The 72,089-nt window shown below is 40.2% G+C and overlaps 5 protein-coding genes and 1 pseudogene across 5 annotated transcripts in view; 3 read left to right on the forward strand and 3 right to left on the reverse strand.

Moving 5' to 3' along the window:
- Positions 1-9,282: 9,282 nt before the first annotated feature.
- LOC122914197 (olfactory receptor 51I2-like) lies at positions 9,283-10,221 on the forward strand. The gene has a single exon (XM_044260827.1). The coding sequence runs from the start codon at positions 9,283-9,285 to the stop codon at positions 10,219-10,221; it is 939 nt and encodes a 312-aa protein (XP_044116762.1).
- A 7,933-nt stretch (positions 10,222-18,154) lies between these two features.
- On the reverse strand, positions 18,155-19,099 carry LOC122914198 (olfactory receptor 51I2-like). Its single transcript, XM_044260829.1, has one exon. The coding sequence runs from the start codon at positions 19,097-19,099 to the stop codon at positions 18,155-18,157; it is 945 nt and encodes a 314-aa protein (XP_044116764.1).
- Positions 19,100-35,324: 16,225 nt separating this feature from the next.
- LOC122914199 (olfactory receptor 51I2-like) lies at positions 35,325-36,269 on the reverse strand. Its single transcript, XM_044260830.1, has one exon. It carries the CDS (start codon positions 36,267-36,269, stop codon positions 35,325-35,327), a length of 945 nt encoding a protein of 314 aa, XP_044116765.1.
- A 9,713-nt stretch (positions 36,270-45,982) lies between these two features.
- On the reverse strand, positions 45,983-46,930 carry LOC122914200 (annotated as a pseudogene).
- An 8,517-nt stretch (positions 46,931-55,447) lies between these two features.
- Positions 55,448-56,404, forward strand: LOC122914201 (olfactory receptor 52D1-like). The gene has a single exon (XM_044260831.1). The coding sequence runs from the start codon at positions 55,448-55,450 to the stop codon at positions 56,402-56,404; it is 957 nt and encodes a 318-aa protein (XP_044116766.1).
- Positions 56,405-71,614: 15,210 nt separating this feature from the next.
- The window catches only part of LOC122914202 (olfactory receptor 52D1-like), a 957-nt gene continuing 482 nt past the window's right edge, over positions 71,615-72,089 (forward strand). The window contains exon 1 of the mRNA XM_044260832.1: positions 71,615-72,089. This exon is cut by the window's right edge and continues 482 nt beyond it. Within this exon, the coding sequence (XP_044116767.1) occupies positions 71,615-72,089 (475 nt within the window).

Here is a 72,089-nt window from a genome sequence, read left to right on the forward strand (position 1 = left end):
CAGGAGGTATAGAGAATTAAGTCAGGTTTTCAGAGTAACAGAGATAGTACGTGACCCAGATGAGACTCCATACTTGTCTGTCTCCACTGTGTGCACCTGGCGCCAAGGACCCCTTCCACCTTGTGCATTGTTGGCCTCACTACTAATCACACTCCCAGTCTCCTTGCCTTCACCTCCCCTGCTTCAAGTCCACAAAATGAAATGTGATGGACTGTCAGAACTTGCCGTAAGTGTGTGAATAATTATGACTCAGGAGAAATGATAAAACCTGACATCTAGAAGAAACTCCAGATACTTCTCTACTTCTCTTATCTGCTCACCAATCCATCCTCCCACAGGGAAAACAGTACTCAATAGCTGAACCATAAACCCTTGCAGTTTTTGACATTGTACTAAGTACAGGATTCTCTTGATTTTCTTTTTTGGGATTTTAAATTTTTCCACACAATGACAAAGACATTAAAAAATTATGCCTTTCTAGAATTCCCAGCTACAAATCATGGAAAAAGCAGAACAGAGAATATATGATTGAACACTACAAACAAAGTATTTTGAAATTTCTATTGGGTTGGCTTTTCTGCATGCTCTTTCCTTGACAGCAATGTAATTTCCTGGCAGAATTAGAGTGCTCTCAAGATGAGGTTTGGGCTCGGGCGCCTGGGTGGCTCAGTGGGTTAAGCCGCTGCCTTCGGCTCAGGTCATGATCTCAGGGTCCTGGGATTGAGTCCCCCATGGGGCTCTCTGCTCAGCAGGGAGCCTGCTTCCCTCTCTCTCTCTGCCTGCCTCTCTGTCTACTTGTGATCTCTCCCTGTCAAATAAATAAATAAAATTTAAAAAAAAAAAAAAAAAGATGAGGTTTGGGCTCATACAGACCAAATTAAAGCAGATCCTCTGGAGGCTGAAATACCACCAGGGAGGCTGAGCCAGAGACCTCAAGCAACTGAACATAAAGTCATCTAGAGTTTTCCTTTTCATGTAGCTCTCTTGATACAACATGAAGAAATAGTATCAGGGGCCAGAGGGAGGGAACTATTTCTGAATGGAAATGATGTAAGTATTTGCAATCCAGGTTTCTAAACATGCCCATAAGCGAAACAGGAGACTCCTATAAGTGGCCTTGTCCACTAAATAAAGTAATTTACAAGCATGACTGAGTACCATCACTGACCATGATTTCAAATGGAAAATAAGGAGTCAGACCACAGCCTTTAGTCAGTTTAAATAGTGACCTTTTTGATTCTTACAAAAAGCTCTATATTGTCAAATCGAACAAACATAACATGGAGGACATTAGGAGAAGAAAAGGAAAAGCGAAAGGGGGATACGAACCATGAGAGACTGTGGACTCTGAGAAACAAATGGAGGGTTTTAGAGGGGAGGGGCATGGGGGATGGGTGAGCCTAGAGGTGGGTATTTTTTTTTTTTTTAAAGATTTTATTTGTTTATTTGACAGACAGAGATCACCAGTAGACAGAGAGGCAGGCAGAGAGAGAGAGAGAGGGAAGCAGGCTCCCTGCTGAGCAGAGAGCCCGATGCGGGACTCGATCCCAGGACGCTGAGATCATGACCTGAGCCGAAGGCAGCGGCTTAACCCACTGAGCCACCCAGGCGCCCCTAGAGGTGGGTATTAAGGAGGGTATATATTACATGGAACACTGGTTGTGGTGCATAAACAATGAATCTTGGAACATTGCATCAAAAACTAATGATGTATTTATGGTGACTAACATAACACAATAGAAAATAAAAATATATAAAAATTAAAAAAATTAAAGAAAATAGTATTAATGTGTATGTCATGAAAGTCTTGTTGAATGAATATAGAAATGCAAAACAAGAGGGGGAAACTATAGTATGTGAAAGTGTGGAAAACACTCACTGATTCCCACTCTGGGGAGAGAGAGGAAAACCGTCCTATGACTACAGGCCTCACGTTGACAGTCAGGGTGGAAAGGAAAAAAGACAAGGAGCACTGGGATAGGAGCATCCTATCAGCACTTCTAGCTTGTCTTGATATTATTTCCACCCTTCTTCCGCCATCATCTGTTAGAAATGGGGCTTGTTTGAGGGGATAGAGAAATGATGATTTTAAGGTTCTCTTCCTCTTGTGAGGCAGGTGCCGTAACTTACAGGCAGTCCTGCATCCTTCAACCTGAGAAGGCCAGTAAGAACACCACGTTTCTGGTTTACATACAGACTCTTTGCCTCTTTGTATATAAGAAGTTTTCTTTGAAGTCACCACTTTTCCCTATCAAAATGGGAAAAAACCCGGATTTGGGGCAACCAAAAAGGAGAAAAGAAAAATTGCATACTTCTTTTGTTATAGACCCTTTAGGTCTACCTCATAAATTAGGTCACGTTAGAAATTAGCTAATGACCATGGCTCAGCTAAGCTTGCAAGGGAACTACAATGAGGTTTATGGGGGAAAAAAAGCTCTGAGAAATAAAAGTCATGTTTTTGCATGGTCTTGTCAGGAGTGTCAATCTCATCCCCCAGGGTCTGTGTTAGGCGGGTCTTTGAAGGGACAGACAAGAAACTAGAACAAGAATTATGGCAGTGTTGGATTTCTGACACCCGTGCCTCATAGTAAGACTCATAGGAAAACCCATACAAGTAGAATGTAATGCAGAATTGAGAAAACACACATCCATTGTCAGAGGCCCTTCTATGGGATTAATATCTCTGTGAGCCCAGGAACCAGGAGAACTTGCAGAAACAGGAACGTGGTAGCAGAGGGTCATGGACAGGCCCCTGGGCATGGCTGACCATCAGCTCCACTTGCTCAGTACCCCTGAGATACAGCCCCACCTCCAGGAAGCCATCCTCAGAACTGGTCAGTTCTGCTAGGAGTCAGCTTCATGCCTCAGCTGTGATTCAGCAGGATAAGAAGAGCTCCTTCCTAGATACTGTTGTGCAAAAGGAGACCTAAGAGCAGGGGCACAGACTGTTTCTTCTGATTTAGGATTCTCCACAGCAAGGGCATTGCCTCACTGGGAGGATAGCCTCCTCTCTCGCTGTGCCACTCTCTCGCTCAGGACTCAGAGCTGAGGGCTCAGGACGCCCTCAGCTCTGTGCTATTTCATTTCAGAGAGGAGGGGATCCATGTGCTGGGGACTCTGCATTGAGCACAGGCAACCAGAGGCCCTCCACACAGCTGAGTGGGGTGTGTGCCCTGAAGAGGGCTCAGGTTTCATAGACACAACAAAGGGCTCATGAAGTCAGCCATCCCTTTGTGAACTGCTATCCTCCTGTCTCAAACAAGTAATTGAGTCCTGCTGAGGCATCACACCATGCAGGGCAAGAGAAAGACCATTATCAGGCAATGCCTGGATGTGAATATTTACTGGGAAGGTCAGGGAGAGGATATGACTGCTAGTTGACCCACGAGCTCGGCCTCAGCACTCAAGGCTCCTCACCCCTGACCCTGTCTTTGGAATGTGCCTAGCATTTGTCTTGCCCCTCCTAAAAGGTGCCGCAAGGGCATGACCTTGAGATAGTCCTGTGTTGCTGAGACCCTGTGGATAGCATAGAGGCTGAGCCCAGGTAAGGCCTCTGCATAAACTCTTCTGGTACCCAGTGCAGGGGTCTACCCTTCAAACAAACCTCCCATTTGAGTTCCCTTGCTCAGGAGCTCTGCCACCTAATGATCAGAGGCCTGCCTTACTTTGGTCTTTCCCTCCCCTCCAGTTATAGGGGTGGGTTTCTGATGACACCTGGGAAGTCTTGAAAGACCTTGAGATCCAACAGTTCAAGTATCCGGAGCATTGGGAGACAGGGGTATTGTCACTCACTCACTCCACTCTGCCACCTGAAGCTGAGTAGCCGGTAGGGGTCTGCGTCTCTGCCAGGGCTCCAGCAACACCACCTGTGACTCCCCCCTCTACAGGTAGCAGTCAGTGGCTTCCTTTGCTGCAAATCTCTAGGTGTTATTCCCTTCTGTTGGTCAGTTTCTCTCCTCTTTTGAAACCTGTGTAAACAATTCCTAGGATGAGGCTCATTATTTTATCTTACCCGTTATTACGTTACTTTTTCTCTGACTCAATCCCACTCTTTATGTTATTATTTGTGATTCTGGGGCTGGAACTCTGCAATTGACACTTCTCCTTTGCCAGCTAGTTCTCAAAATCTGCTAATAGGAGTAAGGTAGCCCCAGTGAGAAGGAATTTCAGAGCATTATTGGTTCCATTTTGCACCTTCCCACATTTCCAGAACATGTCTTACCATGACCTGTTCATGGTAACATGATTGAAACCCCAGCACCGCCTAAATAGCACCCACCTTTCAAAGTCTCAGTTCCAGCTTCACAATAAGAATCACAGATCGGATAAAGCTTAGAATGAACTTAGAGCTGTGGGATTCAGCAGGAAGGGCTTAGGCGGCTGAATTCCATGCAGAGGAAATGATGGGAGCACAATGACGGAAGCACAAAACCTGAAACAGAGCACTGTTTGGGAACCTGCACAAGGTACGGTAATAACTCTTCCTGAACTGTGTTGTTACATTAGGGAGTACACCAAGATGATGGGAAAGAGGAGCAAGGAAGGCATTGTCTGCACTCAATCTGCAATTCTGGCAGAGGGAGGGGTTTGTTAAAGAAATTAGGCAGAAAAAAAAAAAAAAGAAAGAAAAGAAAAGAAATTAGGCAAATCACAAATTGCACAACTGCAGCTCCGAAAATGGCCATTGGAGAGAACATGCTCCAATCTGCCAATAGTTTGAGATGAACACTTACATGGACCAGAATGTTTAAATGATTTCTTCATACCTCAAAATGGCTAATACGTGAAGACAGTGGGTACTATATTCTCAATGAACAACTAAGGGGAAGTTTGGAATTAGTTTTCAGAGAACTAGTTATATAAACTTTAAACTTCTTCTCAGAATTCAGTAGTTCTCCACTGGGGTGCTTTGTCCCTCAGGGTACATTTGGCAATGTCTGAGGGCATTTCTGGATGTCATGACTGGGGTGGAACCCCTGCTGCGTGAAGTGTTCCACCACACAAAGGACATCATATCACAACAAAGAATTATCCAGACCTGAAGAATATTTGTGCTGTGATTGAAACATCCTACCCTAATTAAAGTTGTAAGAGTTGTGAATTAGAGGATTTGGATAGGGATGGGGGCTACATCCCCGTTAACTTTGGGTCAACAGAGAGGCACCTCAGTGATTCTACTAAGGTACGATATGTTCCCTCAGAAGTTGGGGAAAGAGAGACATGGTGGTCTCGGTCTTACTCATGCCTGTAAATTTAAATGGAGAGATGACAGTTCCCACGCTGTTGGAATGAGAGACTAGTGCTGGTTTCAGGTGGTATTTGTTGCAATAGTGGAAGGGTGAGCATCTCCAGGATGAACTCTATGCTAGAGATGAATGTCATGGTGTGGTCTTAGATCTAGTCCAATAGAGCAAAGGTTTCCACAAGGGTGATCTCTGTTTGGACAAAGTTCTAAGCTGCCATACAGAATAAAGAGACACTCATTTAAATCAAATAAAGAAGAAGTCAATTAGGAAAAGAAGTTTCCTGGATAATCTATGAGATGCAATATGACAGAGTCAGGTCTATACATTCAATACACATAGTAAACCTGATAGCAGCCAACTGAAGCACTCAAGGATTGTGAATCATCCACTGTTCATTCTCTCTCTTCCCAAAGGAGACTTCAAAGACATGGTTAGCAAGTGAAGGATGGGAGAAGAGAAATGCTGCGCATCGGAATGCTGGACAGCCTGATCATTACATTAGTAATTGTGAACACCTGCCAGTCTCACCAGAGGATGTGCTGTCATCTGAATGTGACCAGAAATCTTAGGAAACTCAGTTTTCATCCAGGGTAGAAGAAAAAACCAGCCTGAGTCAATCCATTTGAACAGTGAGTAAAGCCAAATTTTCTACTTCTCTCTTATTTGTTGGGCTTGGTCAACAGACAGCATAATCCTGAACTCTTAACACCTGTGCCCAGCCATCACTAATGGTGTCTTGCAGTGGGTAGAGAATTGGACGGGCTGATTAATTGCTGGGTTCTTTTTCAGAAACAGGAGCACATGCTTAATTCTCAAGGGTCCTTAAGGACCTCTAGAGGCTAAAACCCTCCTGATGCATTTTCAGACACAAAGCAGCATCACCCTGCTCTCTCCAGAGGCTTAGAATTAGATACAAAAGGGGCAGGTATGAATTCACTGCAGCAGATAGAGAGATGGGCATGTTGCTCCTCCAGAGTCTCTCCTCTATCTGGCTTCTGGTAAGTTCTGAGATCCATTAGGGAGCAGCTAGCTGACTCCTTGAATACTGCTCTAAGAAAGAGTGCAACTGGGAAGGCAGTGGAGGGAGGAGAAGAGGGAGAGAGCTCCTGGAGGTTAGGAGGAAGGAGCTTACAGTAGAACCAGCAGCGTGGGTGCAAAGGCCCTGGACTGGGGGTTCTTTCCTGGGCACTGCCACTAACTGTGGAACTCTGGCTAATACACTCTGTTTCTGCACATAGCTCAGCTTGCAGGTACAATGTCCTTTGAATCCATGTTGCTAGGACTCATTAACATTGTAGCAGTTCAGGGAGGAAAGTCAGCTCAGGACAAGGGCAAATTTCTGAAATCCTGGAGCAAAGTGTTCACAGTCTACAAAATGGATTGACTAACATTAACAAACTTTGCATTTAATTATGAATTCTTTTTTTTTTTCTGCTTTTTAAAAAATTTTAATATGTTATGTTAGTCACCTACAGGACATCATTAGTTTTTGATGTAGTGTTCCACGATTCATTGTTTGCCGATAACACCCAGTGCTTTATTCAGTACGTGCCCTCCTTAATACCCATGTCCCAGTTACCCCATCCCCCCACACCTCCCCTCTGAAACTCTCGGTTTGTTTCCCTCAGTCTTATGGTCTTATGGCTTGTCTTCCCCTTTGATTTCTAGACCTTCACTTTTCCCTTCCTTCTCCTAAGGTCCCCAGCGCTCTTCCTTCTGTTCCACATATAAGTGAAACCATATGGTAATTGTCTTCCTCTGTTTGACTTATTTCACTTAGCATAATCCCCTCCATTTCACTCTATATCTATGCAAATAGTGACCATGAATTCTGAGATAAAGTGTAAAGTCACCCAGGAGATAAAAGAATAAAGAAATCAGTTAGTCCTAAATTCCACAGGAGCTGGGCTTAAGCAACCAGTATCTCTAATCTTCTATTCCTGCCTTTGATTTCAAGGCTGTTTCATTAGAAGACCACTGTGTTCATCCTCCAGCTGTTCATCCTCTGTCTATCTGAGCCTTCTTGCACAGCAAAGTTTCATACTCATTCTCTCTTTGACTAGAAATAAATTTAAGAGAACATCAGAGCCCTAAAGGATCATAGAACACATCCCAAAATAGACTGATAAGGGGAAAGAGGCTCCATGTAGAAAGAGAAATAGGGTCTCCTAAGTTTACACAGCCAGGGCAAGCTCACACAACCAGGGCAAGCCAGAGCAGGTTAGTGAGTCCAGGGCTCCTCACCCCCTACAGCACCCTGTCCCCTAAACCACCTGGTCCCCATGTGGTGGCAGAGAAAGGAAGGGTTCTGAGTTCTGGGGGCCCAGGAAGTCGAGTCCAGCATTGGAGACAGGGGCTTCCACATCTTCTTTGCCCCATGAATCTCCCTGTGACCATCTCCTTGGTCCAACAGCACCTTTGAAGTCTCCACCCAGAAATGTGGACTCTTTTCTCTTTCGACTTCTTCTCTCCCCCTCAATGGTGCCTCCAAGACTGAAGAAGATACTAGAGTCTTATACTTCTTTACTCAAACTGAGGCCTTGCCACCTACTGACCATGCTCTAAGAGGCCTGCTTACAGCCAGGAGCCTCCACCTCATGGTCAAGGATGAACTGAGGAAACAGAAAGTTCCTACAGATTACCTGACACACAATGTGCTCAGTACATGTAACTTTCCTGTCACTGATTTTCTTTCTTCCCATGCTTCCAGAGAACCCAGGAAGTGAGTCACTGCTGGGAATGATCAGGAATGTGATCCTGGGACTGTCAAGCAGCCCTTTTTTCCACAAATACTAAAACGTAGATGTCTACACACAGATTGGCTTTGGCCTGCCCTGCAGAATCCTGCTCATTGAAGACTGGTTTCTTCTCCCTTTTCTTTCAGTTCACTTCACTTTTACTCACTAATCTTCCTATATTTCTCCCCTAAATTCCTTCACTGAGGGTTGTATGAAGAATAGGACTTGTGGTCAGGGAGGAGGGACAAAGTGAGGAATGGGGTGGTTCAGCGGAGCAACCACACGTGTGGAGGGAGACAGATTTGTGTAGACTGAGCTCTATGACCAAGAGGGATGCAATCCATCATGCAGAGAAGTGGCCCCTGACTTCTTATCAACCACAGAGCAATCTGGGTCCTATAGTACCCCAGATAAGCCAGGAATGTTCCCCATGTGATGAGGCTGCATTAGTCCTTAAGGGAGCATTTCTGGGGCCTGTGGATACCTGGACATCCCATGTCCCCTTCCTCCTCCATCTGATCAGCAAGGACTTTGAGATCATACTCCAGCCTTGCTTTGTTAGGGTTAGGAGAGGAAGGGGAAATGGAAAATATTTCAGGAGTTCCTCTCCCAAAGGAGGGTGCCTTAGCCTGAAACAGTTCTGCCTGACAGAACACCTTCCAGTCCTGTCTATTTTCATCCATCATGAGGCAATGAAGGTGAAAGAGTTAACAGAACATCAGAATAACAGGACAATACAAACTGTAATCACACTCACAGAGAAATCCTTGTGATTAAGGTCTGGGAATGCAGTCAGTAGCATGTGTCACTGTCCGGAGAGCTGAGTAAGGCAGTGCCGGAGGCTGTGCCTGCCTGGTAAGGGCTTCAGAACATGAGTTCCTGATGACTCAAACTCTCACCGTTCTTTCTACTAACTACCTATAATTGGACTTATTTCTGTTCAGTGCTCCTTCAAGGACACCTTAAAGTTGTGGATAACATAGCTTAACATGATAGGACTTGAACATTTTCTTATACTTAATGAGATCTGTGAAACATTGATCATTGTCTCCTTTCATGTGTAAAGCAGAGGGTTATTAGCCCAGCTTCTAGCCTGATGATGGGGAAACATGAAGAAAAGAAGTTTGCCAATGTTTTCCCCTGACCAGTGATTTCAGGAAGGCAACAGTTTCTACTGTAGACTTCATGCCCTGTGCGTGCTACTCCCTGGCTTCGTGTCCTCCAGTAAGGGCAATTCTCAGAAGTCCTCCATGATACAGGTCCAATCCTGTTAAGTGTGTGGCTGACTTGCCCCTGCCATGGGACTGTTCAATGTCACCCATCCTGCTTCCTTCCTCCTGACTGGCATCCCTGGTCTGGAGAGCGCTCACTCCTGGCTAGCAGGGCCCCTCTGCGTGATGTATGCCGTGGCCCTCGGAGCCAACGCTCTGATCCTACAGGCCGTGCGAGTGGAGCCCAGCCTCCACGAGCCCATGTACTACTTCCTGTCCATGCTGTCCTTCAGTGACGTGGCCATGTCCATGGCCACATTGCCCACGGTGCTCAGAACCTTCTGCCTCAATGCCCGCAATATTGCTTTTGATGCCTGCCTCATCCAGATGTTTCTCATTCATTCCTTCTCCATGATGGAGTCAGGAATTCTGCTGGCCATGAGCTTTGACCGCTTTGTGGCCATCTGTGATCCCTTACACTATGCCACTGTGCTCACCAATGAAGTTATTGCTGGAATAGGTGTAGCTGTGACGGCTCGGAGTTTCATCACCCTCTTTCCCCTTCCCTTCCTCTTCATGAGGCTGCCTATCTGCAGATCCAATGTTCTTTCCCATTCCTATTGCCTGCATCCAGACATGATCAAGCTGGCCTGTGCTGATATCACTATCAATAGCATCTATGGCCTCTTTGTTCTTGTATCCACCTTCGGCATGGACATGTTATTTATCTTTCTCTCATATGTGCTCATTCTGCATTCAGTCATGGCCATCGCTTCCCGCAAGGAACGCCTGAAAGCTCTCAACACTTGTGTTTCACATATCTTGGCTGTGCTTGCATTTTATGTGCCGATGATTGGGGTCTCAGTAGTGCACCGCTTTGGGAAGCATGCCCCACGCTTCGTACATGTCCTCATGTCCAATGTGTACCTCTTTGTCCCTCCTGTGCTCAACCCTCTCATTTATAGCGCCAAGACAAAGGAGATCTGCCGAGCCATTATCCGCTTGTTTCGCCCCATCAAAATGTGACTGCCGTGTTTGCTTTTAATATCTGCTGTTGACTGCAGTCATAAGTTGTCATCCATGGTATCATTTTCATCATCATCATTGTCATCATCATCATATCATCATTATCTTTATATCATACAGAAGAGAATAAATATGAAGGATAAAAGTAAAATATCAAAAAATTGTCCTATGAAATGATAACAAAATATAACTAGTACATTCAACAAACCTCAATGGCTTTCATTGAGAGGTAAATATTGGAGTCCTTAAGTGATTAGACAACATTTTACAGAGGAAGATTGGTGTAATCTAGGAATCATTTTCTATAACAATAACTATTACTGATATTATAATAACTAATTCATTGAGTCATTAAAATGTCAGATTCTATTAGGAATTATGATGTGATTCAATGCATGAATCTTCATAACAATCTCATAAGGTATAGAGAATTATATCAGTTTTTCAGAGTAACATTGTTATTAAGTAATCTAAATGAGACTCAGTATTTTTCTGTTTCCTGGGTCCTGGGTGCCTCAGTTGGTTAAGCTAATGAATCATTTTCGGGTTAGGTCATTATCTCATGGGTCATGAGATATAGCCGCATGTCTGGCTCTGCACTCAGAGGGGAGTTTACTTGAAGTTTTTATTCCTCTGCCCTTCTCCAGACTCCTGTGGGTGTGCTCTTGCTCTATCTCTCTAAAATAAATATATATTTAAATTAATACGTGTCTGTCTCCATCATGTGTATCTAATGCCTACAAACACTATCTCTCTGATGAGTTGGCCTCACTACTAACATTCCAACTTTTTCCTTCCCTTTGCCTTCACTGTCATCTCATTCATGAGTGTTTCAACTTCACGATGTGACATTTAATGTACTGTCAGAATCTGCTATAAGATGTATGACCCTGGGAAAACCGAAAAAGACTGACATCTAGAAGAAACTCCAGATTGTTTTTTGCTTCCTTCATCTTCTCATTAATCCATCCTCCCACAGGGAAAACAATATTCAACATCTGAACAGTAAACCTTTGTTCATTTTGACGTTGTACTAAGGGTATGTTTTCCTCTTCTCTTCCTTTCTTAGGATTTTAATTTTTCTATATAATGACGTGATGACTAATGTCAACTACTTTGTCTTTCTAGAATTTCTAGCTAAAAAGCCCTGGGTTAGGCAATAGAGAATTTATGATTTAGACACTACAAAATAATTTTTTGGCCTTCTATTACATTGTTTGGTTTTCTTGCTTGGTCTTTCCTTGATACCTGGGAGGTACAAAACAATAAAAATTTCTTGGCAGAATTGCAATGTTCTCAGATGAGGTTTGGGCTTAAATCTAGACTAAATTAAGGGAGATGCCCTGTGGAGACTGACCTACTCACCAGAAATACTGGGCAGGAGACCTCAAGTAGCTGAATGTAAAGTTAGAGTTTTCTCTCTGTGAAGTTTTCTTGAGAGAATATGAAGAAGAAGTATCAGGTGCCAGAAGGAGGGAATTATTTCTGAATGGAAACACAATATTTGGGATCCAGGTTTCCATATATGCCCATAAGTGAATAAGAGACTTATAATGTAAGTGCCCTTGTCCAAGAAATTAATTGATTTAGGGGCATGATTGGGTAACATAACTCAGCATGATTTCCAATGGAAAATAATGAGTCAGACTATGGACTTCAAAGTCAGTTCAAGTAATGACTGCTTTGATTAATACAAGAAGCTCTATACTGTCACCTCAATTAATAATAATAGTAGTAGTAGTAGTCATAATAGTAGTAATAGTAATAATTTATCATGCCTTGAAAGTAGGGAGAAATGATTATGTAGATGCAAAGACAAAGCTTGAGAAATTTTCTGCATATGAAAGTGTGGAAAACACTCACTAATTCCTACCCTGGGGAAAGAGAGGAAGACAATCCTATGACCACGGGCCCCACATTGACAGTGAAAGGTGGAAAGGAGAAAAGACAAGGAGCACTGGGGTATGAGCTTCCTATCAGGACCTCTGGCTCCTCTCCACATTATTTCCTATTTTATTAATAAGCTTTACTTTGAATTCAAGATTTTCCCCTATTGAAACAGGAAAATACCTGGATTTGGACCAATTAAGAAGAAGCAAAGATTATATACTTCTTTTACTTTAGGCCCCTTACTTCTTCCTTAGAAAATTAGATACTGAGCTTGGCTTAACTAAGCTTGGATGAGGTCTATATTGATGTCTGTGGGAAAAAAATCTGAGTAATAAAAGTTACAATTTTGCATGGTCTTGTCAGGGGTGTCAATCTCAACTACCAGGGCCTGTGCTGGCTGGGTCTATGAAGGGACAGACAGAAGAAAATAGAACAAGAATTATGGCAGTGTTGGATTCCTGACACCCATGCCTCATAGTAAGACTCATCGGAAACCCCATACAAGTAGAATGTAATGCAGAATTGAGAAAACACACATCCATTGTCAGGGGCCCTTCTATGGGATTAATATCTCTGTGAGCCCAGGAACCAGGAGAACTTGCAGAAACAGGAACGTGGTAGCAGAGGGTCATGGACAGGCCCCTGGGCATGGCTGACCATCAGCTCCACTTGCTCAGTACCCCTGAGATACAGCCCCACCTCCAGGAAGCCATCCTCAGACCTGGTCAGTTCTGTTAGGAGGAGTCAGATTCATGCTGCAGCTGTATTTCAGCAGGATGAGAAGAGCTCCTTCCTAGATACTGTTGTGCAAAAGGAGACCTAGGAGCAGGGGCACAGACTGTTTCTTCTGATTTAGGGTTCTCCACAGCAAGGGCATTGCCTCACTGGGAGGATAGCCTCCTCTCTCGCTGTGCCACTCTCTCGCTCAGGACTCAGAGCTGAGGGCTCAGGACGCCCTCAGCTCTGTGCTATTTCATTTCAGAGAGGAGGGGATCCATGTGCTGGGGACTCTGCATTGAGCACAGGCAACCAGAGGCCCTCCACACAGCTGAGTGGGGTGTGTGCCCTGAAGAGGGCTCAGGTTTCATAGACACAACAAAGGGCTCATGAAGTCAGCCATCCCTTTGTGAACTACCATCCTCCTGCCTCAAACAAGTAATTGAGTCCTGCTGAGGCATCACACCATGCAGGGCAAGAGAAAGACCATTATCAGGCAATGCCTGGATGTGAATGTTTACTGGGAAGGTCAGGGAGAGGATATGACTGCTAGTTGACCCACAAGCTGGGCCTCAGCACTCAAGGCTCCTCATTCCTGACCCTGTCGTTGGAATGTGCCTAGCATTTGTCTTGCCCCTTCTAAAAGCTGTCACATGGACATGACCTTGAGATAGTCCTGTGTTGCTGAGACCATGTGGATAGCATAGAGGCTGAGCCCAGATAAGGCTTCTATATAAACGTTCAAGATTCTGACAGCAGGTGTAAAGATGTACTGGCTTTCAGCCACACAAGATAAACCTAGTATGTAAGCTCCTTTGGTTGTTAAGTCTGCTGCCTACCAATCTGGAGTGGCCTGCCTCTTTTCTTGGGCTCTTCCTGTCCTCAAATGACACTCAGGACTCTCCTGAGGATCTTTCAAACCAACATCAGTAGCCAACGTTTTGTTTCATGGTGGATGTGGTTTGTGTTTATATTTATATTATGAAGTGTTTTTATTCTTTTTATTTCTTCTTTTATCCATGAAAAACTTGTTTGTTGAATATATATAAGAAAATAAAGGAAGATACATTATTTGTTAAATGGTTTATTTACTTTGTTTTGTACATGTGTCACTCTGGAGTCAGCTAACACCACCTAAATATTGGATATTTTACTGAAATTTTGATAAGCCCCCAACAATCTTCAAATAGAACATGTAATCCCAGCCAAGCCTACACATTTCCACAGGTGTGCATCAATCTCTGAAAGCATGGATGTGTGGCAAGCTTTACTAAAAATTTAGATTATAAACAGATCTCAACTAACAGAAATACAACAAACAGAGCTGGTGTTTGGACAATCTTGATCTTACATCTTTTATTGGCAGTCATGGTGCTCAGAAAAATTTCTTTCTCAAGTGTTTCTCAATCTCCTTTTCCCCATCAAAGATATTTAGACACTCTCCTTTATTCAAACCCAAGTGAAAAAGGAAAAAAAAAAAGTACTGGTTTTTTAGGGGATTGGATATAATTCTGGCAACATGTTATTTTCCTTATAAATTTTACTGTTTGTTTGCTTAAAGAAAACACAGCAGCTCACTCCTTTATTTGTTCCTTCAACAGTATTTATTGTGACCTACAATGTGGGAGTGACTGTGTTTGATTTGAGGGCTCCGTGATTACAGAATTTAGTTGTTAGGGTTTGTGAGCGATACTTATCTGAAGGGAGCTGGAAGGAATATGCCAAAGTCTCCCAAGATGTATTTACTAACTATTCCTTTTAAATATCCCCTTGCACAGCCACACCACATTTTGAATGGCTGCAGTGTGACCAAGAATGTGACTGATGGGGATCTGGTCCATGTTCATGCAAACTTTGGCAGAGCAGAATGAAGGCTGGGAATCTCCAGCTGTTTTTTAAGCAAGCATCCCATATTGAAAGCCAGGAGAAACAAACTTCTTAGGTGGCCATCAGTGTTTTCACCATGGAAGACAGCCTGTAATCAAGAGTGGCTCAGTAAAATTTAAATACTAGTCTTGACAGCCAGGAGCATTGTCTTTGTAGGAGATGAAGTCTTCTGTGAATGTCAAACAGGTTAGAAGTGGTAGAGCACTAAGTGGCTTTTTCTGTATTTGACATGTGACATGACATGGTGTCACTAGAGTGGAAATATTTCCCAATTCATTTATTCAGCAAGGATGGAGATTAATGATAACATTTCTCAGGAAATACCATTCAATATTTAGAAAATCCTAATATGTGCAAGAACATGTTTACAAATAATGTAGAAAAACAAGCTTATGGCTTTCAGGGGGAAAGAAAGTTATAAGGCAAAATTCAGGTATAAATTGGAAAACGGGACCCTATTTTTGAAACTGATTCTGATTTATTTTCAACATAATTTCTTAACCATGTTAGTCTTCAGACCACACAAAATATTATAACAGGTTTATAAATTTATCATTTATTTAGATATCAGTACATTTAGATATCAGATTGAATACTATATCTTTCCTGTTTGAACAAATGCAGTTTATGTCAGAAAGAAAAGCCTTTTTTAAACATACTGCTAATTAGGGACTTGACCAGTATTTTTTATGCAGCCATTAAACATACATATACACATGCATATATAACGGATTATTTTTCTACACTAATAAATTAAGGTCTTTTCATTTTCTGCCTCCTCAATAAACTTTTCTTTAACCCCTAGTCAATATAAACAGGTTATATTTACTGTGTGTATATGTGTGTGTGTGTACACCCCAGTGGTCCTTATCCAATTAAGAACTGGAGGGTGAGTAGTTCTAACACTGAAAGGAATTTCTATCACTTTTTTGTGCTTTTTGTCCCTTATTTATTTCAGAGCTCAGTTCAGCATGTCCATAGTCAACTGCTGAGACAGGCACAAGAAAGCATCTCCCAATGTCACCCGCTCATTGTTATCAGTAACCCGTTCAATTAGCCACATACCCAGTGCTTATCACAGGTTCCTCATTCCATGTGGGTTTGCTAAAGGAATATATAAGACATCACTGCACAAAACCATGACAGAAATATTTCGTGTTACACCTGGCACTCACTTTGCTCCTTATTCTGTGACTTTTCAATTCTCTGGTTGAATTCAGAGATATGATTAAAAAACAAACAACCAAAAATACCTAAGATATACTGAAGTCAGTCATATGGTTTCTAATTTTCAGTTACCAGAGCAGTAAGCTATAAAACATTTTTTGAAAAAGAAGGAAGATTCCTAACATAACCATGACTTTAATTGCTATGAGTTAATCTTTGTCTTTTTTTTTTTTTTTCTCTTTCGTTTTTGCTCATAACTGTGTACAGAGTTAGCTCATATCCAGGTTTTGGACCAGATAAAAGCCTTCCTTCCAAGGCGGGGTGGGAAACACCTTTGAGAATTTTAGTGCCATGGCACTGTTCTGCACCTACTTCCTTCAGAGCCTGTATCTGTCACCAGCACCTTCTTTCTTACTCTGTGATCTTTATCTCTTTTATCTGTGGTTTCCTTCTGGCTGAGATCAAAGCCTCCTGGAAAAGCTTATATGCTGAGCATTTCAGAGATTCTTAATTGCTTAGGAGCACCACAGCATTGCTTGATCCTTTCAGGTGCACAAGGACTTAGATCTTATAAGGATTGTTCCCAGTTTCACCAGTCAGTCTCAAAGCCACCACCCAGGTTTCTGCCTAGGTTTCCATCCTCTCCTACTTGGGGTGAGTTTTTGTGATTTGGGGGGTTTGTCATTTCCTATTGGACTAAGTTTGGTTATTTCCCTTCACTACACTGCTCCCTACCACATATTTTCTAACGCTGTTTTAGCTATACCTACCTTGATCTAGGGTACTAGTCATTTCTCCATCATCTAATATTGTTGAAGATATTATCTCTAGGTTTTTATTCTGTTCCTTTTTCTTTTTTTTTTTTTGTAACGGTTGGTTAATTTGACATCTAAGTGTTCACAGGAGATGCAGATCTATATTGCTGCTGTTTAGGGCAATATCATGTCACTTAGTCCTTATGGCTTTATTTTAGAAAAGCTATTTCATGATCTTTTGAGGGGTAAAAACATGGAAAAGGATATTTCTTTAAAATTGATATGTTTCTGCCTCAGTGTCTGCTCTTCCCAATCATCCAACAGAGTCAAATTATGCAATAGCCTGTGTACTATCCAATGAAAGCCGCCATGTTTGTGTGTACCTCTGCCAATGGATCATATGGCCTGTGTGCGTTGTGCTATGTATGTTTTGCATGACTTTGCTGAGTATTCCTCTCACCTCATGGCTGTTACTCTAAAGGGATTGTGTTCTCTGAATGTCCTGATATTCCTCAGCCACTGTTCTCTACTCTACCAAGTGCTAAAGTCTCTGCGCTTACGTGCTTACTACAGGCCATGAAAATCCATATTCCAGTAAACTGTGGACCAAACTGACTTTGCCACTGAAGCAGACTCGCCCCACCATCCATCACTGGTGTCTGTTAGCCTTCCAGTTAGAGGGCTTACTGATTCCCTAGAAGACAGTCATCCCCTAAGTCTACCCAAGGGATGACAGCATATGATTTTTTCCACAAAACCTTTCTCCATGTTTGAACTTGTAACTTTCAAGTATCAACATCACTTATATTGCTTAGTCAGAATGGAAAGCATATACATTCCTTTTTAGAAGACTCAAGAATATTTGTATTTATTTTAATAGTGAAAAGTTGGTCACAGTTACTGTGTATTTTAATTTTTCAAGTTTAAAGATACTCAAAAGAATTACTCCTTTAAAATATATTCAGTTAGGGGTGCCTGGGTGGTTCAGTGGGTTAAGCCTCTGCCTTCAGCTCAGGTCAAGATCCCAGCATCCTGGGATCGAGCCTCACATCAGGCTCTCTGCTAGGTGGGGAGCCTTCTTCCTCCTCTCTCTCTCTGCCTGTCTCTCTGCCTACTTGTGATCTGTCAAATAAATAAATAAAATATTTAAAAAATAAATAAATAAAATATTCAGTTATACCTTTGATCTCAAGTAACATAATCTCCATTTATAGTGTGGTTTACATAAATTTTTCTCTGTTTTGAGAATTACTGGAAAGCATAGGTGTAATTGGTTATTGGGACAAATAAGAGTCTAACTGAAGACCTTCTTCCTTGTTAGCTCGGACAGAAGTCACCTATGACAACCTGTGACACAGTTAATTACAACAGGCTGTACCACACAACTAATGGCAGGTACCTAATCATAGGTCCATTTACAGAAGGGGATTAAAACCCTCTGGGGCCAAGTATACCCAAGAATCAGCAATAACAACAGATTCCTAGGGCACCTGGCTTTCCGGAAGTTCTCTCCCTGATCAGAGCTTAGTCTTCAAGAACATTTTGTATAGCCTCTTACGAATTTCTTTAGTCTTAATGGAATAGATAATTGGGTTGAGCATTGGAGGCACAAAAAGATATACCAGGGACATGAACTTGTGCACATACTCAGGGGCATGCTTCCGAAACCGATGAACCATGGACACACTAACCATGGGTACATAGAAGATGAGCACAGCACAGATGTGGGACACACATGTGTTGAGTGTCTTCAGCCTCTCCTCCTGGGAGGCAATGGCCAATACAGAGCGCAGTATAAGCACATAGGAGATGAGGATGAGCACTGAGTCTACACCAAAGGCAGAGATAACAATGAACAGTCCATACATACTGTTGATGGTGGTATCTCCACAGGGCAGGCGGATCAGGTCTGGGTGCAAACAGTAGGAATGGGTTAACACGTTGGCTTTACAGAAAGGTAGCCTCTTCAGAAGGAAGGGCAATGGGAAGACCATGCAGAAGCTGCGGATGATGATGGATATGCCCATGTGAGCCACACGGATATCAGTGAGCACTGAAGAATAACGCAAGGGGTTACAAATGGCCACATAGCGATCGAAACTCATGGCCAGAAGGATCCCAGATTCTGTCCAGGAGAAAAAGTGAATGAAGAACATCTGGGTCAGGCAGGCATCAAAGGCAGTCTCTGGGGTATGAAAGCACAAGGCAGCCAGGACAGTGGGCAACGTAGAAAAGGATACACCCAGGTCATTGACAGACAACAGAGACAGGAAGTAGTACATTGGCTGGTGCAAGCTTTGCTCCTCCTTTATAATGAAGAGAATTAGGATGTTGCCCAGGATGGAGATAGCATAAAGCAGCAAGAGGAGGACAGTTAACCAGTGCTGCAGGCCCTCCATCTCTGGGAAGCCTGTTAGTGTGAAGCTGATAGCGCTAGAGACATTAGTCCCAAAACTTCCCATGAAGGTCCTTGAGTAGCTTTTGAGGAAATAGAACCAGAGTAAAGTGAAGTCAAACAGTGGAAGACCAGGAATGGTGACTGCCCTCAGGATAGAAAGGGCAAGATACTTAGCTTCTATGATTGTTAGATCATGAAAGGGTCAGGAAGGAACAGGTTAAGGCTGTTTGTTACATCTCAGACTTTCTGCAGTTTGACCATATTGTCAGATGTGTCTTGGGGTCCAATCCTTCCCCACAGATATCCTTTGACTCATTTTTGGGGGGAGAAAGGGAAATTATCCCCTGTTCATCCTGCCTCTGTGTTCTTTACAGAAAGATTCAAACATTTCTCCATTTGTGGAAGGTGACTATGCCCTTTCTCCCTACCAGTTCTTAGCTATCACCTTCTTCAAGAATTGAGGTACGGTATGTCCTTCCTTCCTCTCTGCTTACTGATGGATTCTTTCCTGTGCAGGCGATGACATCTCCATCTAGACGCTGAGCTGTCTCCTCTTTTGCCTGCATTCAACCATCACTCCACATCCTCATCCTCTCTTCATTGCTCAGGCCCCTCACTTATTCACCAAAGGTCCAGAATCTCATGCTCCTCTACATCTGATCGCTTTAGGTTTTCCTCTCCTGCATGTTCACACTTTTTTGTCCTCTGTTTAGATTAAGGATTCGGAAACTCTGAGATTCATTTGAAGAGCTTTAGAAAATTCCTTTGTCTGGGCCTTACTCATATCAATTAAATCAGACTCTGTCAGTGGAACTCAAGAATCAGTATTTTTTTTTTTAATTTCTCAGGTGATTCTGATAGGCAGCCAAGTTTGAGAATCAGGGGTTTCGATCACTCCCATAAGCTTCAGATATGTCCACCTCACACCAATTTCTTCTTTATTGAGGAAATATTTCATGATCCTTCATAGGAAATAAACAAGCAAAAAAAAAAAAACCCCTCTGTATTGTCCCCCCACAATCTCTTAGTAACCACTCATTTCTCTGTTCTCTTTCATAAATAATATTTTCAAAATTATTTTCACTCATAATGTTCTTCTTTATCACTTTTCTGTACATCAGTGATCCCAAATTTATTTCTCTAGCTCAGATTTTTTTCTAGCTATAGACACAAGCATTTAATTCTCTACTGGAGAATTGTAAAATCAATTGTAATAGCTCATCTGTATCCCAAACATAACATGCAAAGTTGAACTTCTTGTTAATCACCATATTTGATCCTCCAATATTTATCATCTCATGGAAACCCATTGCTATCTATTCATGCACTTAAGCCAGAACAACCTAGGAAACACCTCTCACCCTCTCCCATTCTGAGATCTAATTAATCTATTACCGCCTTTCCAAAATATACTTAACGTTGCTTCTCCTTCCAACTCACTTCCAACTGTCATTCACCCATCAGCATCTTCAACAAGGATGTCTGCAGAACCTTCCTTGATGATTACCCAGCTGGGTGTCATGCCCCTTTCTGTTCTCCACAAAGCAGTCAAATTACTTGTTTATAATATAAATAAATAAAATGGTGCTACATTCTCACTGAAAATCTTCCAGTGGCCTCCCTTACTTTTTGAAATAGGAATTCATACGTCCTGGGATGCCTGGGTGGCTCAGTCGGTTAAGCATCTGCCTTCGGATCAGGACATGATCCCAGGGTCCTGAGATCGAGCCCTGCATTGGACTCCTTGCTCAATGGGGAACCCGTTTCTCCCTCTCCCTCTGTGGCTCTCTCCACTGCTTGCTCTCTCACTCTCTCTGTCAAATAAACAAATAAAATCTTTAAAAAAAAGAATTCATACATCCTTACTGTGAAGCAGCATCAGCATCACCAGGAAGTTGTCACCTTTCAGTTATTTGAATCATTCATTACTTTTCTGCTCATGGTTGTGTGTCACTGTTACACTATCTCATACATAGTTTTCTTCATGACTCATCACACTTCAGAATCATAGTGAATTATTGTGCATCTGTTTGGGTATTTGATTAGTATTTTTCTCTTCCCATATATTATAAGTTCACATAATTGTCTCTTTTACTTTTCTTCTTATTCTCAATGCTTAGCCAAGTCACTGAGCATAGAGCTCTGGATTAGGACTCAAAGATTACCAGTTCTAGTTCTAATCAGTATTAATTAAGTAGATAAATAAGCTATCTGAAGAAGAAGGTATTATAAGCTATACATTCTTTTTTTTGAAGTAAATATATGATTTTTAATTTTTACATATTTCTGTTTTTCATTTAGAAAATACAGGAATATTTTAATCACTTTTTTAAACTGTCAAATTAACATAAATTTGTACTTCTTCACAAACATGCCATTCTTTTTTTTTTTTTAAGATTTTATTTATTTATTTGACGGACAGAGATCACAAGCAGGCAGAGAGAGGGAGGAAAGCAGGCTCCCTGCTGAGCAGAGAGCCCGATGCGGGGCTCGATCCCAGGACCCTGGGATCATGACCTGAGCCAAAAGCAGAGGATAAGCTATACATTCTTAAGTGTAAAATGAATTTGATAAGTTAAGTAACTCAGCTAACATCAATAACAGTTTTTATCTCAGCTTTGCCATGTACCAGCTGTGCATTTAGTTTATGTCTTTGTGCCTTATTTTGACATCTACAGTATAGGGAAAAAAAAACAAAAAAAAACAAAAAAAAAACAGAATAAAACACTTAAAATTCATATTCAGGGCCCTGGTGAAAACTATGTACTGAATAAATGGCAACCAAGAGAGTGGTGATGAGAAGGGTTATTAAGGGGATAACATCCTCTGGTCCTCTTTCCACATTGTTTTTCCATTTTGGGGTTCCCAGACGAAGGCTCTTGCCTTTTGTCTCAGCCTTTATCCACCACTTAATTAGAATATTGGAGAATGAATTAATTACACTGAAGCATTTGCATTGAAAAAGAGTTTTAGAAGCTGCCTGGTAGGTCTATACATGCTAGGAACCATTGAGTAACTCTCTAAGAAGGAGGCCAAGATAGTGGGATTTCAAACATCAAGGGCTACAGATGGGAAGTATGGGTTTGAGGAAGAGGAATGCAGGTAAAATCTCTAAATGTAGATCTTAGCCTCTCCTTCTTCAAATATCTCTATCCTAAATGACTTGGGATTTTAAAGCTTGTAATGAGTGAGATTCTTACAGACCTCTGTGTGGGAAAAGCCGAAGTCCCAACTTACCTCCCCAGGGCAGCTCTGCTGGAAGGGAGGAGAGAGGTGGGTGAAGTATTTACCAGGGAAAAAACACCAAGGACTCTGCACACTCTGCACACAACCTCCCAGACTTGCACTCTATAAAGCTACCTCTTAAGATTCCCCTGGGCCCAGTAAGTCCTGGGGCTCGGTGGGGGCAGCAGACAATGCAAAAACTCTTGAGAGGGTGGCCCCTCTGTGCCTCTAGAATCTCTCTCCTTAGAGGTTTCAAAGAAATTAAGAGTTAGAACTGTGTTGCTCTTTATTTTAGAGAAGAGGAACTGAAGCTCAGAAGGAACCCATTCAGTAAGCCAACAAATACCAGATTCTGACCCTCTGACTGACCTTCTGACTCTCACTGCTTCTCAAATTAGAGCTTTTTGTACTAACCATCCCACAACCCAAATAGATTTCAAGAAGCAAAATAGCATAACCAGTAAAAACCTAATGATCTAAAGAGTCAGCAAATAGAGTGACCATCCTGGTTTGCCTGGAACTATACTGATTTTAGCACAGAAAATCCTGCATGGGGGAAACCCCTCAGTCCGGCAAACTGGGACAGATTGTCACCCAACATCTAGTTCTAGATTCAAAACTACCTTCTTCCCTGCCCAATTGTGTATTCTTCATAAAAAAATTATTTTATTGGTTCAAGTCCCTAATTCCTTATTTGTAAAATTACAGTAGAGATGCCTGTGATTCAGCTGACTATGACACTTAATATCACATGCTTAGAGTTTATAAAACAAGAACTAGTGTGATGACTTGTCAGTGTTTCATCTGCCAGGAAAGAACTGAAGTAGCAGATGGGATAACATTGAGCTCTGGGGCCTCTGAGGGCTGTGAGGACAGCCCTAACCAAAGGTCTTAAACTAAGAGAGTCTTTGGCCGTCTTGTGTCACCCCCCAAACTTCTGCAATGAAGAAATGGAGGCTCTAAGGGGGAAGAGGCTTGTTGTCATGCCCAGAAAAATAGTTATTGAGTCAGAACTTGAACAGAATTTTCCTGATCCAGACCCAAAATGTATGCCCACTGCCCATGCTATCTCTCATTACCAGGTTTGGAGAGGGACAGAAGAATAACTCATATGTTGTAAGCTTTCACCAAATGCCTGGAACTATGATAGGTTATTTGATATAGGCTGACTCATTTAATCCTTACAGAAAACCTGATGAATGCATTTTATTATGCCTAAAATCAGTACTGGACTTTTCGGTAGGCAGACTGCACATACAAAATACAGCAGTGAAGAAAACACTAAAAATTCTGTCCATCCTAAAAATAATACTACTATACATATTTTAAATAATAAATAAACATTACATTAACATATATTAAAATGTAGTGCTTGCTTCAGCAACACATATATTAAAATGTATAAATTTATATCAAATAACAAATAAATGCATAGGGCTTTATATATATATATATATATATATATATATATATATATATATCACACATGGCTCCAATGGGGATCTAGAAAATGAGAATAAATGTCTGTTTCTTGAAAGTAAACACTAAGAGAGCAAGAGAGGACATGTTTGTCAGTTTTACACCTGTAGTCTCCAAATATTCTGTCATTTGTTTTAAAATAATAATCTCATATGATCCTTTGGCCACACAGTAAACATTTGGGTTAGCACAAGCTCCTGGTGAAGTGGGGTGCAGAGAATGGACGTTCCACATGCTCTGGGGATATACCAAGTGGGGTGAGTCTCTCAGGGCCACATCAGGTCTCCATAGGTAGTGATGGCATGAGCACTGCTCCACCTGGCCCATAGCCACATCTGGAAAGGAATGTCTCCTCTAGGAAAAGGAAGTGGTTCTCCCTTGAGATGAGCAGAGCAGAGCATTCGGAAATCGCCTCTGTGGGGATCCAGCAGGGGAACCTGGGCTCAGATTCTGGCCCTGGGAGGCTCAATGCCTCTGTGGACTCTCAGATCCGTGGGACACTCAGATTATTTTCACCTGCCTGCCTCTCTCTCTCTTTCCTCACTCCTTCATTTTACTAGAAACATAAATACAGATTTTGTAGAAAAGTAGAAGATATAGATAATTAGAAAAATAAAGCTTCCCAATTCTCACTAACCAGAGACAATTACTACTATAATTTATTATTCTTTCCAAATACTTTTTCTATGCAAATGTATGAATGCTTAACAGTAATATTTCATCAGTGTTTTTACCAAGAAAAAAAGTGACAGCATGCTATAAATTCTATTTGATAAGATGTTTTATTTGAAATACTACTTTACAGTGGCTTATATATCTCCCAAACTGTACTGTGCTAGAAATCTGGTGTCCCAACCATAGCTTCTATTTCAAGTAGTACAGCTTTTTAATTTTTTTTTCCTTCGTGTTTTAACATTTGGGGGGTTGACTCTATTCCTGTCTCATTTGCCACTTTTAAAAAAGATTTATTTATTTATTGTTTGTTTGTTTATGAGAGGAAGAGAGAGGGCACACAAGTGGGGGAGGGGCAGACAGAGAAGAAGACGACTCTCCCCTGAGCAGAGAACCCATGCCGGGCTTGATCCTGGGATCCCAGGATACCTGGGATACCTAATGCAGATACTTAACCGACTGAGTCATCCAGGTGCCCCCCACACCCCTATCTCTGCCACCCTCCCCAGTTGTTTCCCATTTTAAAAATACTTTATATAAAGTAATCTCCATTGTGTAAAAATTCTAAACGAGCTTTAACATCATGTTGTTGTATTCCCCAGAATACTCAGAATTAAGTAAATTGAATTGGGAAGAAATGACATTTTCAGTATTTGTTTAACCTTTCAACCTAGGCACGTGCTTTTGTGTCCATTCACCCAGCTTATTTTTTTATTTTATTTTACCTTTTTAGGGGTGTTGGGGCAGAAAGAGAGGGAAAGAAAGAATCTTAAACAGATCCCACCCGCAACATGGAATCCAACCCGGGGTTCATCTCACAACCCTGAGATCATGACCCAGCAGAAATCAAGAGTAACTGACTATGCCACCCAGGCAACCCTCAAGTTCATTTTTAAACACATCAATCATACATGAAGTTTTGTTCCATAACATAGACCATTGCAATATTACTGACAGAAATTAAATTTTTAAGTTCAAGAGTTGAATTAAAATATTTGTTGTTTTTGAAATTGCCAGTTTTGTATTACTATATTGGGCAATTTTTTTTCAATTTTTAGTGATTTTTCTTCTCAGATATTTGTGGGGTTTTTTAAATTTTTTTAATTATTATGATAGTACATTATTAGTTTTTGATGTAGTGTTCCATGATTCATTGTTGGCTTATGACACCCAGTGCTCCATGTAATACATGCCATCCTTAATACCCATCACTGGGCTAACCCATCCCCCCAAACCTTCTCCCCTCTAAAACCCTCAGTTTGTTTCTTGGAGTCCATAGTCTTTCATGGTTCATCTCCCTATCTGATTTCTTCCCCCTCATTTTTCTCTTCTGCCTTTTAATGTCCTCCATGCTATTCCTTATGTTCCACAAATAAGTGAAACCAAAGGATAATTGACTTTCTCTGCTTGAATTATTTCACTTAGTTTAATCTCCTCCAGTCCCATCTATGTTGATGAAAAGTTGGGTATTCATCCATTCTGATGGCTGAATAGTATTCCATTGTGTATATGGACCACATCTTGCCCATTCATCTGTGGAAGGCCATCTTGGCTCTTCCCACAGTTTAGCTATTGGGAACGTTGCTGCTATGAACATGGGGTGCATATGGCCCTTCTTTTCACTACATCTGTATCTTTGGGATAAACACACAGTACTACAACTGCTGAGTCATACAGTAGCTCTATTATTAACTTTTTGAGGAAGTTCCATACTGTTTTCCAAAGTGGCTGTACCACCTTGCATTTCCACCAATAGTATAAGATGATTCCTTTTTCTCCACAGCCTCTCCAACTCTTGTTGTTTCTTGCCTTGTTAATTTTTGCCATTTTAACTGGTGTAAGATGGTATCTTAATGTGCTTTTGATTTGAATTTCCCTGATGGTTAATGATGTTTAACATTTTTTCATGCATCTGTTAGCCATTTGTATGTCTTCCTTGGGGTGTCTATTCATGTCTTCTGCCCACTTTTTGACTTGAGTATTTGTTCTCTGTTTCTCAACGGAGTTTGAGAAGTTCTTTATAGATCTTGGTTATCAGCTCTTTGTCTGTAATGTCATTTGTAAATATCTTCTCCCATTCCATGGGTTGCCTCTTTGTTTTGTTGACTTTCCTTTACTATGCAGAATCTTTTTATCTTGATGAAGTCCCAACAGCTCATTTCTACTTTCCCTTGCCTTTAGAAATGTGTCTTGAAAGAAGTTGCTGTGGCTGATATCAAAGAGGTTAGTGCTTATGTACTCCTCTAGGATTTTGATGGATTCTTGGCTCACATTAAGGTCTTTCACCCATTTAGAGTTTATCTTTGTGTATGGTGTAAGTGAATGGTCAAGTTTCATTCTTCCCTATACCGCCATGCAATTTTCCCAGCACGATTCATTGAAGATACTGCTCCCCTCAACTGGATATTTTTTTTTTTCCTGCTTTGTAAAAGATTAGTTGACCATAGAGTTGAAGGTCCATTTCTGGGCTCTCTATTCTCTTCCATTGATCTATGTGTCCATTTTTGTGAAAGTATAATGCTGTCTTAGTGATCACAGCTTTGTAATATAGCTTGAAATCAGGCAACATGATGCCCCCAGCTTTGTTTTTCTTTTTCAACATTTTCTTGGTGATTCGGGGTCTTTTCTGGTTCCATACACATTTTAGGGTTGTTTGTTCCAGCACTTTGAAAATGTCATTGGTATTTTGGTTGGGATGGCATTGAAAGTATAGATTGCTCTGGGAAGCATAAACATTTTTAACAATATTCTTCTGATCCACGAGCATGGAATGTTTTTCCATCTCTTTGTGTCTTCCTCAATTTCTCTCATAATTGTTGTTTAGTCTCTAGAGTATAGATCTTTCACCTCTTTGGCTAGGTTTAATCTCAGGTATCTTAAGTTTTTTGGTGCTATTGTAACTGTGATCCATTCCCAAATTTCTCTTTCTACAGTTACATTGTTAATGTATAGGAAAGCAACTGATTTCTGTGCATCGACTTTGTATCCTGCAACATTACTGAATTGCTGTATGAGTTCTAGTAATTTAAGGGTGGAGTCTTTTGGGTTTTCCACATGAAGTATCATGTCCTTTGCAAAGAGAGAGAGAGTTTGATTTCTTTGCCAATTTGAATACATCGTATTTCTTTTTGTTGCCTGATTGCTATTGATAGGACTTCTAGCACTATGTTGAGCAATAGTGTGAGAGTGGGCGTCCTTGTCATGTTCCTGATCTTAAAGGAAAGGCTCTCAGCTTTTCCCTATTGAGAATTATATTTGCTGTGGGCTTTTCATAGATTGTTTTTATAATATTGAGGAATATTCCTTCTATCCCTATGCTCTGAAGAGTTTTAATCAGGAAAGGATGCTGTATTTTGTTAAATATTTTTTCTACATCAATTGAGAAGACCATATGGTTCTTCTATCTTCTCTTTTTGATGTGTTCTATCACATTAATTGATTTACTAATGTTGATCTACACTTGCATCCCAGGGATAAATTTCACCTGGTCATGATGGATAATCCTTTTCATGTACTGTTGGATCCTATTAGCTAGGATCTTGTTGAGGGATATTGGTCTGAAATTCTCCTTTTTGATGGGGTCTTTGCCTGGTTTGGGGGTCAAGGTAAATGTGGTCTCATAGAATGAGTCTGGAAGTTTTCCTTCTGTTTCTGTTTTTTTGAGACAGCTTCAGGAGAATAGGTATTATTTCTTCTTTAAATGTTTTGTAGAATTCCCCTAGGAATCCATCAGGCCCTAGACTCTTGTTTTTTGGGAAGTTTTTGATCACTGCTTCAATTTCATTACTGGTTATTAGTCTACTCAGATTGTTAATTTCTTCTTCTTTCAGTCTTGATAGTTTATAGGTTTCCAGGAAGGCATCCATTTCTTCTGGGTTGATTAATTTATTGGCATATAATTGTTGATAATAATTTTTAATAATTGTTTCTATTTCCTTGGTGTTAGTCATGATCTCTCCCCTTTCATTCATAATTTTATTAATTTGGATCTTTCTCTTTCCCTTTTGGGTAAGTCTGGCCATGGTTTATCGATCTTATTAATTCTTTCAACGAACCACCTTCTAGTTTTGTTGAACTGCTCTACTGTATTTCTGATTTCTAATTCCTTGATCTCTGCTCTAATCTTTATTATTTCTCTCCTTCTGCTTGGCTTATGCTTTATTTGTTGTACTTTCTCTAGTTCTTTAAGGTGTAAAGTTAGCTTGTGCTTTGGGGATTTTTTTTTCCAATTTATTTATTTTCAGAAAAACAGTATTCATTATTTTTTCACCACACCCAGTGCTCCATGCAAGCCGTGCCCTCTATAATACCCACCACCTGGTACCCCAACCTCCCACCCCCCCACCACTTCAAACCCCTCAGACTGTTTTTCAGAGTCCATAGTCTCTCATGGTTCACCTCCCCTTCCAATTTACCCAAATTCCCTACTCCTCTCTAACGCCCCTTGTCCTCCATGCTATTTGTTATGCTCCACAAATAAGTGAAACCATATGATAATTGACTCTCTCTGCTTGACTTATTTCACTCAGCATAATCTCTTCCAGTCCCGTCCATGTTGCTACAAAAGTTGGGTATTCATCCTTTCTGATGGAGGCATAATACTCCATAGTGTATATGGACCACATCTTCCTTATCCATTCATCCGTTGAAGGGCATCTTGGTTCTTTCCATAGTTTGGCGACTGTGGCCATTGCTGATATAAACATTGGGGTACAGATGGCCCTTCTTTTCACGACATCTGTATCTTTGGGGTAAATACCCAGGAGTGCAATTGCAGGGTCGTAGGGAAGCTCTATTTTTAATTTCTTGAGGAATCTCCACACTGGGATTTTTCTATTATTCTGAGTGATGCTTGGCTGATTATGTGTTCCCCCCCCAGGACAGACTTCGCCATACCCCATAGGTTTTGAACTGATGTGTTTTCATTCTCATTGGTTTCCATGAATTGTCCAAGTTCTTCTTTGATTTCCTAGTTGATTCAAACATTCGTAAGTAGGATGGTCTTTCACTTCCATATGTTTGAATTTCTTCCAAATTTTTTTCTTATGATTGAATTCCAGTTTCAAAGCGTTGTGGTCTAAGATAATGCAAGAGGTAATCTCAATCTTTTGGTATCAGTTGAGCTCCAATTTGTGTCCTGTATGGGGTCTATTCTGCAAAAGAATGTGGTCTCTTCTCAAGAAGAATTAGTATTCTGTTGTTTTAGGGTGGAATGTACTGTATATATTTATGAGGTCCATCTGGTCCAGTATGTCATTCAAAGCTTTTGTTTCGTTGTTGATTTTCTGCTTAGATGACCTGTCTATTGCTAAGAGTAGAGTGTTGAGGTCTTCTGTTATTAGTGTATTATTATCAATACCTCTCCCTATTATGGATAACAGTTTTATGTTAATGATAATAACTAATGTTAACTTGTGTAGTTGGCTGCTGCCATGTTGGGAGCATAAATATTTAAAATTGTTAGATCCTCTTGTATGGTATGGACTTACCCAAAAGGGAAAGAGAAAGATCCAAATTAATAAAATTATGAATGAAAGGGGAGAGATCATGACTAACACCAAGGAAATAGAAACAATTATCAAAAATTATTATCAACAATTATATGCCAATAAATTAATCAACCCAGAAGAAATGGATGCCTTCCTGGAAACCTATAAACTATCAAGACTGAAAGAAGAAGAAATTAACAATCTGAGTAGACTAATAACCAGTAATGAAATTGAAGCAGTGATCAAAAACTTCCCAAAAAACAAGAGTCTAGGGCCTGATGGATTCCTAGGGGAATTCTACAAGACATTTAAAGAAGAAATAATAACTATTCTCCTGAAGCTGTATCACCTTTTAAGAGTGATACAGAGACCTTCTGTACCTCTAGCTACAGTCTTTAGCTTAAAATCTAATTTGTCTGATACTAGAATTGTTATCCTAGCTTTCTTTTGAAGTCAGTTGACATGCAAAATTGTTCTCCCAGATCTTTGTGTTTTCTTAATCCACAAACTATATCACTTGCAAATAATAATAATATGATAGCATTCATTCATTTACCCAATCCATAAGCATTTATTAAAATGTGTACTATTTTGCAAGGTTAAGCTCTGAGAGTAATTTGGTTATTTTAATGTAAGATTTTTCCTATTTGAATACTTATTATATGCAAGCAATGTACCAACCATCTTGCAAACATTATCTCTAAACTTTATAAAAATATAATCTGGTTATTTTGGTAACAATATACAGATGAGTAAACTGAGGTTCAGAGAAGTTGGAATTTTTCTAAGGCTACGATCTGCCTTGTACAAAGTTCACATTCTTTCTAATGTTAAACAATTCATTCTTTCAGGAGGCTTATGATTCAAATAGGAGTAATATATGAAGTAGTACAGAATGATATCTAGCTGCTATGGTGTAATTCTACACAAATATATTAGAAGCATAAAAATAATAAAATCTCTGTTTTATCACTATTAGAGATGAGGGGACCAGGTAGCTAGAAGGCAGGTAGTAAAGGAATTCCTTAAAATGTTACACAAAGCAGATAACTGAGAAGCTGAACCACTATCTGGCTCATTGTATCTGTCTAATACATATTTTTAAGAAATAATTAGAATGATATGCAATTTCTAGGCAGATAAAAATGGACAAGATTTTCTAAGTAAAAGTTGAGTGAAATAAGTCAAGCAGAGAGAGTCAATTATCATATGGTTTCACTTATTTGTGGAGCATAACAAATAGCATGGAGGACAAGGGGCGTTAGAGAGGAGTAGGGAATTTGGGTAAATTGAAAGGGGAGGTGAACCATGAGAGACTATGGACTCTGAAAAACAATCTGAGGGGTTTGAAGTGGTGGGGGGTGGGAGTTTGGGGTGCCAGGTGGTGGGTATTGTAGAGGGATGGCTTGCATGGAGCACTGGGTGTGGTGAAAAAATAATGAATAATGTTTTTCTGAAAATAAATAAATTGGAAAAAAAAAGTTTTCAGAACAAAGGTACAGAGGCAAAAAGCAGCCTGTTGGTTTGGGAATCACATATAGTTCCATATGGCCAGAGCAAAATAACATTGTTTAGGGTGGGGATGGTTGAGATATTAAGACATCGGAAATACAGTGGTGATATTATTAAGAGACATGCTAAGGCTTTTGGACTTTACCCATAGACAGTAAGAGCCATTGAAGGCTAGAGGGTTTTGTAATCAAATAGAGTCTTTAAGAAGATCATTCTGGCTGCAATGTGAGAAAACAAGAGAAAAGATCATTAAACAATAGATCAGTTTGGAAGATATTGCCAAGTGAAGTGAAGATGATAATGAAAGCCCAAAATAAGGTAGCAACAGTTGTTAGGTAGAGGTAAAGATTGGAAAAATCAAAATCTAGAGTTGTCAGGATTTAGTATCAAGTTACAGATACAGGGTAAGGTAAAATACTAAATTCTTTCTTTTTTTTTTTATTTAAAGATTTTATTTATTTATTTGACAGAGATCACAAGTAGGCAGAGAGGCAGGCAAAGAAGTGGGGGGAAGCCGGCTCCCTATGGAGCAGAGAGTCCAATGCGGGGCTCAATCCCAGGACTCTGGGATCATGACCTAAGCTGAAGGCAGAGGCTTTAACCCACTGAGCCACCCAGGTGCCACAAAATAGTCATTTCTATTTCAAGTTTCACTTCATCGCTTAAAGATTCCTCCAGAAAGTGGTAAATGGTGACAAAACAACAACAAAAAAGCCATATATATATATGGCAAATTTTTAAAATTTTAACCAGAAAGTATACAATATAACACATTAAGAAAATATACAGAAAAATTTACAGAAATATACAGAAAAATTTATTTTATTTTTATATATTTTTGGATTTTTGGTCTCATTAGGTACAATTTCTGGAAAATACTATTGCTTACATTTTTTTTCATGATTCCACTCATTAATATGATGAATTATATTGATGAATTCCTGAAAAATGAGTCATTCTTTTAATCCTAGGATAATGTTGATTATTCTTGGTTTATATTATTAATTGTACTCACAACTTTCAGTATTTACACATATGTTCCCATTAATGTGTTTTGTCTACAGGATTGTTTGCTGACATATGTGTTTTTTTCTATTGTTTATCAGGATTATATGTGCTCTTTTGTAGTTTTCTAATTTTATTTATGACAAGATATATAAAAAGCGTGATCTATTTCTTGAAATGTGGGGAGAAAAGCAAAGAAAAAGATCTTGTACTATAATATGTTGTAGATGTGAGAGTGTAATTGTTAAGTTTTAATTTCTTCCTCAATTATCAGTTAAGTCTTCATGGATTTACATATTATAATTTTCCTTGAAATACCCATTCATCTAAGACTTCATTTTACTTATAGGACATGCTACTGTAACTTAAAAAGATACCTCTAATCTAGTATTATATATGATTCTTAAGTTTATTTTTCATTTCATTAGATTTTTGGAGGTTGTTCTATTTTGGGAGTTTGTTAAAGATTGATTATTGGACTATTTTCAGTATTTCTCTTTCACTGTCATTCAGCCCTTTTAACACTTTTGTTTTAAAATAATTTTATGTAATATTTTATTCTTTTACAATGTCTTAAATTGAATGCTTAATTTCTTTTTTTTTAAGATTTTGTTTATTTATTTGACACACAGAGAGAGATCACAAGTAGGCAGAGAGACAGGCAGAGAGAGAGGGGGGAAGCAGGCTCCCGGCTGAGCAGAGAGCCTGACGCAGGACTCGATCCCAGGACCCTGACATCATGACCCAGGCCAAAGGCAGAGGCTCAACCCACTGAGCCACCCCAGCACCCTGAATGCTTAATTTCTTATCTTCCTCTCTTTTTCTGTCATTAAAAAGTACCACTAACATTTATAAGACCATGGATTTAGGGAAAATATTACCACTGCATAGGTCTCATGTTTTGCTATGCAGTGTGCCCTCTTTCATTGTTTCTTTATTGTTTGTTAATAAAAATAATGATACTGTTATGCTGAAAATAAATAAATGAAAAAATAAATAAATGCATTTCTATTGTTCATATTTATATGAACATATATGGTGTATATGTGAACATATATGCTGTATATTGTAATACACACTATACTAAATTTTATTTTTGAAACCTAGGTTACTTAGTACAATTTATATCACAATTGTCTTGATTTCATCTTAAAAGTTGGTAAATAGGGGCTCCTGGGTGGCTCAGTGAGTTAAAGCCTCTGCCTTCGGCTCGGGTCATGATCTCAGGGCCGTGGGATTGAGCCTCACATCGGGCTCTCTGCTCGGCAGGGAGCCTGCTTCCTCCTCTCTCTCTCTCTGCCTGCCTCTCTGCCTACTTGTGACTTCTGTCTGTCAAATAAATAAATTAAATCTTTTTTAAAAAGTTGATAAATAGTGTGTATTGTATGGAACAAATGCTGACATGAAGAGCTATAACATATATATAATTTTAACTAATATTCTTTTGCATAATCTTTGTAAAAACCTTTATTTAAACACTTAACATGAGATCTACCCTCTTAACAAATTTTTAAGTTCACATTATATTATTGTTGACTATGGATACAATGTTGCGCAGCAGATCTCTACAGCTTATTCATCTTGCTTAACTTTTATGTCCATCAATTAATAACTGGTTATTTCCCTCTTTCCCCAGCCCCTGGCAACCACTATTGCACTCTTTGATTCTATGAATTTGACTATTTTCTGTAACTCATGTAAGTGGAAGCATGCAGTACTTGTCTTTCTGTGACTGTCTTATTTCACTTTAGGGTGATGTCCTCAAGGTCTTCCATATTGTCACATAGTGCAGAATTTCCTTCTATGGATGAACAGTATTCCATTTTATTTATTTATTTTCTTTATCCCTTCGTTGGCTGATGGACATTTAGGGTATTTCCACATCTTCGCTATTTTAAATAGTGCTGCGACACAGGCACGGCAATATCTCTTTTGACATCCTGTTTCAATTCTTTTATAAATATCCAAAAGTGAGATTGCTGGATCATATGGTTATGACAGCAAAAGCACAGGTAACAAAAACAAAATAAACAACTGAGACTACACCAAACTAAAAAGCTTCTGTATAGCAAAGGAAAACAATCAAGTGTAAACTCAACCGTGAAAATATTTGCAGACCATATATCTGATAAGGGGGTTTAATCTCCAAAATAAATAAGGAACACCTACAATTTAATAGGATAAAAACTAATAGCCTGATTTGAAGATGGGTTATGGAGTAGCATAAGCATTTCTCCAAATAAGACTTTACAAATTGTCAACAAGACATACAATGGCTCAACATCAATCACCATTAGGGAAACACAGATTGAGACCACAATGAGATATTACCTCACACCTTCCAAAATAGCTGTTATCAAACAGAACAAAACAAAACAAAATAAAGCAACAACAACAAAAAGACGACACATGTAGAGAAATTTGGACCCATACACACCATTGGTGGGAATGTAAAATAGTGCATCCACTATAGGTAACAGTAAGAATATCCCTCAAAAAGATTAAAAAATAAAACATTTGACATAATCTTGGGGAAACAAATTCCTTTACCCATTATGACAGAGGTTCCACAATTTCTTTTGTCCTGATTCACTTTCAGCAAAGATAAGACAAATATACCACACTGAAATGAGGGACTAGTTATGAGAATATATATTTTTGGATTAAAAAAGGGAAACTGAGCAGACGTTGTTTTGTTTTCTTTATTTGTTTTTGCTAAATCATGACCCACTTTACCTGGTCAAAACCTGTTGACTTGGGTCATAACTTTGTCAGGAAGAAATCCTAATATTGCTTAGGGATTAAAAAGAAATTTAAAAAGCCTTGTCAAAGCAGTTTTTAGAAACTCAAATTCGTGGACTAACAACATATATCCTCTGAATCTTGGAATTTTAACATTTCTCCTGCTTAAAACTTATTTCCTAGTAGTATTTTGCAAAGCCTCTGTTGAATCTCTTTGGTTTTGATGGAATAGATGACCGGGTTGAGCATAGGAGGCACAAAGAGATAGATAAGGGACATGAGTGTGTGCACATACTGTGGGGCATGCCTCCCATAGCGAGCAGCCATGGACACACCAACCATGGGCACATAGAACATGAGCACAGCACACATGTGTGACACACATGTATTGAGAGTCTTAAGTCTTTCCTCCCGGGATGCAATGGCAAGTACAGAGCGCAATATGAGCACATAGGAGAGGAGAATGAGTGCAGAATCCAGACCAAAGTTAGAGATGACAATGAATTGACCAAAAATATTATTGATGGTGATGTCACCACAGGGTAAGCGGATCAGATCTGGATGCAGGCAGTAGGCATGGGAGAGTACATTGGCCTTGCAGAAGGGCAACCTCTTCAGAAGGAAAGGCAGTGGAAAAACCATACAGAAACTGCGGATGATAACAGCCATGCCCATGTGCACCACACGGGCATCAGTGAGCACTGTGGCATAACGCAATGGGTTACAGATGGCCACATAGCGGTCAAAACTCATAACCAGCAGAATTCCAGACTCCATGAAGGAGAAGAGGTGGATAAAGAACATTTGAGCCATGCAAGAATCAAAACTGATCTTTCTTAAGTGGAAGCAAAATGTGGCCAACACCGTGGGCAGTGTGGAAAAGGACACACCTAGGTCATTAATTGATAGCAGGGATAGGAAGTAGTACATAGGCTGATGCAAACTCTGTACCTCCTTGATAATGAAAAGGATAAGGGCATTGCCCACAATGGAGACAATGTAGAGGATACCAAGGAGCAGAAACATCCAGTGTTGAGAGGTCTCCAGCCCTGGGAGCCCTGTCAGGGTGAAGGGAGGCAACTCTGAGCTGTTGTGGGGCTTACCTCCCATATTTGCACTACTGCTTAGGTTCTAGGATCACTAGTCTGTAAAGAAGACAAACATACAGTTTAATTCAAGGCATAGACCTAATATTTTAAGACTCTCATGTATCATCCAACCCCTTACTTTAGAGTATTAATCAATCTTGTTCACCAAATCACTTAACCCTGTTCTCTGTCACCAGGATCCCTGGAATTGTCTGAATTTTCTCAGTTTATCCAGTTGGCTAAATAGGTCACATTGCCTTCCTTTACACCTGTGCCTACTGCCACAATTCTCCTTCTCATATTTAAAGCTGTGAATTCTCATCGATCTCTGGGCATCATTTTATTCAAGACCTGTGACAAAATGGACCTGATCACTACTTCCTTGCTAATGCAGTCCTCTTTCTTAGCATGTCGTGTCTTCACCAAACCATAATCTTTCCCTCATATCACTCTCTCATGCTACTGAAACTTTACTATCTTATTTTGACTCTCCAACTTCTCTACTCTTATATAGTCTGTCAGTTCTTCTATCCATTCATCCTGACACAAGATAAATGGGTAGAAATATATCCATCCATAGAGATAACCTTCCACACGTTCAACAAGATGCACTAGACTCCCATATTCCCACTCATCTTTGCATTCTTCTATCCAGTTAACTTAATTTACTTTACTGGATAATTTAATTTACTGAAAGTTAGTTCTTAATAATGTCTTTCAGAACCAAATGGCACCTGACTTTTGGATCAATAATCATTTATTTATTCCATGAAGTTCCTTCTTATCTATGTTCTCCATCTCTTTGCATAATACCATCATTATGCCTAAGATTGAGACTCAGAATCCAAATATCATTTTGACTTTCTTTCTTGTATCTACTGCATTAAACCAGGTAAGACCCAAGGAAAATACTGACCCCAAAAATGCCTCTGTCAGTACCTTCCTCTATTCCCTTTCACCTGCAGTCTCCCCTGCAGACCCAAGCAATCACATTCTTGTACCATAATAACAGCCTCCTAATAAAGCTCACGCCACTCTCTATTTCATTCTGGAGTAGGACTACTTTAAACTATAGTAGAACTAAACTAATATTTTTTAAAGGTAGGATCTGAAAATGGCACCGTTCAATTAGAAGCCTTGAATGCTCCCTCATTACCAAAGGATCAAATCCAAACTCATTAGCCTAGAGTTGAAGGCCTTTGTAGTCAGTACTAAATCAGTAGTTCTGGCCTCAATCCTCAAACTTACCTTCCTTGTACCTCAAGGAAACCAAATGGATAAGAACTACAGCCCCTCAGCTCCCAAAGGCTGCCCTGAGCATGAGATCATACCCATTCAATCCATCTTCCATGGTCAGGACCAGCAATGTCCTCTGCCATGAAGACTTGCTGGTCATGGCCAGCAGTAGTAATTTGTCTCTTTGCCACAGCTCTTATAACTGTAAGTTTGCATCTCATTTTGTGCCCATTTCTCTGCCTGGTCTCCACGAAATCCTTGTGAATTCAATCTTATCGTCTGACTCACCAGCTCCAAGAACTCAGCCCTGCTTCTCTTTTGTTGTTGAGCCCCTCTTGCACTTTAGTGCAAGGTCTCACACAGGAGACATACCCCCTGAGTCACTGATCCCTCCTGGGTTTTTGGTCTCTTTGTTGTAAACTAGAGATGCTAAGAAACTGAGCTAATGGGGTTGTGAGGATCCAAAAGCGGAGAGGTGTGAAAACTTTCAGGGCTTTGCAACTCTGAGTTCTAGAGCTGCTCTCTGCCCTCACCTCCAGCCATTCATCTACCTTTGCCAAACCTCCATCTGACTCAGGACTCCTCTAACCTTTCCTCACAGGATGCATTTTCCCCTCTCTTCATATTTGTAGGGCTGCTTCATCTTCCCTACCTGAAAACTCTTCCTAAACATGTTTGTTTGTCTCTTCATGCAATATGCAGATGCCCTTGATTGATCATAGGGTCTTTTAGCACTAAGTAAGGTCCTGCCAAGTGGTTTCCAAAGTAGCCAGTATCTTTTTATATATGCCCCTTATGCCAGATATTTGGAGGGTGCATGTTCACATCAAAGCATCTATATCCAGGTATAGCCTAATGGGAAAGTCATGTCTAAAGCAGAAAGCATGGCAGTATTTAGAGAACAAGAGCAACATCTAGCAAATGTAGAACTGGGAAGGTGATGAAAGTAAACATGTGCAGGAAATAAAACTACCTGACTCAAATTAGGGACAGGTTTTCCTCCTTCAGACAGTCATATTATACCATTCAGGGGCAGAGCACGTTAAGGCTTGAGACTGGAGTATCTGACCCTCCCCTTGACGTACCTGCGAGAGCTCCACAGAAAGAAGGTGCAGAGGAAGGAAGAGGGTAATGGGGGCTCTTCGTGCCTTGCCCCAACCCGCACCCGGTTATGGCACCAGCTCCCTGGCCTGAGAATATAAGGCCCCACCCAGGAAGTCCCTTGAGCTTCTATCAGCTCAGGTACTCATGGACTGCTGGGAATATGGAACATCTACATTTGTTTTCCTGGGAGGACGGTAAAAGAAGTTGGGTTTAGAAAGATGCCCTAAGATTACCTAATAATTGTCTGGGACGAACCAGACTGAAAATACAGTCATCCCTTCCAAAAACTCCAACTTGTAGATAAGTCAGACCAAAGGATTCAGTGTGTCACCTGATCCCCTCCTGCACCTTCTTAGTCACACAGATGGTCATGGGAAAAGGTCAGGAAACCACCCAAACCCTGATCAATATGCACGGATTTATCAGTATTCTGTGTCTACTGGACTTTTGTCATAATTCTTGTTCTTTAATTTCCCATATTAAAAAAATGCTGTCTTTTCATTTAAACAAGGTCACAATTCTTACCCTAAATTTAGGTCTATGGTATAAGGTATAAGGTGTATGGTAACAAAAGTGATTATAAATCAAGTCATTTATTCAATAGTAGACATGATTTTAGTCTTGGGGAATGTGTAGATAAATAAGCGTAACAGTTCATAGCCCAGTCAGGAAGACTCCTAAGGAAACACTTATGTATATTTCAGTGACTGAAGATAAAAGACACAAGGTAGGACAGAACAAAAGAGGGGGATTTGTAATATTCTAGGGCAGTCAGAGAAGATTTTCAGGTGCATCTCTTGACTCTCAAATTATGAGCAAATATTATTTAAGGGAATGTGGTAGGCATATGCCCCCCACAAAGATGTCCAAGTTTGGTACCTATGAACATACACATCTCATGGCAAAAGGACTTTGAAGATATAATTAAGATCATGGACCTTAAGGATTTTTTTTCCCTTATAGATGATCCATGCAGACCTAATTGATTTACACGAGTCCTTAAAATTAGGGAACTTTCTCAGGCTGGAATCAGAGAACTATGGCAGAAGAAGTCAGATTCAAAACGAGAGAGGTGGTCTGTCCACAATGACTGGAGGGGGCAGAATGAACATCATGAGAGTGGTGTGGACAATGTTAAGGAGCATTTGCAAGCCCTTAGCTTATAATCAGCAAGAAACTTGAAATTTCAGTCCTACTTTTATGAGGCACTGAATTCAACCAACAGCTTAAATGAGCTTCAAAGTGGCTTCTTCCCCAGACTCTTCAGTAGGGAACTCAGCCCTGCCATCACTGTGATCACTTTGAGAGACCCTAAACATTTAAAGTTTCTGGATTTCTGACCTACAGAAACTATGGCATAAGAGATTTTCATTGTTTTATTGTTTGTGATCATTTCTTTTCTTCTTTTTCTTTTTTTTTTAATCATTTTATTTATTTGAAAGAGAGAAAGGCCATGAGCTGGCATAGAGGGAGAGGGAGAAGCAGACCTCCCACTGAGCAGGGAGCATGACGTGGGGCTCGATCCCAGGACACTGAGATCATGACCTGAGCCAAAGGCAGATGTTTAATCAACTGAGCCATCCAGATGCTGCTGTTTGTGGTAATTTCTTAAAGCAGCAATATACAGTGAGTCTCAGGTAGAAGGGAAAGGACAGAGAAGCAACAAAAGAAGGATCATTTCTGGTGGATGCGTCATATCTGCGCAGGTCTGAGGGCTTGAGAAGCAACCCTGAGGAGGAGAAGGGCTTAGGAGGGTTAACAAATAAGTTGGATATTAGTGAGAAATTAATCCATCAATGCCAGAGAATAAATAGCCTCAATTGTGAGTCCAAGAAATTTGGAGAAGAGAGATGCTTATGGCATTGCTATACACAGGAGAAAGTAATGTTAAAAATAAGACAGTGGGGCACCTGGGTGGCTCAGTGGGTTAAGCCGCAGCCTTCGGCTCAAGTCATGATCCTCAATCCTGGGATTGAGTCCCTCATCGGGCACTCTGCTCGGCAGGGAGCCTGCTTCCTCCTCTCTCTCTATCTGCCTGCCTCTATGCCTACTTGTGATCTCTCTCTGTCAAATAAATAAATAAAATATTAAAAAAAAAAAAAAGACAATGTGCTCAACATTGGATCACTTAGGTTAAGCCCCACACCACCAAATAGAGACTTAGTTCTAGATTTGCTCTTTCAGGAATGGAATCTTAAACCAGTCAGTCAGGAATCCCCTGATCAGCACTACTGCCTGACGGACGTCTGTCTTCCCCTAAAGGAAAGTAATGGCATACAGCACCCAGTTCTTATGCCATCACAAGTCCTCCTTAATGCCCAGTTACCCCATTCCCCAGTTCACCTCCCCTCCAACAACCCTCAGTTTGTTTTCTATAGTTAAGACTCTCTTGTGGTTTGCCTCCCTCTCTGTTTTGCATTATTTTATTTTTCCCTCTTTTCCCCTTTGTTTATCTGTTAGTACCATATAATTTCACTCATATGTGGAATTTAATTATTAAATCCTTTTTTTTTAAAGATTTTATTCATTTATTTGTCAGAGAGAGAGGGAGAGAGAGCGAGCACAGGCAGACAGAAAGGCAGGTAGAGGCAGAGGGAGAAGCAGGCTCCCTGCCGAGCAAGGAGCCCAATGTGGGACTCGATCCCAGGACGCCGGGATCTTGACCTGAGCCGAAGGCAGCTACTTAACCAACTGAGCCACCCAGGCGTCCCTATTAAATGCTTTTTGATCTTCTAGGTAACTTCTCCCTGAAGCCCTCTATTCTGTTGGTTCTCAAGTCTCTTATGCAGACAGCAACAAGGAGTTTGTCCTTCTCTACTCTTGGGTTGGAATTCCACTTCCTGGATTACATATTTTTTTTCCCATCATCCATATTTGTTTGCTGGAGGTGGAGGGGCCTTTCTTCTTTATACTTTATCTTAGGAAGGTATTCTTATTCAGTTGCATACCACTTCTTCATTTCTATGCAATATTGTCTTCCTCTCTTTTCTCTGTAGAGAAACCTTCCTGTGCCATACATTGTGCTAAGCACCCTAAATGTTTAGAGCAATTGCACTGCATATATGCAGGGTAGGGGGAGGATTTCCCCCAATATCCAAGCAACTCTCTGACATTAGCTCTGTATCCTATAATTTAACTCATTTCTGATTCTATCTACCTAGAGATAACCTCAGATCTAAGGTAAAAGGCTCAGTCCCATAAAACTGCCCTTTACTTCAGATGCCAGTAGCAAGCCAGGGTTGTTACCTGTGCTTCTGATTCACTGGCTATAGACTGGGGTTTCATGACCTGTTCCTTGAATTTCAGACACTGGAAACACTCTATGAGGTTGAGGTATAGCACCCCACATATTCTCAAACAGCAGTGTGAGGTGCTGTGTAGAACTAGAGGGAGTTAGGCACAGAAGGGACTGTGGGACCTCACCAGAGTTGCCACGATCACGTACAAAGGCAAATGGTAAAATAACCCCTCTAGAACTCAAATCTCACTCAGAGATACCTCCCATGCCCTACACTCCTCCAATGTATGTGTCCAGGAGGTTCTCTATGAACCAGCACCAAGGTGGATTTTGCCTTCACCTTCTGTTCCACAAAATAAATATCCTGCCATTTGCTTCCAACAAATCAAGCAGATGCATGGACTGGATGGCCCTTGGACCTACTTCCAGCCCATAACAAGAAGGTGACTCTAGTTTAGCAACTCATGTTATAGTTCTAAAATAATGAATTAATATGTGATTCCTGGGAAGCTGAGTAATTGAGCATCCAACTGTTGGTTTCGGCTCAGGTCATGATCTCGGAGGTCGTGAGAGGGAGCCCACGTGGGGCTCTCTGCTCAACAGGGAGTCTGCTTGAGATTCTCTCCCTATGCCCCTCATGCTCTCTCCCATGCCCACTCATTCTCTCTCTCTCTCTCAAATAAATAAATAAATAAATTTTAAAAAGAAAATAAAAGAATGGAATAAGAAACCACAAAACTACCCAAACAGTGGAAATTGAATCATAGGAAGAAATTAAAAAAAGCTAAGGACTCAAACTAGATGTATCTGATGACCTGGATAACCAGAGCCCTGTGATGGTGAGAGTGTTGGTGTAATCACAGCTCTCATTAATAAACTAGGTCACAGTCAGAGAAGTACTTACATCCATACTGGCAAGTTACATATCCAGAGCAGAGTCATGAATCTTCTCTTTAATGGACTAAATAGAAGAAGACATAGACAGCAAATATCTACTGAGCTTCTTTTAGACTAGGCAGATATCTTAGTCCAAGAGAAGTCCAAGAAATATCTTAATCCAAGAGATATCTTAGTCCAAGAGAAGAATACTAAGCATTTTTATTTCTAGAATGTGTTGTGGAAAATAGCCCAGATGTTCCCAGAGAGCTTGTCACAAGTACATAAATGAGCCAAATAGTTTCAAAGTCCTTCAGATTTAAAGAAGAAAGCAAAAGTATTTATCACTGAAAGAATATTGTCCACTTATTAAGGCAATAACCTCATTTTAAGTCATATTTGTGACAGAACCAAGATCATTAAATAGCAACAGTGTTTCATTCATATATATATATATTTTTTCCCCCCCACATGTTAAAGGTCAGGCACAGTGCTGGTATTCTATTGAAATTTCTATGGGCCCACTCTCCCTACAGTATATAAGTCTGAGCAGTATAAATATGCAGGGCACATTTGTGAAAAGCTTGAAAATTTCAAGTACCATTTATTTTTTATTTACTCTGGTCATATCCATAATTCATATGGTATTTAGACTATAAAAAATATGCAAGTATTCCTACAAAATTGTTGTTTGATAAAATTATTACCTATTTTAGAATAAACATTTTAGGATATGGTAAGTCATTGAAATATAAAGAGATAATTAGTATGCAAATAAATACAAATATAATCACTTATTAATTCATTTCTTAACTTTTATGGGTATGTCTGGTATATTTCAGGCCTTATGTTAGAGACTGAAGAGTATAAACATGAATAAAATAAATCCTGGGCGTAAGTTGTTTACAGTCTGATGGAGTTTGTTTAAAGTCTGTTAACAGTCTTACAAACTACCCAAACTAATGGACATGATTAAAGTACATTCTGAGTACAGTGGAGTCATAAAGCAGATATAAAAGAGTGCTACCTAGGGCTCAAGAAAAATCTTAGATGAAATATTTATTCAGACTCTGGTTCATATTCATGATGCTTTGAAGCTAAGCACTGAATTTTGTATTTATTCTTGTTGAATCAAAATAATATGAGTAAATAAATCATATGTATCATTATATAATTTTAGAGCAGTTTATTTTACTTGCTCTTCAAAACAACCATATAAGGTAGATAAATCAAAGATCGGTGTCCCATTTTTACAGATAAGAAAATTAAGACTGAGGGGCACCTGGGTGGCTCTGTAGGTTAAGTCTCTGCCTTGAGCTCGGGTCATGGTCCCAGGATCCTGGGATTGAGCCCCACATTAGGCTCTCTGCTCAGCAGGGAGCTTGCTTCCACCTCTCTCTCTCTGCCTGCCTCTCTGCTTACTTGTGAGCTCTGTCTGTTAAATAAATAAATAAAATCTTTAAAAAAAGAAAATTAAGACTGAAAGATGCAGCCCACTTACTCAAGAAGTCACCTCTCTGATGGGTAAAGTAACCTTACTGTGGTCATGTTGCCACAATATGTACATACAGTAAATCATCATATTGTATACCTTGAGCTTATATAATATGTCAATTTTAACTATATCAACAAAGCTGGAGGAATGAAAAAAAAAAGGGAAAATAAAGATGTCATCTCTAAGTTACACTTCCCTCCATAGAGAGAATAATGAGGTAGAGAGGGGAAGGAAGTGTTTTCTGACATGAGATTCTGATTTAAGAAAATGTATTATGGGGTGCATGGGTGGCTCAGTTGGTTAAGCATCCAACTCTTGATCTCAGCTGAGGTCTTGATCTCAGGGTTGTGAGTTCAAACCCCACACTGGGCTTCATACTGGACTTGGAAACTACTTTAAAAAAAGAAAATGTATTATTAGTTCTTACATTCATTCAGTAATTTATTCACTTATGATTTTCTTCTAGAGAAATGAATAAGATTCATTCGTCATTATTTATTCAACCATTTTCCACTTACTCTTTCATCATTGCTCTAGCATCATCAGACATTATCTAAATGGAGAGCCTAGAGTCTGTCTGATGTATATGGACAAAGCTATTGACAAAATTGCTGCTTTAAGGAGCTCAGATTCCATGAGGGGAAAGCAGATAGATATAAAAGAAGGAAAGATCATGGCAGAGAGATAAAAACAGGACTGTCAGGTTCAGTGAAGGTTGGCAGAGCCAAGTGCCTACATATTTCAGGATTTCCCATGTGAAAAGAACATACCAGGAATCCTAAAGTCTAATGCTTACTACTTAAATATTGTAGCTGTTGGATTAGTCAGGCTTTCCAGATAAACAGAACCAATAAGATTTGTGTATAAAGATATTTATTATATTTATTATAAGGAATTGGCTCTCACAATTATAGAGATCCAGAAGTCCAGACCCAGGAGAAGTGATAGTTCCAGTCCAGAGTTAAAGACCTGAAAACCAGGAAAACCAATGGTTTCAGGCCAAGCCTAAGACCAAAGACAGAGAATACTAATGTCCCTACTTAGAGACAATCAGAATGAGATTTCTTTCTTTCATACTTGGACTTTTACTTAATTCAGGCATTCAGTGGTTTGGATCAAGCCCACCTACACTGGGGAGGGCAATAAGCTTTACTTAATTTACCAGTTCAAATGCTAATCTTATCCAGAAACACCTTCACAGATACAGACAGAAATATTGCTTAACCAAATATCTAGAAACCTTGTGGCATGGTCAAGTTCATATATAACATTAACTATCACTTCTATCAAACTCTAAAACTTGATTTTTCAAAGAGCATGAAGAGAAGAACTCTGGCTCCTGGCAACATCAGAAACCAATCACCCAATCTAAACTTGCATACTGGTAAAGATGTGATATCTAGGCCATAATTATCCCCTCTTTGCCCTGGTCTTTTTCAGAATTGTGCAGGCCCATTACCAGAAGTCCAAGTATCATGTCACCAAGCATCTTGAAGATATTTCCCTGCTCCTCCAGAAAATAATCTCACTCTGGAGTGATGTTTGACATTCTTTGGGTTATTCTTGAAAAGAGACCATTTTTCTCTGTCTAAAGGGCATTGAAATAGTTGATTTATGGATAAGATCTGAGATAGCCTTGGCAGGTGTTGACCCAATATACCAGACTACATGTTTGATCATTGGTCCTATAACTTAAAGTGTAGGGATTGATCCTCTCCCCCTCTGGTGTCTAAATGGTTCTAACTCCAACACCAAATCTTCCAGGGCTTCTAGCTCTACGAGAGACTCAGGACTTAACCCTAAAGAGCATCTTGAGGAGCCTGCGACGTATCTCCTTTGTCTTAATGGAGTAAATGATAGGGTTGAGCATGGGAGGCACAAATAGGTAGAGAATAGACATGAGGATATGAACAGCATGCGGCAGGCCAGCACCAAAGCGATGTACAATGGACACGCTCACCATGGGCACATAGAAGATGAGCACAGCTAGGATGTGGGACACGCATGTGTTCAGTGTCTTGAGGCGCTCCTCTCGGGAGGCAATGGCAAGCACTGATCACAATATTAGTACATAGGAGATGAGTATGAGTGCGGAGTCCAGGCCAAAGGTGAACAGCACAATGGACAGCCCATAGTGGCTATTGAGGGAGACATCAGTACACGCCAGCTTAATCATATCCACATGAAGGCAGTAGGCATGGGAGAGGACGTTCTGGGGGTGGCAGAAGGGCAGTCTGTGCAGCAGCAGTGGAAAGACTAGGCTGAGGGCAAAGCTTCGGAGAACAGTACACAAACCCATTGCCACAATGCGGGCACTAGTGAGCACTGTAGCATAGCGCAGGGGGTTACAGATGGCCACATAGCGATCAAAGCTCATAGCCAGAAGGATGCCAGACTCTGTCCAAGAGAAAAGGTGGATAAAAAACATTTGGGCCAAGCAGGCATTAAAGGAAATCACCCGGGCGCGGAAGCAGAGGGCAGCCAGCGCAGTCGGCAATGTGGAAAAGGATACTCCCAAGTCATTGACTGAAAGGAGGGACAAGAAGTAGTACATGGGCTGGTGCAAGCTTTTCTCCTCCTTAACAATGAGGAGGATCAGGGTGTTTCCCACAATGGAGATAGCGTAGAGCAAAAGGAGAGGGAACAATAGCTAGGACTCCATGGCCTCCATTCCTGGGAAGCCCGTCAGGATAAAGGTGGGAGCATCAGAGATATTGATTCTGAAGTTACTCATGAGAAGCTGGGGATGTTTGTTATCAGCCAGTCCAACTTTCTGAAGAAATTATAACTTGTGTCTAAGACTATCGTTGTTCCTAGGAAGGAAAAACAACATAAAGGTTTATAAACTGTGATTACACATAGATTTTATTTCTAAAATACACTGGGAGGATGAGGAGAAAGTCATAAAATGCTGGCCATTGAAAGAAAGAATTCTTTCTTAGACATCTTTCAGAAAAAGAGTAGGTTAACTGTTCTTCAGGGTGGTTGACTAGCTCATTAAGTCTAATCAGTAGTCCTCTGGATGCCTTCCATGTAATCAACACAGCTGTCCTCCAAACGTTTAAACTTACATAGCCATGATATTAGCTATGCCGCAACAGATGTCCACACTTATATCCAGTCTGACATATGAGGAACCAAGTATCCAAAAAAGGGAAAAGAATTAGTCCAGGTCTTCTTGGAAAGCAGTTACATGGCTTGAACTAAATTTCACTAATCCAATCTCCACCCTGAGGTACTTACATGGTCTACAGCCCATGCAGGACCCCTGGAAAATGAAAATATCTTGAGAGACATCAGAGATTACTAATTAAGAGGATGGCACCAGAACACTCTGGGTTTGTGTTCCAGTGACATTAGGTAAATTTCTTAAACTCTCTTCCCCAGTTTCTTTACTTTTAAGAAAGGGGTAAAAGAGAGTTGCCATATGCATGAGGATACAGGCTTATGTAAGATAGAAAGAGGGAAACAGAGAGAGGGTGACAGAGAGAACTTGGACTTGAAACAGGTCCTGCCCACAGTAAGCATTATAGAAGCACTCCTATTATTGTTATTATTGAAAAGTTATTATTTTAAAAGCATTTTTAGATGAAAAGTAAATGGCACATTGTGCTTTACAAAAGCACAAAAGTCACTGAATGCATTTATATTAAATAAACATTTTTAAAAACTCTTGTTATCACATAATAGCGTTTGCTATAGTCAAGCAGAAGTTAATTGGCAAAATCTTGAGAATTACTAAGAGAGAAAACCTGCAATGCTAAAAACATTCTTTCCATTACCTTTTTTTTTCCTATGAGCTATTAAAGAATAGCATTCTTTCATTTCTGCCATTGCTTTTCATCTCAGAGTCTATCAAAATTCAACAGGAGTAGAAAATGAGAAACACTGCCTTACACCAACCCAAATGAGGTTGTAAGAGGGGATGACAAAAAAGGGGTGGGGTTGTGAAGTGGGATGATAAAGGATTATCTATACATTTGTCATCTTTCTTGTTTACTGTGGAATTTCAAAAATAACCATTTGGGGAGGGAGCTACATTTAGGAATATTTCATAATGTCCAAAACCCCTTGCATACTCTGTGATAAGTGGCTTCACCTGTTAGTTTTAGAGTTCAGGTGTTAAAGGCTCTCTATCCCTCATGGTTAGTTGAATTAAATTACTCACCACTGAGTAATTTATTATTGTATGTATCTTTGGAATTGGGGGGAACTTGCTTTCTCTCTCCCATAAAGCCAGCCTTACATCAATGAACAATCAGATTAGAAACCAGAGAGAAATTCCCTGCTAAAGGGATTAAGAGTCTGGGACAAAGTTTCAGAGAACCACTGCAGAAAGCTGGGGATGCTGAGCCCCAGGCCTCGACTGGAAATGGTAAGAGGATGAACCAGATAAGACCTGCAAGCTGTGCACATTATAATTATAATGAGCTCTCATTAGAACCGCACAAAGAAACTGAGGGAGGATTTTAGAGGAGATGGTCTTAAGGAGATACCATGGGTCAATCCCTTCCTGAGCACCCATTCCTGGATTTTGATCCATCCTGTCACATGTTCCACTCTAAGGAAATCTAAAATTGTCTTAAGTAAGAGCCTCCGGTGGCAGAAGGCCAGTTTCAGTACCTCCTTTCTGTCCTAATTAGAGACATTAGAGTTCAGCTGAGTGCTCTACTCTGTTCCTTGTTTTCTCAGAGTTCATGCAAAGCAGAAAGTGGGCCAAAAGATGAAGAGAGACATGGTGAAGAGAAAGAGGAAAAACCAAACGGCAGGGAAGAGTCAGAGAGAAGTGGATAAAGAATATAGAGGAAATGCTATGGAAATGGGAGGTCAAGCGAGGGAAGGGGAATGACAGACCAGAGAAGGAATTTTAGAGAGACAGTAACAAGAACATTAAACGTGGAAAGGAAGAAAGAAGAGAAATAAGGCCAAGAAAACCTCTTGAGAATAATGAGAACATCACAGGACCATGTATTCTGCGAGGATGGCCTTTCTTTTTCCCAAGCTAGGTCAAGTGTGTCGAAGGCCCTACACACACCACATTTCACAGGAGCTACCTGCCCAGGCTCTTAGCAGTGGAGGGCTGGCCTACAGTAAGCCCTTAATATCCCCCAGTCAAACCCTGCTGGGAATAGGTTCCTCCCAGCAGAATCCCAGTGGACTCTGCTTGCTGTCTATTCCCATGGGAAATTGAGATCTGACTTCCAAGGCCAAGGCAACACTTCCTTTCCTCCCAGCAGAGCAGGGCTTACCTGTCCCTATACCATGTCTTCATGGCTTCTGAGATGTTCCTAAGGATGTTCCTAAGGGTTTTAAGATAGCTCTAGCAGATGATGAGAGTGAGCACCAGGGGTCCCAGTGCTAGTAATTGGGAAGCTAAGAATATAACTCAAGCTTCCTGATCCTCAGTTCCAAAGTTTCCTTACCCCACAGTAAGTCTCCACTCCAGGACCCTCTTCTTAGGGGACTTTCAGAAGGCAGAATGTAGGGATATATATATGTTCAGCCATGGCCTGAACATTTCTATGCATCATTAATGTGTTTTCTCTCAACCGTGTTGTCTGATTAGTTGTCATATCTTATAACATTTCTTCAAATTGCTTTGCCATTTCATGATACCATATCTGCCCAAGAGTAGACCTTCGACATCTGAATTCCCAAAACAGACTTCCATTGGCCCCTGCACCAAATCTGCCTGGACTCAGCCATTCTTTCCCTCCATTGGCAGAGTGATTTTTAAAAATCTGAATATTTTTGCTTTAGCTCTTCAAAACAGATCTCCCTTACTTTAAAAGCTAAACAATGATGGGGACATGTATACTTCTTTAGGTATTGGTCTTAACTCATCTCTCTACTTCTTCTGACCTATATTATCTTTCTTAGCTGGAACATTCAATCCTTTCTATTCCTCAAGTCTTTCTACAGCTTGGAAAAAGTGGCTACATTGTGACCGACTAACCGACCCACCCTTCTCACCGACTAACCGACCCACCCTTCTCACCGTCTCTTCTTTCTTGTTCCTTGTTAACTCTGTAATGGACTGTATTTTAGTGAGGTCACACCACAAAACTATGCTTCCAATGTCACTGCTGATCTCAGCATTACTAAATACAATAGATTCTCAGTGCAGAGGCAGTCAACCTCGCTTCTTTCTTGATTTTTTTCCTCCTTCCTTGGATCAGTCATGTCACTCTTTCCAGGTCATCCACATATGCCCCGTGCCTCTCTTCAGTTTCCTTTGCGATTGGCTCTCCCTCTATTCGCTCCTAAGTATTAATATTATCCATGGTTCTTTCCTAAGCTAGCTTCAGTTTTGACTCTGTGTAATCACTCCGCATGACCTTGGAAGAAAAATCAGATTTTCATATCTTTGAAACACACTAATCAACTCATCTGCTGACTGCTTGGCATCTCCAATTGGCTGGAGATCAAAAAGTCCAATATATGAATATAAGGGTTTTTTTTTCCTTTCCAATCAAAAAGATCAAAAAGTCCAATATATGAATATAAGGGTTTTTTTTCCTTTCCAATCAAAAAGATCAAAAAGTCCAATATATGAATATAAGTTTTTTTCCTTTCCTCTTCTCAGTGAGTGGCATGACTTTGATAGCTAAGGCTAAAACCTAACCATCATTCCACACATCCTTTCTCTCGTGCATTTTTCGTAAGTAGTCGCCCAAATCTAAATATTCCACCTGCTTATTATAAGTGGTGCAGCAAGTTATAAGAGAGGAGTGGGTATTTGAAATGGCAGTTAAGGGGAATGATAGAGAAAATTAACTGTATCAGAATAATTTCTTGTTAAAGCTGAAGTATGAAGCTGCATATTCACATTGTGTTACTTTGTGGCTATTTGTGATTTTTTTCTAGAGTATTAGGTAATCCTTGGGCTACCATCAGAGAAGCCTGATAATATTTGTCCAGAATAGATACCAAGGAGCTAGTTTGATGGAAGAATAAAGCCTAAATTGCCAGGGTGAGGGGGAACACCTCTGGTAGAAAAAGATCAGTCTTTATGATACTGATTTTAACTTTCTTTGGATTATGGTTATAAACTTAGTTATAAAAATTCAGTTATCTGAAAAGGAAACATTTAAAATTCAATTTCATGCTTTCTTGTGTTCTGCTCTGGCTTCTATGCAGCAAGTATTGGGAAAATTTCAACAACTGACTCAGAGCAAGCCACTTTATCAGTTACATCACCACATATCAGCTAGGGTTTGCTTTCCCTGCCTTATACATTTTATTTTAAGAATAATAGGTGGCTTTGGATTTTAGTATTTTGGCAGTATCTGAAAGTTCTAAAATTAAATATATTGTTAGGCTGTGCCAATAGGAGCCATTAGGAGCTGACTAGAAGCTGAGAGAAGGGATTTACTTTTCCTGTTAGCTTTCTGCTTCTGTCTTATCACCCAAGCAACTGTTTTATCCTTGGCAACAGCAGTTGATTCTTATAAAAGCAGCTGGTTTCAGTTTGTGGTATTTTTTTCTACACTTACCTCCAAACAGCCTTGTCATACAAATCACATATGATTTGTATGTGATTTGCAGAGCCAGCTTCTGGTGGCCCATTCTTGAAGTTCTTGGCCCCAGCTCTTTGGGCACTCTCCTTTAAGCTTCTAAAGCAGAATCTCCTTTCTTTCAGCAGAAATTGATTCCAGCACTTACTGAATCTCTATTAAGTCAGTGTGCCAGGCAATTCAAACTCCTTACACTCATAGCTATTGATTTAAAAACAAGGGTTCCTAGAACTTAGTTTTATAGAAGTTAAATGGAGATAACTAAGGGTGAAACTTGTCTCATACCATCAATATTAATTTTTTTAATATATAAATTCCCTGAAGGAATAATAAGAAAACCCCCATCAATCTTATTAAAAACTTTGTATTAAAAAAATGTTTATGTATAATAATTCATGAAATTAAAGATTCTCTATATTGCTTTTATTAATGCATACTTAAAATAATTGTAATTGTAGAACATTTTAACACTCAGAACCTAATGATTGAAGAAAATAAAATAAATAATTCCAATTTGCATATATTTTTTACTGAAAACAAGGAAAGAAGGGTTATCACCACAAGATTTTTAAGCAAAAAAATTAATATGTAGGAAAATGAACCAACTTCAAGTAGACAAAGCATTAATGTTAAAGTTATGACAGTTACAGGGAGCCTGGGTGGCTCAGTAGGTTAAGCATTCAACTCTTGATTTCAGCTCAGGTAAAGATATCAGGGTCATGACACTGAGCCCCACATCAGGCTCTATGCTTAGTGCACAGTCTGCTTTGACTTCTCTCTCCATTTGCCTCTACCCCATACACCACCCCCACTCATGCTCTCTAAAAAAAAAAAAAAAAACTATATATATATATATATATATATATATATACACACATATACATATATATGCATTCATTTTTTTCATTCATTCATTTCATTCATATATAGAGAGATATACATACATATTATATATGAATGACAGTTATGGAAAACTTATTCATTTGTTCATGTATTTTTAAATGGATAATAAATGAGGGGAAGAAAATTTCAAGGCTGTCTATAGTCCATAGGATACACTTAAAGACTGATGTGGTATTTTTATCTTTAAAAAAAATCAATATTCACACTATACTGTATGTTATTTTTTTTCTAATATTTCATAGAAAATGACAATTTTTGATGTCAATTTAACAGTTTTGAGGGAGTGTATACTATTGAAAAATTCTTTTGGAAATTATCTGGGCAAAAATTTTTGAAGACCACTGCTTTGTATTAACACGAGAAGAAGGGTGCCAGAGTGGTTCAGTAGATTGAGTGTCTGGCTCTTGGTTTCAGCTCAGGATGTGATCGTGGGTTCATGGGATTGAGCCCTGCATGGGGCTGTTGCTCAGCATGGAGTCTGCTTGAGATTCTCTCTCTCTGCCCCTCCCCCCCACTCTCTTGTGTGTCCTTGCTCTCTCTTTCAAATAAATAAATTTAAAAAAAAAAATTGAAAGGAAACAAGTATGAACAAGGGAAAATAGTGCAGCACTCTGAAGGTTTTGAAGGATGGAAGCCTTTGTGTGAAGGCTTGATAGATGTGGTAATGTCAAAGGATCTGAGTGCATCTGGCTAGAGAAATGATGGCTTCACTCCTAGGGCAAGGTCTGTAGGTGTGAAACCTGCACAGTGGCATAATGCCTATGCTCAGAAGGTCCTGTATTTGGTTTAATATTCTACTGCCATGTTCTTAAAATCTTAGTAACTTATTCTTGAAATTATGGAAGTTAATGGGACAATGGAGCCTGAGCCTCTCCACCACCATTTCTTACCACCATATTTACATATAACATTGATGATGCCATGTGTACACAGAATACCATGGGCCACTATATATGTAAATTCAGAGAGATACCATAATTAAGGGGGAGAAACAGAGAAAAAGAAGAAAATGAAAGAAAAGGGAAAGTAAGAGAAGAGAAGAGAAACATAAAACTTAATAGATTTTATTGCTACTTTCCTTGAAAATTTCCTAGGGAAATGTTCTTTCCTCATTTCTTTCCCTTTTTTCAACCCCGCCCTATTGTCTCCCTAAGAATGAGCACCATGGATCAAATCTCTAGAGCCAAACAGCCTTGGGTTTTCATAATTAGCATCAGAGAGAGTCAATAAATAACCTCACTTATCAAATCTCCTGATCAGAGGAGGCTGAAAGTCAGAACTAAGCTGAAGACCTCAATGATCTCACAAAAGTGAGGGAAGATCTGACTTTTGAACTCAGATTCCACACTCAGCCCCCATCATCCTCCAAATCACGTCCATCCATCCTGCACAAGAACACAGCTTTCACATCCCTGAAGTACTCTCCATACAGCCCCACACTCTCAGGTGACACCCATCACAGAACTCCAGCTTCAGCATGCTCAACTTGTAAACAAAGGTCACCTGACACAGGTATGTTTTTGAAATCAAACTACAGAAAAAAGAATATGTGCCAGAAAGAACTCAGAGTTCAATTATTAAAGTCTAGGTCTCCAAGGCATCATAGTGACCCAGAGCCAAGGCCAAGAGGGATGAATTTGGAAGGATTCCTTCATTCCACCCAGAATGTTCCTCCAGCTCAGTGTCTTTTTCACATTTTTCCCCTGGAAAACAACCTTGTTTGGACCTAGGCTTTCTGGTACCTACGTAGAATGTCAGAGTAGCTCACAAAGTAGTGACCTCCTTATAGTAGTCTTTGAAAATCTTTCTTTGCTGGCAAGAATAGGCTAGGAAGGGAGAACAGGAGAAGGTGGTACTGACTCCAGCTCTCCACTCCCCCACGCATGTTTCTTTTCCATCACTGGAAGTCCCCAGGCAAATAGGAGGAGCTTTAACTAGTATCTGTTTCTTTGAAGTCCAGATAATGAGTAAAGGGTTTGCCACATTAGATACTGATTTTAGAGTTATCTGGCAAGGAAAAGAATTCAAGTATTGGCCATATAAGTGAGGCTACTGTGAGGTGAAAACACCAAACTTTTAATTGGAAGATGTGAGATGTAATTTCAGTCTGACAATAACACATTTTGTGATCTGAACTGCATTAGTTTATTTCTCTGAACTTGGACTTTCCCTTGATAAAACAGATGTAGAATAATTATAATACTCTCTATCACTCCAAAATATGACTACAGGAAAAAGAGCTTGCACAAATGAGAAGGACATTATTTTTGGTGTCCAAACATTTTAATCCTACCATATACCTAAGGCTTTCCTACCCCCAAAAAAATCATGTGAAATAAGGAAGCCAGTTGTGTCATTTCCAACTTATAAATAAGAAAACTGAGTATCAAAAATATTGTGGAATTTATCCAATGTTAAATAATGAATAAACAGAAAAGCTGTGACTAGGATTCCAGACTCATTATTCTTCATACTTGGAGACTATCCAGAGAAAAGATTTTTCTCAAGGTTCAGCAACATTTTTGTGACAGATTACAACTAACGTTTAGGGGTGCGGGTATCCTACAAAGATTCTGGTAGGTATGGTTGGCGTTTGGAATGTGGAAATCAAAAAACAAATTTTGACTATAGAAAATAGATGAAAACAATGGATTATATGTGATACAGTATTTTAAGATTTGGAACAAGTTAAAAACAATATATGTTTTTCTCAGCCTAAACAAGATTGTTTCAGAGAAGGGTCATCATTTTATGTGAATGAACCAAAACTCTGATGTGAGAGGGCAGTCATACAGTCACTCCTTGGATAGAGCCCTTTATTTCCACGCAGAATGGCAGCTTCCAACCTCAGTGATGATGGTCTCCCAGCCACTCTGTTCCTGACAGGGATCCCAGGGCTGGAGTGGGCCCACGTCTGGATTGCCATTCCCTTCTGTGCCATGTATCTGGTAGCTCTGGCTGGGAATGCTGCTCTCATCCTGGTCATTGTGACAGACCGTGCTCTTCATGCACCCATGTACCTCTTCCTGTGTCTTCTCTCACTCACTGACCTGGCTCTCAGCTCTACCACTGTGCCCAAGACATTAGCCATTTTGTGGCTCCATGCTGGTGAGATTTCCTTTGGTGGATGCCTGGCACAGATGTTTTGTGTCCATTCTATCTATGCTCTGGAGTCCTCAGTTCTTCTTGCTATGGCTTTTGATCGCTATGTGGCTATCTGCAACCCACTGAGATATACAACCATTCTCAACCATACCGTAATAGGCAAAATTGGCTTTGCTGGGCTTTTCCGTAGTGTGGCCATCGTCTCCCCATTCATCTTCTTGCTGAGGCGACTGCCTTACTGTGGTCACCATGTCATGGCACACACATACTGTGAGCACATGGGCATTGCTCGCCTGGCCTGTGCCAACATCACTGTCAATATTGTCTATGGGCTGACTGTGGCTTTGCTGGCCGTAGGTCTGGATTCCATCCTCATTGCCATTTCCTATGGCTTTATCCTCCATGCTGTCTTCCGCCTGCCATCTCAAGATGCCAGGCACAAGGCTCTGAATACCTGTGGTTCCCACCTTGGAGTCATCCTGGTCTTCTACATTCCTGCCTTCTTCTCCTTCCTTACCCACCACTTTGGGCAGCACCGAGTCCCCAAGAATGTGCACATCTTTCTGGCAAACCTCTATGTTCTGGTGCCTCCTGTGCTCAATCCAATCATCTATGGGGCTAGGACCAAGGAGATTCAGAGTCGACTTCTGAGACTGCTCCACTTGAGGAAGGGCTCAGTGTGAGCTCTGAGTAGCACTTGGAAATGATAAAGAAAGGTAAATGAGAAGAATAATTGTCTAGAAGCTTTTACATTAATGGGAGCCTATCATATGAGATAAGGGAGGAAGAGAAATAGTCATATAAATTGGAAATGTTGAATATGATGGTGAATGTGCTCCTTGAGCAATTCTGAATTGCTCAGAATGAGATTATATTTTTTCTGTCATCTCAGTTAGGGGTTATAATTTGTCAAGAAGAAAGACATTCCTGTCTGGAATTCACAATGTACCTCATGGTTGCAATATTCTACTGGGAAGTGAGGTGAGAAACAAAAGGGAGAACATTCAGAGTGCATTTGAATCTGAAATCCAAGACTTTGGGCAGTGGCTAAAAGCATGAAAACTAAAATTAAATCAGAGTGATTATGTTTAAATGGTGTCTCCTCTAATTTTTATTAGTTTTGTGCTTTGAGCAAGTTGATAAATACTTTTCTCCTTATTCTGGTTGACTGTTAATGGGGATAATGATCATTTTTAACTCTTGAGGTTGTGGTGAGGATTGACAAACTACTGAATGTATGTAGAAATCTTACAATAGTGTCTGAAACATAAAATGCTAAATACATAAGTGTAAGATGTAAAAGTTGCAAACATCTCAAAAGATGTAACTTCTCAAAACATTTCATTTTTAAAACTTATCTAAGTCTTGTAGTATCTGAGCTCACACAATTATAATAACCCGTGTCTGAAAGTTAGACAGTACTAGGGATATGATTAGTGCTCAATAAAACCATATTATCTCCCTTTACTTTGCCATAATTTTACCCCTTATTAAGTTTATAGAAGCCTGATTAGAGTTCCAGTACCTTTATGGATAGTCCCTTGTTGACATCAGTAACTGTGTCTTTTTAAAGTTTATCCTACTTGGAATCTGTTGAAATTTTTGTATGTAAAAATTAATGTTTCTCAGCAAAAGCATCTATTTTTGTCTTTGGTGATAACAATTGATTCTAATAGAAGCAGTAGGTTCTGAATGGATATTTTTTTATTGTTCCTTACTTTGAAACAACCCTGTATGCCCCTCAGATAGACCACCTGACTGGAATCCCTCCTCACAGGTGTGGGTCCAGACATAAGAAAACTCTCCTTTGCCCAAACCTGCTCACTTAGGACCATTGCTATTTACAGCTGTCACTCTCAATTATGATTTCATTGTCACAATGCAGAAACAAAACTCTCTCCACTCCCAACTATATATTTACAGAAACAAGGGTCCTCAGTGTTTATTTTTATAAAAACAATATTACAAATAAATAAATATGAACACACTACCTTGAATCCATATTGACTTGTGAATACATGAGGTAATTTGGAAGAAAGTATCATCCATCCACCTCGCTGAGGAACAGACACTTCTCCAACACTTCTCGACAGAAGACATACAAAAAGCTAACAGAAACATGAAAAAAAAATGTTCATCACAAGCCATCATGGAAATACAAATCAAAACCATAATGAGATACTACCTTACACCAGTTAGAATGGCAAAAATTAATGAGGCAGGGGACAACAAATTTTGACAAGGATGTGGAGAAAAGGCAACCTTCTTACACTGTTGGTGGGAATGCAAGCTGGTATAGCCACTCTGAAAAACAGTATGGAGGTTCCTCAAGATGTTAAAAATGGAGTCTACCCTATCACCCAGCAATTGCACTACTAGGTATTTACCCAAAAGAGACATATATAGTGAAAAAAAAGGGGGCACATATTCATAGCAACAATGTCCACAATAGCTAAACTGTGGAAGGAGCCAAGAAGCCCTTCAAGAGATGAATGGATAAACAAGATGTGGTTCATATATACAATGGAATATTACTTAGCCATCACAAAGGATGAATACCCACCATTTGCATTGACATGGATGAAACTGGAGGGGATTATGCTAAGTGAAATAAGTGAAGAAGAGAAAGACAATTATCATATAGTTTCACTCATATGTGCAGTATTAGGAATAACACAGAGGACTATAGAAGAAGGGAGGGAAAACTGAGTGGGGCGAAATCAGAGAGGGGCAGGATCCTCAAGAGACTATGAACTCTGGTAAACAAACAGGGTTTCAGAGGGTGTGGGTAGTGGGGAATGGAGTAGCCAGGTGATGGGTATTAAGGAGATGGGATGTGTTGGAATAAGCACTGGGTGTTATATGAAACTAATGAATCATTGAACACTACATCAAAAACTAATTAAACAAAATTTTTAATTAAACAATTAATTAATTAATTAATCTAATTAAAATTTTTAAAATGGAATAATATTTTTAAAGCAAATTTAAAGATTTTCATATTTCATTTATTAATGTGTGATTATAACTATTATAATGAAACATTTGAACACTTGGAATCCATTCTTTTTTTAAGATTTTATTTATTCATTTGAGACAGGGAGATACAGAGGGAGAGCATGAGTACAGGCAGAGGCAGAGGGAGAGGGAGAAACAAAATCCCTGCTGAGCTGGGAGTCTGGCACAGGGCTCTATCCCATGACCTGGAGATCATTACCTGAACTGAAGACAAATGTTTAACCATCTGAACCACCCAGGTGCCCCTTTAGAACCTATTCTTAAAGGAAATAAAATCATTCCTTATATTATTACAAGTAGGTAAGAGTTATCATCCTGAGATATTCAATCAAAAATACACACATGGCAAAATGGATCAACTTCAAAAAACAAGGCAATACATTCATCTGTTGATGGACATCTAGGTTCTTTCCATAGTTTGGCTATTGTGGACATTGCTGCTATAAACATTCGGGTGCACGTGCCCCTTTGGATCACTACGTTTGTATCTTTAGGGTAAATTCCCAGTAGTGCAATTGGGGCACTTGGGTGAGTCATATTGAGGATTTTTTTCATGTGTTTTGGCCATTTGGATGTTTTCTTTGCAGAAATGTCTGCTCATGTCTTCTGCCCATTTCTTGATTGAATTATTTATTCTTTGGGTGTTGAGTTTGATAACTTCTTTATAGATTTTGGATACTAGCCCTTTATCTGATACATCCTTTGCAAATATCTTCTCGCATTCTGTTGGTTGTCTTTTGGTTTTGTTGATTGTTTCCTTTGCTGAGTAAAATTTTTTGATTTTGATAAAATCCCAAAAGTTCATTTTTGCCTTTGCTTCCCTTGCCTTTGGTGATGTTTCTAGGAAGAAGTTGCTGTGGCTGAGGTCGAAGAGGTTGCTGCTGTGTTTTCCTCAAGGATTATGATGGATTCCTGTCTCATAATGAGGTCTTTCATCCATTTTGAGTCTGTTTTTGTGTGTGGTGTAAGGAAATGGTCCACTTTCATGTTTCTGCATGTGGCTGTCCAATTTTCCCAATACCATTTGTTGAAGAGACGGTCTTTTTTTCTATTGGACATTCTTTCCTGTTTTGTTGAAGATCAGTTGACCATAGAGTTGAGGTTCCATTTCTGGACTCTCTATTCTGTTCCACTGACCTATGTGTCTGTTTTGGGACAGGTACCATACTGTTCTGATGATTACAACTTTGTAACAGAGCTTGAGGTCTGGAATTGTGATGCCACCAACTTTGATTTTCTTTTTCAACATTCATCTGGCTATTCAGGGTTTTTTCTGGTTCCATAAAAATTTGAGGATTATTTGATCCATTTGTTTGAAGAGAGTTGATGGTATTTTTTTTTCTTTTTTTTTTTTGTTTTTTTAAAGATTTTATTTATTTATTTGAGAGAGAGACAGTGAGAAAGAGCATGAGCGAGGAGAAGGTCAGAGAGCGAAGCAGACTCCCCATGGAGCTGGGAGCCTGATGTGGGACTCGATCCCGGGACTCCAGGATCACGCCCTGAGCCGAAGGCAGTCGTCCAACCAACTGCGCCACCCAGGCGTCCCGAGAGTTGATGGTATTTTGATAGAGATTGCTTTAAATGTGTAGATTGCTCAAGGTAACATAGACATTTTTGCAATATTTGTTCTTCCAGTCTATGAGCATGAATTATTTTCCCATTTCTTTGTGTCTTCCTCAATTTCTTTCATGAGTACTTGATAATTTTCTGAGTACAGATTCTTTGCCTCTTTGGTTAGATTTTTTTCCTAAGTATCTTATGCTTTGGGGTGCAATTGTAAGTGGAATCGACTCCTAATTTATCTTTCTTCTGTGGTGTATAGAAATGCAACTGATTTCTGTGCATTGATTTTATATTCTGACACTTGACTGAATTCCTGTATGAGTCTGGCAGTTTTGGAGTGGAGTCTTGGGTTTTCCACATAAAGTATCATATCATCTGCAAAGAGTGAGAGTTTGATTTCTTTGCCAATTCGGATGCCTTTTATTTGTTTTTGTTGTCTGATTGCTGAGGCTAAGACTTCTAGTACTGTGTTGAATAGCAGTTGTGATAGTGGACAGCTCTTCATGTTTCTCAGCTTACGGGAAAAGCTCTCAGTTTTTCCCCAGTGAGAATGATTATTTACTGTGGGTTTTTCATAGCTGGCTTTTATGATATTAAGTATGGGTCCTCTATCCCTCCACTGTGAAGAGTTTTGATCAAGAAAGGATGGTGTACTTCGTCAAATGTTTTTTCAGCATCTATTAAGAGTATCATATGGTTCTTGTTCTTTCTTTTATTAATGTATTGTATCACATTGATTGATTTGTAGATGTTGAACCAACCTGGCAGCCCAGGAGTAAATCCCACTTGGCTGTGGCGAATAATCCTCTTAATGTACTGTTTGATCCTGTTGGCTAGTATTTTGGTGAGAATTTTTGCATTCATGTTCATCAGGGATATTGGTCTCTAATTCTCCTTTTTGATGGGGTCTTTATCTGGTTTTGGGATCAAGGTAATGCTGGCCTCATAAAATGAGTTTGGAATGTTTCCTTCCATTTCTGTTTTTTGCAATAGTTTCAGGAGACTAGGTATTAATTCTTCCTTAAATGTTTGGTAGAATTCGCCTGGGAAGCAATCTGGCCCTGGGCTTTTTTTGGGTCGGGGGGAGATTTTTGGTTACTGTTTCAATCTCCTTACTGGTTATAAGTTTGTTTAGGTTTTCTGTTTCTTCCCAGTTCAGTTTTGGTAGTTTCTATGTCTCAAGGAATGCATCCATTTCTTCCATATTGTCAGCTTTGCTGGTGTATAATTGTTCATAATATGTTCTTATAATTGTTTGTATTTCTTTGGCTTTGGTTGTGATCTCTCCTATTCCATTCATGATTTTATTAATTTGAGTCCTTTCTCTTATCTTTTTGATAAGTCTGCCAGGTGTTTATCAATCTTATTAATTCTCTCAGAGAACCAGGTCCTAGTTTCATTGATCTTTTCTACTGTTCTTTTAGTTTCTATTTCATTGATTTCTGCTCTGATCTTTATGATTTCTCTTCTTCTGCTGGGTTTAGGATTTCTTTGCTGTTCTTTCTCCAGCTCCTTTAGGTGTAGGGTTAGGTTGTGTTTTTGAGACCTTTCTTCTTTCTTGAGAAAGGCTTGTATTGCTATAGACTTTCCTCTCAGGACCACCTTTGCTGTATCCCACAGATTTTGAACAGTTATGTTTTCATTATCATTCGTTTGCACAAATTTTTTTCAATTCTTCTTTAATTTTATTGTTGACCAATTCATTCTTTAGTAGGATGCTCTTTAGTCTCCATGTATTTGAGTTCTTTCCAACTTTCTCCTTTTGGCTGAGTTCTAGTTTCAAAGCACTGTGGTCTGAAATATGCAAGGTATGATCCCAATCTTTTGGTACTGGTTGAGAGCTGATTTGTGACCCAGGATGTGATACATTCTGGAGAATGTTCCATGTGCACTAGAGAAGAATGTCTAATCTGTTGCTTCGGGATGGAATGTTCTGAATATACCTGTGATGTCCATCTGATCCAGTGTGTCATTTAAAGCCCTTATTTCCTTGTTGATCTTTTGCTTAGATGATCTGTCCATTTCAGTGACAGGGGTGTTAGTGTCCCCTACTATTATTGTATTATTACCAATGTGTTCCTTTGATTTTGTCATTAGTTGGTTTATACAATTAGCTGCTCCCCTGTTAGGGGCATAGATATTTAAAATTATTAGATCTTCTTGTTAGGAAGACCTTTTTAGACAGACCTAGCATCTTCCTCATCTCTTATTATAGTCTTTGGCTTCAAATCTGATTTATCTGATATAAGGACTGCCTTTCCAGCTTTCTTTTGATGTGCATTAGCATGGTATATTTTTTTCCAACCCCTCACTTTAAATTTGGAGATGCCTTTGGGTCTAAAATGAGTTTCTTGTAGGCAGCATATTGCTGGGTTCTGTTTTTTTATCCATTCTGATACCTTGTGTCTTTTGATTGGGGGATTTAGCCCATTTACATTCAGGGTAACTATTGAAAGATATGACTTCCGTGCCATTTATTGCCTATGAGTTGACTATTACTGTATATTGTCTCTTCCTTTCTGGTCTGTTACTTTTAGGCTATTTTGTTCTTTTTTTTGGGGGGGGTGAATTTTTCTGCCTTGTAATTTTATACAGATAAGAATAGATGAATCAGAGAACAAAACACTAAAAGGATAGCACTGATGCCAGAAAAATATACAGTAACCAAATCAGAAGAGACATGAAACTGGAGGGAGAAAAAAGTAAAGAAAAAATATAGATATAGATATAGATATAGATACTGGTGAATAGAACAGAGCCACACACTTGATTTTGGGAGTATTTTGGTCTGTTAGAAGAAACTGCTTCCCAAAATTCTAAAAACAAAAATATATATGTATGTATATATATACATATATGTATGTATGCATATGTATGTATACATATACAATATACATACATATATATTTTGTGTGTGTGTGTGTACACACAAAAAAAATTAAGGTAAACACAATGGGGTGATGGAATATGACTCTAAAGATGAAAATTTTAAAAGATTTTTAAAGAGGAATTGATATGATAAGAAGTTGATTGAAAAAAAGGAAAAAAAAATAGGAGAGAATGTGATCAGATTGGAGACTAGAACAAACCATAAGTGAGATTTAGGGTATATTTTGATCTGTTAGAAGAAACTTTATCCCAAAATTTTAAAGAAAGAAAAATGTATATGTATACAAAAAATAAGGTTAAATACAACAAAGGGATAAAATGAAAATTTAAAAATATTTTTAAAAAGGTATTGATAAGATAAAATAGTTTAAAAATGTTAAAATGGAAAAGAGTAAACATTTTTAAAAAATAGAATAAGAAAAAAATAAAATTTTAAAAGTTTAACATGGAAATATTAAAGAATCATGGGGAAAAAGCCATGAATTCTATGTGTTGTATTTCCCTAGCTCTGAAGTTTTGCAGTGCTCATTGATCAGTGCACTTGGTCTTGGCTGGTTGTTCTTGCTGATCATCTCAGGGAGGAACCTGTTGCAGTGATTCTCAAATCTCTTTGCCTGAGGTGGAATTGCACTATCCTTGCCAGGGTCCAGGCTAAGCGATCTGCTCAGTTTTTCTCTTGGTAGCTTTTGTTCCCTGAGTGCCTTCTGTACATCTTTGGAGGACAGGAGTGAAGATGGTGGCCTCCCAATCTCTGTTTCAGAGGAGCTGAGAGCTCAGGCCCCCTCTTCAGTGAGCCCTCAGAGAAAAGCAGTCAATCACTCCTGTCGCTCTGGTCTCCAGCCGCACTCCAAACTCACTTGGCCTATAATTGAGCATTTCTATCTCTGGTGCATAACCCGGTTTTGAGTCTCCAAACCAAGTAGATTCCTGCATTGCACTCCCACGCCACTCCCACTAGGGGAAGAAGGTGAGTCTCCCCAGATCTGCCACTTGTAGTGCCCCGGCTACAACTGTGCCAGGTGTCACTGTTAAAAGTAACCCTGAGCTGAAAGCCCCCTCCTAGGTTCTATCTCTTCAGGTGGCTTCCCTGCTTCTTTACCTGGGAGCTCTGATGCACTTAGGCACCCCCAGTATTTCTGAACCTGAGCGTCCTGAGACCAAACTGTAACCGAGAGGACTCCACCCTCCCCTGCCACCGCTTAGCCTTTGGAGTTACATTCGTCACTGAAGCAGACTTTTAAACATTCCAATTTTGTGCTCTGCTGTGCTACTACTTCCCCGGAGCCATCCATCCCCTCTCCCTGCAGTCTGTCTTCCCATATATTGGCTGAGATTCACTTCCCCACACGTCCTACCTTCCAGAAAGTGGTCGCTTTTATGTTCATAGAATTGCTGTTCTTCTTCTCTTCAATCTCCTGTGGAGTTTGCAGGTGTTCAGAATGATTTGATTACTATGTAGCTGAACTCCTGGGATGGACGATATTTAGATCTATTCCTCCACCATCTTGCTCTATCTGTTGTTCAAATACTTTATTTTTTTTCTTTTTTTAAAGGTTTTTTTTAAAATTTCTTTTTGGCGCAACAGTATTCATTGTTTTTGCACCACACCCAGTGCTCCATGCAATCCGTGCCTCTCTAACCCAACACCTGGTTCCCCCATCCTCCCACCCCCTGCCCCTTCAAAACCCTCAGATTGTTTTTCAGAGTCCATAGTCTCTCATGGTTCACCTCCCCTTCCAATTTCCCTCAACTCCTTTCTCCTCTCCATCTCCCCTTGTCCTCCATGTTATTTGTTATGCTCCACAAATAAGTGAAACCATATGATAATTGACTCTCTCTGCTTGACTTATTTCACTCAGCATAATCTCTTCCAGTCCCATCCATGTTGCTACAAAATTTGGGTAGTCATCCTTTCTGATGGAGGCATAATCCTCCATAGTGTATACGGACCACATCTTCCTTATCCATTCGTCTGTTGAAGGGCATCTTGGTTCTTTCCACAGTTTGGTGACTGTGGCCATTGCTGCTATAAACATTGGGGTACAGATGGACCTTCTTTTCACTCCATTTGTATCTTTGGGTAAATACCCAGTGGTGCAATTGCAGGGTCATAGGGAAGCTCTAGTTTTAATTTCTTGAGGAATCTCCACACTGTTTTCCAAAGTGGCTGCACCAACTTGCATTCCTACCAACAGTGTAAGAGGGTTCCCCTTTCTCCACATCCTCTCCAACACAAGTTGTTTCCTGTCTTGTTAATTTTGGCCATTCTAACTGGTGTAAGGTGGTATCTCAGTGTGGTTTTAATTTGAATCTCCCTGAGGGCTAGTGATGATGAACATTTTTTCATGTGTCTGATAGCCATTTGTATGTCTTTATTGGAGAAGTGTCTGTCCATATCTTCTGCCCATATTTTGATATGATTGTCTGTTTTGTGTGTGTTGAGTTTGAAGAGTTCTTTATAGACCCTGGATATCAACCTTTTATCTGTACTGTCATTTGCAAATATCTTCTCCCATTCTGTGGGTTGCCTCTTTGTTTTGTTGATTGTTTCCTTTGCTGTGCAGAAGCTTTTGATCTTGATGAAGTCCCAAAAGTTTATTTTCACTTTTTTTCCTTTGCCTTTGGAGACATAACTTGAAAGAAGTTGCTGTGACCGGTGTTGAAGAGCTTACTGCCTGTGTTCTCCTCTAGGACTCTGATGGAGTCCTGTCTCATGTTGAGGTCTTTTATCCATTTTGAGTTTATCTTTGTGTACAGTGTAAGAGAATGGTCGAGTTTCCTTCTTCTACATATAGCTGACCAGTTTTCCCAGCACCATTTATTGAAGAGACTGTCTTTTTTCCACTGTATATTTTTTCCTGTTTTGTAGAAGATTATTTGCCCATAGACTTGAGGGTCCATATCTGGGCTCTCTACTCTGTTCCACAGGAAACAACATGTGTTGGAGAGGATGTGGAGAAAGGGGAACCCTCTTACACTGTTGGTGGGAATGCAAGTTGGTGCAGCCACTTTGGAAAACAGTGTGGAGATTCCTCAAGAAATTAAAACTAGAGCTTCCCTATGACCCTGCAATTGCACTACTGGGTATTTACTCCAAAGATACAGATGTAGTGAAAAGAAGGTCCATCTGTACCCCAATGTTTATTGCAGCAATGGCCACAGTCACCAAACTGTGGAAAGAACCAAGATGCCCTTCAACAGACGAATGGATAAGGAAGATGTGGTCCATATACACTATGGAGGATTATGCCTCCATCAGAAAGGATGACTACCCAAATTTTGTAGCAACATGGATGGGACTGGAAGAGATTATGCTGAGTGAAATAAGTCAAGCAGAGAGAGTCAATTATCATATGGTTTCACTTATTTGTGGAGCATAACAAATAACATGGAGGACAAGGGGAGATGGAGAGGAGAAAGGAGTTGAGGGAAATTGGAAGGGGAGGTGAACCATGAGAGACTATGGACTCTGAAAAACAATCTGAGGGTTTTGAAGGGGCAGGGGGTGGGAGGATGGGGGAACCAGGTGGTGGGTATTAGAGAGGGCATGGATTGCATGGAGCACTGGGTGTGGTGCAAAAACAATGAATACTGTTATGCTAAAAAAAAATCTTTTTTTAAATCACTGTTTAAAAAAATAGAAATGCAAAGGAAAAACACAGGTGTATGTATCAAAAAGTTCAGGTTAGAAGGTTATTATGGAATTTGATGTACTGGACATCTCACTGTGATGGTAAATAGTTTAAAAATTATCTATATAAAAAATAATGAACCAGAATAATGGGAACGAGTTAAAAATAAAAGTTGTCCTATGAAGTAGTGGTGGTTGTTCTCTTGTAGTCTTTTCTTTTTCTTTTTCTTTTTTTTTCCTTGTTGTTTTTCTGGGGGAGGGGCCTTCCACGTGGGTTTTCAGTCAATGATGTTCCCTGAGTTAAGTCCTCTCGCCCCCCTCAAGGGGGTGGGCTCTGAGGAAACCGGTTTTTCTCAGGCTTTTGTTCTCTGGAGGTTTTTATGCTTGTTCACTTTTTTTTTTTTTTTTCCTCTCTCCTTGACCGCTTTTGATGGTTTTTGTAGGTTTAGAGCAAAGCAAACTGCATCCTGACCCCCCTCTCAGAGAGAAGACTCAGTCTGGTCACCAGTGGGTGCTGCAAAGTCCATATAAATTCCCCCTTGGTCGCTGGCAGAGTATGTTCTGAGTTGCAGTCCCCGGGAATGCAGGATCTTCTGCTTGTACCCAAAACCATGGCAGCAGCGGCTGTCTGGGCAGCTCCTGGCCACTAGAGAGGTTCCAAGCAGTGATGGCACACTGAGATTTTCCCACTGGCCCGGGCTGAGAGTGCCTGGTCTTTCTGGGTCTAAGAACACCAGGCTTGCGCACACCTCTCTTAGGGGAGGTTGTGGGTCGCACACGCGTGTCTCAGGCTCTGAGAGCAGGGCGCAGGTCCGAGAGCACCAGTCTGGGCCTTCACGCACCTCTCTCAGGGGAGAGTGAGGGGCGCACGCGTCTCAGGCTCTATAGCACGGCTCAGCGTACTGCCAGCTGGCGAGGCTCCCAGCCCCTCACAGGAGCGGGACCCCACGCATTGGTGCGCTGGCGACTCAGGGACCAAGACCTGGTTTCTCCGCTGCACTCTCTCTGGCTCAGCACCAGGGGAGGCTGTCCTGGGTCCAGGGACTTAAGCCCCTGTCCCTAGCCGCCCCGATTCCCACAACTCCCCCCCCCCCCGCGCGCAATCCTTTGCTCTTTCTGAGTGCTTTTAACCAGTCTCCAAGTTAATGATGGTCCCCAGATGTAGGACACTGTCGTATTAGGGGTATTACTTTCCGATGGGTCACCTCTGGTGGCTCCCTCCTCCTTTTATAATATCTTCCGATATCAGTCCAATGTTCCCACTCTGCTTTACCTGCCCACTGGCGTCTTCTACCCCTGAAGAGATCCAGATGTGTATAATTCTGATCTCGGGCTGATTTCATGGGTGATTGGAGTTCTTTGGTAGGTAATCAGCTCACCTTAGGGTACAGGTTGAAACGGCACCTTCTCCTACTTCCCCGCCATCTTGTCTCTGTTCAAATACTTTAAATGGGTAATTATGAGCTGGAAATTTCTAGGGCATAGAGTTTCCATAATATAAATTAAAAATTATCATATAGGACTTCTATTTTTAAATGCCAATATTTACAGTATACTAGATATTAAAACTTTTCTACTCTTTGAACTTTTAATGATAATTTTTAGACTCAACTCAAAGTTATGAAAGGGGAATGTAATGTTTTGAAAATTCTTTTAGGAAATCATCACATAAAATTATTCTCTAAAGATTTATTTACTTACTATTTTAGAGAAAGAGAGTACATAGGGGTGGACAGGGGCAGTGGGAGATGGAGAGAGGATCCCAAGCAGATACCAAGCCCAGTGCTCCTAGTGCATAGCCCACTGAGGGGCTCCATCTTATGAACCTGAGATCATGACCTGAGCCAAAATCAAGAAGAGGATGCTTAACTAATGCAGGGAATTGGGTGTGACAACAACATAAAATTTCTGAAGAACATTAAACTGAAATAATTTGAGAGCAATGTTACAAGGGAAGAGAATAGTGTACGCTGAAGTCATAGAAGAAAAATCAGTTAATCCTGGAAGGTGCTTTGACAGAGGGAATCTTTCATGTAGGGACCTGATGGATGGCTGAAGTTCAGGTATCTGCAGGGGTCTACCTAGAGTATGGTTAACACTTCTTACCAGGTCTGATTCCATGGCAAATGAAGGGGGCACTTGCATAGAACCCATGCAGAGAAGGGCACTATGCTTTCCTTAACACTCTATGGTCACCCTCATGAAATTCTTGATAATTTCATTTTTGAGCTTGTGTTTTGTAGGTGAAGCCTATATTGCAACAATGTATGCATGTACCCACCACCATTGTTTGCTGCCCATGAGCACAGAAGTCTGATGAATTCACAGTGAGAGGAAGTTAGAAAAACACACAGAATAAAGAGAAGAGAAGAAATGGAGGAAACAAAAAAAAAGAGAAAGAAAGAGAGGAGAAGGGAGGATAAAACCTAAAATAAAATACACCAGAAGTTTCATTTCCTTTTTCCTAGAAAAGTCATCAAGGAAGATTTTCCAAAATATTCCTCATGTTATCAATGCTCCTTCTCATTCTTTCTCTCAAAATGTGCATCACAGACCAAATCCCTGGAGGAGGCCAATTTGGTTTACTCTCCTGAGCATCACAGACAGAGGCAATAAATAAGCTTGCTTATCAAGCCCACTCACCAGCGGAGGCTGGGACACAGAGCTGAGCTGAAGACAATCACTGAGCCCTGAAAACAGAGAGCAAACAAAGATCAGACGTTTGAACCCAGATTACACATTCAGACCCTTCTGTTCCCTCCTACCACACCCACCTGATCCTGCACTAAAACACAGCTTTCACCTCCCTAACTAACTCTGTGCCTTCAGATACCCACCTCCTGCACAAGCTGTCACTCGGGCACCCTCTGCCCACACACAGCCTCACACTCAGCACATCCTCTCACAGAGCTCCAACTTCAGTGGGCTCCACCTGCAAGTGCGTGTCTTCCATACAGGTATGTTCTTCAAATCCGGTTGCCCAACAACTGTGTTCTATGACAGAACACAGAGTTAAATTTTTGGGGTCTAGGTCAGAGATGGGGACCTCAAAGGCCAGACCTGAGGCAGTTTCCAGAGGATGCTCCCATTATGGCCCAGAGTGGCACTCCCTCAGTATCCATATCCCATTATTTCCTAGGGGGAAAAAAAAAAATTCTAGCTCTGCTCTAACCATAGGTTTTCTGTCCTTCACATCCCAGATGGGTCACAGAGTACTAGTATCTTATAATTCCACTTGGAAAGTTCCTTAATGGGCTAAGAATGGGCTGGAAAGAATAGGGAAGGGAAGACAGTAGCGATTCCAGCTCTCTGCCCACCACCATCCAAGCCTCTCTCCCCACTGCAGTCAAAGCACGTGTCAAGGCCAAGCCCAAGACCTTCATCAGTGAAGTCTCTTTCATCAGTGAAAGTCTCTCTACAAATATGAGGGCCTCCCTAATTCTCTTTACATTTGGAATTCAGATAATTAGGAAAGTGTTTGCAGCCTTATGAATTGATATTTGACAAATGCCTTGTCTGAGAGAGGGGAATTCAGATATTGGTCATAGTCATGGACATCTGGGTCAGGTGAAACTTGAAACTCGAATCAGGACCCCCAATTTCAGGACCCTCTGCAGTGAACATGCTTTGTGATCTGGATGACATCAGTTTACTTCTCTGGATATTGTCTCCCTTCGATTAAGGATGCAAAGGATTATGACACTCTATTTTCTCCAGAAGGGTGTTAGTAGAAAAAGAGCTTGCCAAAAAAGGGGGCAATGATTTCGGGTGTTGAAATTTTTTTTAAAGATTTTATTTATTTATTTGACAGACAGAGATCACAAGTAGGCAGAGAGGCAGGCAGAGAGAAAGGAGGAAGCAGGCTCCCCACCGAGCAGAGAGCCCTACTCGGGGCTCGATCCCAGGACCCTGGGATCACGACCTGAGCCGAAGGCAGAAGCCCTAACACACTGAGTCACCCAGGCACCCCTCAGGTGTCGAAATTTTTAACTCATACATACTATTTTAACTTTTTAAATTTTTAACTCATACATACTCTGCTGGCCATGGGTCTGGATTCAATGAGAATTCAATCCTCATTGCCATTCCCTATGGTCAACTATAAGCTTTGGTCAACTATAAACTTTGTGAAGGTAATAAACCATATGATGTGATTTCAAATTTAGAGTTGGAAAAAAGAAGTCCCAAAGAGGCTGTGGGATTATCCCAATGCCACATAAGGAACAGATGGGAAAGAAGAGAATGATTATAGAGTCATTGATTTTTTTTTCAAATTAAGACAGGCCAAGAAGTAGAAGATTTATTATCAGTCACAGATCAAATTTTTTAGAGTATCAGGACCAAAATTCAAGTTTCCTAGAATCCCACACAGGTTTCTTTTAAGTAGACAATGTGCTTACTTAAGGGGAATGTTTTTGAATAGTAGCTAGCCTTCCACAGCAAAACCAGATTCCCTTCCCAGAATATCTTCACTGTGTCCCAAGGACAATAATTTTCTGCCTTTATCTGCCTCTGTCAGCCCTTGGTATGCTCATCTAGCCTGAGTATTCAGCCATCACACTGCTGGGCGTGCAGGACCTCTAGCTGCCTTTGCCACAGTACTGACTGCTGTCTCTCAACTAGACTGTCTGATAGCATCTTTAAGATTCTTGAACAAGTTAATAACAAATAATTTTCTCAGCCTAAAAAATATTGTCTCACAGAAATATCATCATTTTATGTGAATGAACCAAAGAACTGATGCGGCAGGGCAGTCACACCATTTGTATCGAGCCCTTTATTTCTAAGCAGAATGGCAGCTTCCAACCTCAGTGATGATGGTCTCCCAGCCACTCTGTTCCTGACAGGGATCCCAGGGCTGGAGTGGGCCCACATCTGGATTGCCATTCCCTTCTGTGCCATGTATCTGGTAGCTCTGGCTGGGAATGCTGCTCTCATCCTGGTCATTGCGACAGACCGTGCTCTTCATGCACCCATGTACCTCTTCCTGTGTCTTCTCTCACTCACTGACCTGGCTCTCAGCTCTACCACTGTGCCCAAAATGCTGGCCATTTTGTGGCTCCATGCTGGTGAGATTTCCTTTGGTGGATGCCTAGCCCAGATGTTTTGTGTCCATTCTATCTATACTCTGGAGTCTTTAGTTCTTCTTGCCATGGCCTTTGATCGCTACGTGGCTATCTGCAACCCACTGAGATATACAACCATTCTCAACCATACCGTAATAGGCAAAATTGGCTTTGCTGGGCTTTTCCGTAGTGTGGCCATCG

The sequence above is a fragment of the Neovison vison genome, chromosome 7, assembly GCF_020171115.1.
Source record: "Neovison vison isolate M4711 chromosome 7, ASM_NN_V1, whole genome shotgun sequence".
NCBI classification, from domain to species: Eukaryota; Metazoa; Chordata; class Mammalia; order Carnivora; family Mustelidae; genus Neogale; species Neogale vison.

Excerpts from the sequence above, each read along its gene's own strand:
- LOC122914199 (XM_044260830.1), bottom strand. The coding sequence starts at position 36,269 with ATGGGAGGTAAGCCCCACAACAGCTCAGAGTTGCCTCCCTTCACCCTG.
- LOC122914197 (XM_044260827.1), top strand. The coding sequence starts at position 9,283 with ATGGGACTGTTCAATGTCACCCATCCTGCTTCCTTCCTCCTGACTGGC.
- LOC122914201 (XM_044260831.1), top strand. The coding sequence starts at position 55,448 with ATGGCAGCTTCCAACCTCAGTGATGATGGTCTCCCAGCCACTCTGTTC.
- LOC122914198 (XM_044260829.1), bottom strand. The coding sequence starts at position 19,099 with ATGGGAAGTTTTGGGACTAATGTCTCTAGCGCTATCAGCTTCACACTA.